This window comes from Coregonus clupeaformis, chromosome 1 (assembly GCF_020615455.1).
Source record: "Coregonus clupeaformis isolate EN_2021a chromosome 1, ASM2061545v1, whole genome shotgun sequence".
In the NCBI taxonomy this organism is placed as follows: domain Eukaryota; kingdom Metazoa; phylum Chordata; class Actinopteri; order Salmoniformes; family Salmonidae; genus Coregonus; species Coregonus clupeaformis.
In genome coordinates, this window is record NC_059192.1 from 96,923,460 (window position 1) to 96,990,702 (window position 67,243).

At 42.5% G+C, this 67,243-nt stretch overlaps 1 protein-coding gene across 3 annotated transcripts; it reads left to right on the forward strand.

Moving 5' to 3' along the window:
* The first annotated feature begins 21,278 nt into the window (after window positions 1-21,278).
* Window positions 21,279-60,659, forward strand: LOC121578051 (regulator of G-protein signaling 17). 3 transcript variants are annotated; one of them, XM_041892130.1, is made up of 6 exons: window positions 21,279-21,431; window positions 39,610-39,883; window positions 44,527-44,657; window positions 53,500-53,571; window positions 59,180-59,411; window positions 59,749-60,659. In XM_041892130.1, exons 2-6 carry the CDS (start codon window positions 39,881-39,883, stop codon window positions 59,935-59,937), a joined length of 627 nt encoding a protein of 208 aa, XP_041748064.1. In that variant the 5' UTR covers window positions 21,279-21,431; window positions 39,610-39,880; the 3' UTR covers window positions 59,938-60,659. The 3 variants fall into 3 exon arrangements, with proteins under 3 accessions (XP_041748064.1, XP_041748074.1, XP_041748083.1); XM_041892140.1 differs by having other exon boundaries at window positions 39,610-39,745; XM_041892149.1 differs by lacking the exon at window positions 53,500-53,571.
* Window positions 60,660-67,243: the final 6,584 nt, after the last annotated feature.

The following is a 67,243-nucleotide window of genomic DNA, read 5'->3' on the forward strand; positions in this document are numbered from 1 at the left end:
GTGGTAGCTGGTCCGCTCCAGGAGTCTGAGGTGCGGGAGGTTCCTCCACCTCCTCTGGACATCGAGGGGGCCCCGGCGTACTCGGTCCGTTCCATACTGGATTCGAGGCGTCGGGTGGGGGGCCTTCAGTATCTCGTGGATTGAGAGGGGTACGGTCCGGAGGAACAATGCTGGGTCGCCATCCGGGGGGGTACTGTCACGACTTCCGCCGAGGCTGCCGCCCCTCCTTGTTTGGGCAGGTTTCGGCGTTCGTCATCACCGGCTTACTAGCTACTGCCGATCCCATTCTCATCACTCCACTTGTCATGTCTTGTCTTGTCAATCACACACACCTGATGCTCATTCCCCTAATTAGTATGTGTATAAGTGTTCCCTCTATTCCCATTGTCTTTGTGAGTGATTGTTTCATTGTGAGAGCGAGTAGCTCGGTTGAGCTACTCTTCTATTTGTTATTGCTAAGGTGGAATATTTCCCTTGTGATTGTTTCGTATTGACACTGGGTGCGTTTTATTTATGTAAACGGAATAAACTCTAGACTTCAGTGTTTTACCTCATGCGCCTGACTCCTTCATTCACACCTCATCACAGGGTGTGAATACTTTCTGAAGGCACTGTGTACACAGGAAACACTGAAGTTTGACAGCACTGGTCATTTAAGACCTTTTTCTTAATAAATAATGCACCCGCAGATACAGGTTGGGTAGGCTACCTACATGATGAGATTCCTATTATGGACAAAAGAGCAAGATTATTTGTATCTGTCAAACAGCAGCCAAGCATCGATCATCATGTCACCAGAATAAGAAATAAGATGTACCCTCAATATTTATTGGAAAGCAGCATTAAACTCATCACCGTGTACTTTCACCACCCTGTGTAGTTCATCATAACTTATTTCATCTGAAGCCTGATAAACTGCATGATTTTTTTATCCAACATGTACTTTACTCGCATAAAAAGGTTGGATGGAAACCTAGTTATTGTTATAGATTAGGTTAGAGTTAGACCAAAACCATGGAAATGCCACGCACGCGTCCCTCTATGGGGGATATATCCAGAATCTCCTCATATCCTCATTAAATCAGCTGTGTACTGGGGGGTGCTTCCTGCACTCTCCTCCCCTGTAACCCCAGCCACACCGCTCACCCACTTGAGTGGACCACCCTGTCCGGCAGTCATGCCCCACATGGCAGCGCTGGGTTGGACTCTTAGCTGGAAATTCCCCCTCAACTTCACCACAACGCAATGTGTACCATCTCAGGGCTGCTGAGCTGTCACCCGTAGGGCACCTCAAAACGCTCAAGGCTAGTTCAGACACGCTGGGTCTTCCTTGAGACCAGCAGGGGAAAGCTCCACCTCTGCCCCTGCCACTCCCAGGACCACCAGACTGCATTCCCTGTAGGGAAACACAAACACAGCACAAAGAGCAAAAGCAAACAAAACCAGCCTCTGCTCCACAACTGCCCACTCAGTGGCCCAGATCTTGCCGACTACGGCAAATGTCAAGCGGTGGAAAAGTGACAGGTTCTTTTAGATCTGAGTTGAGTAGTCAGAGTGAAGTAGACACCAAACAAAGGACCAGTTTCAGCATTTAATAAATAGGGCATGGTTTACAAGTTCACCATTTTAGCAGGGGCCTTTCTCACTGGCCCAGGAACATTCACAAACCATGCAATTTCAAATTAAAATAACAAAAAGGCACAAAAGGTGGTGCAGCCCAGGAGACAGGGGGCCATCTTGTTTCCCTCATCAAACTCACAAGACTCCATTTCCCTCATCAATGGAAACAGGATGCACCTGAGCTCAATTTCGAGTCTCATAGCAAAGGGTCTGAATAAATATGTAAATACGTTTTTGTTTTGTTTATGATTTTATAAATTTGCCAACATTTCTAAAAACCTGTTTTTGCTTTGTCATTATGGGCTATTGTGTGTAGATTAATTAGGATTTGTATTTATTTAATTCATTTTAGAATAAGGCTTTAACGTAACAAAATGTGGAAAAAGTCAAGGGGTCTGAATACTTTCCGAATGCACTGTATGTCCTTATAGGGATGTTGGGATTACTGCAGTTTCCCAGACCAATGCATGAGTCACCATGGTTAGTAGCAAAATAGGTACAAATGGGGAAAATCGGGCCCGGTTCCACGAGGGGGCTAAAGGGGGCTTAGCCGCCTCAGTTCAAACTTGAATCCCCTTACTTTTAGTTTTATGTCCCTTTATAAAAATAGCAAAAAAGTTAAAATGATTATTGACAGGTTGGCGAAAAGAACATCTATATCTCCGCTGTGCTGTGTCAACACAATCGACAGGGCGTGCTGCGATGTGTGTAGGGGGCTATGGAGATCCACTGATGACTCCTCTGGGTTTCCATCAAAAGTGGGAAAAAACTATTCTCATCTGTGGTAGGCTAACTGAATAACGTGATATGCCTCTGCCTGTAATATTTGATTTTGATTCATAAGGACGGGTCCGCGGGGTCAAGTTTAACGTTGAAGCTGCGTCACTCAACTCTGCCTCACACCCCACCAGTACAGAGTTTAGTTAGCTCCTTAGCTAGTACAAAACCAGTACAAAAAAATTATAATATGAAAAATGTCTGCAATGCTGTAAGTCGCTCTGCATAAGAGTGTCTGCTAAATGCAGATGCTGCATTTAGTTTCCTATGTCGATAGTTCTGTGTTGGGTCCAATGTTAATGCAGACAAGGCCTTCACCCAAGCTGCGTATTCTAACTGGAAGCATGCTATTCATAGTACCAAAGGATTCGCTAGGCACCATCAAGCAAAGAGCATTTGAGACTGTTCTTGCAAGAGTAAGGGCTAAACATATCAAATCTGCAGAGGAACCTTTGACTTGAAAAAAGTATCGTTTTCAGTGTCTGAGCCCACTTGCCTTAGAGCTGATTACAATAGTCACAACATCCAAAACATAAAATAAACCTGTGTTACTGTATGCATTTTTGAACAGCTACCAAAAAGTAAAGTTGACATTCATCATAAATATTTATAGTTGATATTTCTGACTATTCTATCTGTGTTTACAGGTCTATATTTCCAAAATGCTTTAAGATATTCTAATGCTGTTTGTGTATGTAGTGCAGACAATTGACTAATTGTATTCAACATTTTTGCTATATCAGAGCTTGAAATATTGGGTTATATGAGCTTATGTGGCCCACCCCCCTCCAGCCGGGCATTATTCTGCACCGTTTGTTAAGGGGGTGTGTCAAAATATCTATAGATTTGACCACTTTTGCAGTAAAATATTTTTATACAATCATCCATTTCATATCTGTGAGACCTTAGAGATATGGAAAAACATGGCTGTGCTTTGTCATACCTCAGGTAGGGGTATCACAAAAACTAAATCCTTTTTGAGGATTGGCCACTTGCCTATATGGGATGCAGTAAAGGTACACACATTTGTCTAACATTGCACTGCAGTACCCAATTTTCAATTTTATACACATTCTGGTAATGCTTTATTTTAATGAAGAATATATGATGATGATGGAAATGATGAAAAACCCAGTTTCATAGTGAACAGTTCCTGGATTAGGGTTAGGGTTAGACAGGTTATGTTATGTAAACTCCAATCACAACAAATCTATTACATAATACTGGTACATACAGTACACTCTTAATACACTCACATTAACACTGGTACATACAGTATACTCTTAATACACTCACATAAACACTGGTACATACAAGTTGGTAATTATATAATGTGATAATGCTGATCCCAGCCTTTCATATCTATAGCCCATGATGTGATGGAATTGAGTAATGTTACGTTTTACAACCATTTAAAGTATTATGGAGATAATTTTGATTAAGTTACAAACTTCTTTCCAATAAATTACTTTTCCATTTCAACTGCTAATTGGTGTGTTAGGCTTTGATAAAGCAAGCAAGTGGCTATGATGACAGACACACCAGAGTGGATCTGGCCTCCAGGGAGCACACATCATTTGTCAGTCATCTGACAGCTAGTCAACTGGTTTCCCGTGGCTGCTCCAAAACCCCCCCTCTATGGCGGCAGCTTAGCCCCATCGGAAGAGGATTTTCAGAGGTTTAATCAGTGTTTTTAATTAGGCTTTTTAATTACAGAGCCACTTTTCACAGAGAGTCACTGAGTGAGGTAACACTTGAATGGAGGCGATAGGGGAAGCTGAGCACTTGTCAATGTTACCCCTTCTCTCTCTCTCTCTCCCAAATGGGATTCCAAATGCAGGATTGTTTTCTAGTTTTTGTGAAAGCACGGGTGCCTTGAGGCGAGAACTGAGTTTTTGTTTTTGTTGGAGGGATTTTCTTTCTAATTTGAAGCTTCTTTTGCATTTCCCTTGATAGCTAAGAAGTTAAGAAAACAATAGCTTTGGAATGCATCCGTATAGTTTTATTGTATTTGCTTGGATGGGACGAGAATAACTGTCCAGACATGATATCCACAAGAAAATGATGAGTATCAATGATTAAGGACAAATCTTTTGTTTACACAAGGACATTTAAAAGTGAGATAGATTGATTTGCCACAGAGGAACAGTATATTATAAAGCAATGCATTTGATTGCTTTGGTTTTGTTGTTAAATAAATACATGGTTATCATCTCTGCTCACATTTGGGAAGGGCCAATAGTGGCAGTTTGGGAAAGGCCAATAGTGGCAGTTTGGTTAGATTCAACAGTTCTTATGTTGATTTCTGTAAGTAGGAAGCTGCCCTGCCTTGCAGCTTCGCAGAGTTTACCTTTCATGTCATTCATACCTTTCATGCCATATCTTTGTCCATAAGCTTTGGATGTCAAAATAGATTCAGTAGCATAGTGTGACAAACATCTTATCAGCATTTTGCTCATACCTCAATACTTTATATTTGTACTGAGTAAATGTTTCTTAGATGTGAAAGATCATACCATACATCTTCAGTGATGAACCAGACATGGGACAACTCATCTATTCAACACCTGCTGCTCGTCACAGTTACTGACTGTCTGTGATGTATGAATCCCTTCGGATCTAAATGAAAATAGAATGGCCGAGGTGCCCTTTGATTATGTAATTTGCTGTTATTCTGTACAACACTCCTTCCTCATTTGACCGATAGTTGGCATTTCCTGAGAAGCCATTAAATGTAATATTTTTCCTCTGTTTTTCAGCGCTATCTGTGTTCCTATGAAATATCAAGAGGATAAGAGAGAGTGGTGATTTCATCTGGGGGATTCTGAGCCTATCATTATGTTCAAAAGCATGAAACTGCAATCAAGTCTATCCTCAGACATTGAACAAGATGTCAGGCTTTCATTTGCCTCGCTACCCTCTATAAATCAGCTAAGCCTGATTCCTTGCTGTGTGAATTGACTACAGCATTCAATAATGGGTGGAAATCAAAGCTATAGCCTATTGTTAAAACTATTCAATTGGACCTGGATCAAACCTTCCCCTCAGCTACAAGGGTATGAATCATATTCAAGACAGGCTGTAGTGTGTGAAACTTAGACTGAAGATTCAATAGTTCAATGTGAAGCTGTTAAACATCTTACTCACTTTGTTGCAGCCACAATACATGACATATTAATGAATGTTCTATTTGATATGAAAATACAGGGGTATGAATACCAGGGGGCTATAATGTTTAATATTTCCTATTGTATTGCATTAGAGGTAAGTAGAGGTTCAGAATTGTTGTATGCTCTCATGCTGGTGAGGGCTGGTAGCCATGGAAACCAAATGGTGAAAACTAGTCATCAATAGCAGCTGTGGCTGCTAAAGAATGCAGAAATAGAGCTTTTTGCACATAGGAAAAGCCTAAAGCCTACTGATACAAAGAATACATTTTATTTTCACATTTATTCAGATCCAGGAGTGGACCTTGAGAGAGGTTTAACCATGGGTCCTGCTTCTGTCTGCTGAATGTCCATTAGATAGGAGAGCCTCACAAATGTTTTTCTAAGACATTGACCTTAGAAGACATTTTGAGACAGCAGTTCATCCTCTGTATCTTGAAATGTCACCCCAGGCCACTCCCTTGTAAGAGTTTTTGATTTTAGGCTAAGAAAGAAAATCCATACGGAGCTGTCTGGAATGACTGCATGGCCGCAGAGTTGTGAAAGACCTTGTCATTTCGATTTATTCAGATCTCATTTTCAATACACATAACAAAACCATTTCAAATGTTCTGTGTTTGACTTTGCTTTTTGTCTACCAGCCTTTTAAGAAATATATTGTTTGACGCTCCATTTATCCCACATCCTCTTCTTTACTGGCAGGTCAGATACAATCTAGTTCTTCTACCCGCATCTCTGTTTGATGAAACAATGCTGTAGCCTCAATTAACAGGGTATACGCTGAGTGTAAAAAACATTAGGAACACCTTCCTAATATTGAGTTGCACCCCCATTTGCCCTCAGAACAGCCTCAATTTGTCGGGACATGGACTCTACAAGGTATCAAAAGCGTTCCACAGGGATGCTGGCCCATGTTGACTCCAATGCTTCCCACAGTTGTGTCAAGTTGGCTTGAGTACCTTTGGGTGGTGGACCATTCTTGATACACACGAGAAACTGTTGAGCGTGAAAAACCCAGCAGCGTTGCAATTCTTGACACACTTAAACCGGTGCACCTGGCACCTACTACCATACTTAAAACTTAAATGTTTTGTCTTGCCCATTCACCCTCTGAAAGGCACACATACACAATCCATGTCTCAATTGTCTCAATGTTGTCTCCTACCCTTAATCTATACTGATTGAAGTGGATTTAACAAGTGACATCAATAAGGGATCATAGCTTTCACCTGGATTCACCTGGTCAGTCTATGTCATGGAGGTGTTCCTAATGTTTTGTGCACTCAGTGTAGATCTACCTGTCTACACTGTTAATGAGGCTTACAGCATTTCTTCATATATTTACATTTTAGTCATTTAGCAGACGCTCTTATCCAGAGCGGCTTACAGTTAGTGAGTGCATACATTTTTTCATAATATATGGAAGACTTTATTAATATATGGTTTAATTGATGCATCAAATACATCACATACAGTGGGGAAAGAAAGTATTTAGTCAGCCACCAATTGTGCAAGTTCTCCCACTTACAGAAAACGTTTGACCTGTGTCATTGCCAACAAAGGGTATATAACAAAGTATTGAGAAACTTTTGTTATTGACCAAATACTTATTTTCCACCATAATTTGCAAATAAATTCATTAAAAATCCTACAATGTGATTTTCTGGATTTTTTTTCCCTCATTTTGTCTGTTATAGTTGACATGTACCTATGATGAAAATTACAGGCCTCTCTCATCTTTTTAAGTGGGAGAACTTGCACAATTGGTGGCTGACTAAATACTTTTTCCCCCCACTGTAACTGGTAAGTACTCACAATGAAAGAGGAATAAAGGATGGATATATTTAAAGTCTATGAAAATTTTATATTAAGGACGCTTAGTACAAAACATAAGTCACCTTTATTGCTTTTAACAATGCAGTTAGCAAACAGCATTTTCATTATCTTTCAACTCTCTGAAGAAATATAAGATAACTGATTTCTAAGTTTTGCTTTGGCTATTCCTTCATGAACATCTCACATTCATTTCAGTCTGATGAAGCTGTCACCTTGATGATGCTGGCACCTAAGGCTCACTCATTACCATATTAAGCTACATAAAACTGAAAGCATAAATGTTGATTCATTATAGCACTAAATGGATTTTTATTGAAAACAAACTTTTATTTCCCTAAAGCTTCACTTTAAATACCCAAATGCACTCCACTGTACAGACCAACATCCCTGCACTTTGCAATATTTTCACAAAATTACAATGCAGCACAGCAAACGACATCAGGGATTATTTTTCACAAGGCTATACCTTGAGGAAATAGGATAATGTGTTCAAATAAAGAAATTCAATGAATAATAGTTTTCCCCAAAAACGTTAATATAGTCTTACTTGCTGTCTTGGTAGATTAAAGTGACAGCACATGATGGATTATGTATTTGACAAAGGCAGCAGATTTCCAGTAGCTTATCATACCTTAACTTTAAAGGGGAAATCCACTCAAAACTATTTTTTTGTATTTTTTAGTCATTAGTCCCAAAATGTTTTGCATGTTAGCAGTCAAATGTTCAATATATTGGACTTTCAAGAACCGAGGTATTACCAGCCACATCATCATAATGATGTGTTTTCAATCATATGATGTATTTTGCATTTTGCATTTTGGGACTGTATTGAATTTATTAATATTTTTTTTACCCCATTTTTCGCGATATCCAATTGGTAGTTACAGTCTTGTCCCATCGATGCAACTCCCCCACGGACTCGGAGAGGCGAAGGTCGAGAGCCATTTGTCCTCCGAAACACGACCCTGCCAAGCCGCACTGCTCGCTTAACCCGGAAGCCAGCCGCACCAATGAGTCGGAGGAAACACCGTCCATCTGGCGACCGAAGTCAGCTTGCATGTGCCCAGCCCGCCACAAGGAGTCGCTAAAGTGCGATGGGACAAGGAAATACCAGCCGGCCAAACCCTCCCCTAACCAGGATGACGCTGAGCCAATTGTGCGCCACATCATGGGTCTCCCGGTCATGGATCAAACCCAGGGCTGTAGTGATGCCTCAAGCACTGCGATGCAGTGCCTTAGACCGCTGCGTATAATTGTAAACAAACATTGTACAGCCTCAAAAATTGTTTAAATTATAATTTTGATATCATAGATGGCCAGTTCTTGCATCCATGAATTTGAGAGTAGTTACATTTCTCCAGCCTCATCCCTCAGATATTTACCAGAACAGTGGCACTGTGACAGCTTTTTAAATGTTTGAACTGCAGACTGTCTGACATTAACAATGGTCCCTCCCTGACCTGAACACTTCTGCATGAGAGTATCCTGACAAGGACATTCGATGACATTCAAAATCACTTGTGACATCATCCCCTCAATGACATCATCCCCTCAGTCCATCATCTTTACCATCTCCTATTGTTCAATGACTCAGACTCACAGAAGGAACATTTCGAAATGAAGCAAGTACTGTAAATTAAATGACTTGCGCCAAAACGTTCCTTCAGCGATTCTTTCTCTTAGAGCAGCATGATGATTCCGCAGCATTTGGGAGAGTAATCTGAACACAATGATTCAAAATGAAAGAGAAAGATAGCTGCATGCAAGCTGAGTAAATGCTGAATATTGCAAACTAAAAAACGATTATTCATTTGTAATTATTGTGGAGCAAACAAGTTTCTATTTTGCCATCATCCACCTGGTTTTACTGCGTGGTGTCCAGCATCCCCTTGGTTTTACTGAGTGGTGTCCATCATCCCCTTGGTTTTCCTGCGTGGTGCCCAGCATCCCCTTGGTTTTACTGAGTGGAGTCCATCATCCCCTTGGTTTTACTGAGTGGTGTCCATCATCCCCTTGGTTTTACTGCGTGGTGTCCAGCATCCCCTTGGTTTTACTGCATGGTGTCCAGCATCCCCTTGGTTTTACTGAGTGGAGTCCATCATCCCCTTGGTTTTACTGAGTGGTGTCCAGCATCCCCTTGGTTTTACTGAGTGGTGTCCAGCATCCCCTTGGTTTTACTGCGTGGTGTCCATAATCCCCTTGGTTTTACTGAGTGGTGTCCATCATCCCCTTGGTTTTACTGCGTGGTGTCCATCATCCCCTTGGTTTTACTGAGTGGTGTCCATCATCCCCTTGGTTTTACTGAGTGGTGTCCATCATCCCCTTGGTTTTACTGAGTGGTGTCCAATATCCCCTTGGTTTTACTGAGTGGTGTCCATCATCCCCTTGGATTTACTGCGTGGTGTCCATCATCCCCTTGGTTTTACTGAGTGGTGTCCAGCATCCCCTTGGTTTTACTGAGTGGTGTCCATCATCCCCTTGGTTTTACTGAGTGGTGTCCAATATCCCCTTGGTTTTACTGAGTGGTGTCCATCATCCCCTTGGATTTACTGCGTGGTGTCCATCATCCCCTTGGTTTTACTGAGTGGTGTCCAGCATCCCCTTGGTTTTACTGAGTGGTGTCCATCATCCCCTTGGTTTTACTGCGTGGTGTCCATCATCCCCTTGGTTTACTGAGTGGTGTCCATCATCCCCTTGGTTTTACTGAGTGGTGTCCATCATCCCCTTGGTTTTACTGAGTGGTGTCCATCATCCCCTTGGTTTTACTGCGTAGTGTCCATAATCCCCTTGGTTTTACTGAGTGGTGTCCATCATCCCCTTGGTTTTACTGAGTGGTGTCCAATATCCCCTTGGTTTTACTGAGTGGTGTCCATCATCCCCTTGGTTTAAAAAATAATGATAAAAATATGCCATTTAGCAGACGCTTTTACCCAAAGCGACTTACAGTCATGCGTGCATAAATGTTTGTGCATGGGTGGTCCCGGGGATCGAACCCACTACCTTAGCGTTACAAGCGCCGTGCTCTACCAGCTGAGCTACAGAGGACCACTGTACTGAGTGGTGTCTAATATCCCCTTGGTTTTACTGCGTGGTGTCCATCATCCCTTTGGTTTTACTGCGTGGTGTCCAGCATCCCCTTGGTTTTACTGAGTGGTGTCCAGCATCCCCTTGGTTTTACTGCGTGGTGTCCATCATCCCTTTGGTTTTACTGCGTGGTGTCCAGCATCCCCTTGGTTTTACTGAGTGGTGTCCAGCATCCCCTTGGTTTTACTGAGTGGTGTCCAGCATCCCCTTGGTTTTACTGAGTGGTGTCCATCCTCCTCTTGGTTTTACTGAGTGGTGTCCATCATTCCCTTGGTTTTACTGAGTGGTGTCTATCATCCCCTTGGTTTTACTGAGTGGTGTCCATCATCCCCTTGGTTTTACTGCGTGGTGTCCAGCATCCCCTTGGTTTTACTGAGTGGTGTCCAGCATCCCCTTGGTTTTACTGAGTGGTGTCCATTATCCCCTTGGTTTTACTGAGTGGTGTCCAGCATCCCCTTGGTTTTACTGAGTGGTGTCCATCCTCCTCTTGGTTTTACTGAGTGGTGTCCATCATTCCCTTGGTTTTACTGAGTGGTGTCCATCATCCCCTTGGTTTTACTGAGTGGTGTCCGGCATCCCCTTGGTTTTACTGAGTGGTGTCCATCATCCCCTTGGTTTTACTGAGTGGTGTCCAGCATCCCCTTGGTTTTACTGAGTGGTGTCCAACATCCCCTTGGTTTTACTGAGTGGTGTCCATCCTCCTCTTGGTTTTACTGAGTGGTGTCCATCATTCCCTTGGTTTTACTGAGTGGTGTCCATCATTCCCTTGGTTTTACTGAGTGGTGTCCATCATCCCCTTGGTTTTACTGAGTGGTGTCCATTATCCCCTTGGGGCTTGAACATGAAGGGAAAAGTCATCCAATTCGTGGCTATCTACTGACCTGATGAGTGGAAGGTCCATGATTGCTTTGATCTCCTTGTAGGTAGGGATTAGCACGAGTACTCCATTCAAGGTTTGTACTCCAATGCTAATAAACAATACAAGTTCTCAAAATTCGTCCTCTGGTGAGGTGTGGGAATGTTGGACCCTTTGTTGTTCTGTATGGTCTTCTGCTTGGTAGGGTGGTTGGATTGGAGACGCCAAAGGTTGGGGACACTACAGGCTAAGGATAGACTGGAGGAGGAGCCTGGGGGTGAGGTGGCAGAGTTGTTTGATAGGGGGAGGCTGCGGCTACAGCCCCAGAATGGTGGCCCACTGCCAGTGGTTCAGGTGCTGCCTGAGATTGATCAGGTGTTGCTAGTGAGGTGTGTTGGTGTGGAGTAGTGTCTTGGACTGGAATATTATACTATTAAATTGCATTGTTATTGTCGAGAAACAGATATCTGTCGGTCCCAAACTTTACAGTAAATATCAAAGCATCCTGAACATTATGTTGCTGTAGTTTCATTGTCATGTTCAATCAATCTAAAACATATAACTTTCTACATTCTGAAGATGTCAAATTTTTTAAATGTTATTTTTATGTATGCTCTCTACTTGTCAGTGTTCCAAAAGGGACATTATTTATATTTTTACCTAAACATGCAAACACCATCAGAACTGTAATGACATTCACTTTCATGGGATGGGTAGCTGAAAGCCACACCCCCAATGAGGCACGAATATGACTGCATTGAGGCATACTGTATGTCACTGTGCTTCTATGGCTATATGCACCATGCCACTGTGCTTCTATGGCTATATGCACCATGCCACTGTGCTTCTATGGCTATATGCACCATGCCACTGTGTTTCTATGGCTATATGCACCATGCCACTGTGTTTCTATAGCTATATGCACCATGCCACTGTGCTTCTATGGCTATATGCACCATGCCACTGTGCTTCTATGGCTATATGCACCATGCCACTGTGCTTCTATGGCTATATGCACCATGCCACTGTGCTTCTATGGCTATATGCACCATGCCACTGTGTTTCTATAGCTATATGCACCATGCCACTGTGCTTCTATGGCTATATGCACCATGCCACTGTGCTTCTATGGCTATATGCACCATGCCACTGTGCTTCTATGGCTATATGCACCATGCCACTGTGTTTCTATAGCTATATGCACCATGCCACTGTGCTTCTATGGCTATATGCACCATGCCACTGTGCTTCTATGGCTATATGCACCATGCCACTGTGCTTCTATGGCTATATGCACCATGCCACTGTGCTTCTATGGCTATATGCACCATGCCACTGTGCTTCTATGGCTATATGCACCATGCCACTGTGTTTCTATGGCTATATGCACCATGCCACTGTGCTTCTATGGCTATATGCACCATGCCACTGTGCTTCTATGGCTATATGCACCATGCCACTGTGTTTCTATAGCTATATGCACCATGCCACTGTGCTTCTATGGCTATATGCACCATGCCACTGTGCTTCTATGGCTATATGCACCATGCCACTGTGCTTATATGGCTATATGCACCATGCCACTGTGCTTCTATGGCTATATGCACCATGCCACTGTGCTTCTATAGCTATATGCACCATGCCACTGCGCTTCTATGGCTATATGCACCATGCCACTGTGCTTCTATGGCTATATGCACCATGCCACTGTGCTTCTATGGCTATATGCACCATGCCACTGTGCTTCTATGGCTATATGCACCATGCCACTGTGCTTCTATGGCTATATGCACCATGCCACTGTGCTTCTATGGCTATATGCACCATGCCACTGTGCTTCTATAGCTATATGCACCATGCCACTGTGCTTCTATAGCTATATGCACCATGCCACTGACTACTTCATTTGTTCATTTAGCAAACAAGACTAGTGCCTTTATCACAGTCAACACACCCATATTTTAGCTTTAATTCGCTTTCAAACAGCAACATTTTCTCTCAGCCTCATGGCAAAATGTGTAAAATAGTATGAGATTAGCTATAAAATTGCAAATGTTTCTCTTTGCCCCATGGCATAATGTGTAGAATTGCAGGAAGTTAGCTGTTTTCCCCCGCCGTTAAGAAATATAATTTGAAGGTAACAATGCACATTATTACTGGGTCATGTTGGGCCATGGATCATTTTGTGTCTGCACCCAAGTCATCATGTAGGTCAAGTGATCATCTTCTAATATTAGAGGGGTTCTGGTGTGGGATGGAGTGCTATTCCGTGGAGTGTCTGTAAGAACACTACCCACTGGGCACACTATGTCATTTCAATGTGGATAATTGGGTAATATTTGGTTGCGACTTTTATTCAATGAGATTACAACCTCTATTCACCCACTCAAAAAGACAGCCAAAAGTTAGTTGAATTTCCAATGTGTTATCACTATGCTTTCAACCATCTAAAAGAACAACCAAATTCCAATGGAAAAACAAAAATCTAAGTTAAAGAATAAGACTAAATCAAATCAAACTTTAAATAACGCGTTGATTTGATTTAGTCCTATTCTTTAACTTAGATTTTTGGTTGAGATGGAGATGTGAATCCAACATATCAATTATTAATTTGTAGACAAACTGGCCGTAGCCAGACTAAGTCAGTAGCACAGATGTACCTATCCAAGACATCCATACTGCTGGGTGTCAATCTGCCGTAGGATACAGTGAGGGGAAAAAAGTATTTGATCCCCTGCTGATTTTGTACGTTTGCCCACTGACAAAGAAATGATCAGTCTATAATTTTAATGGTAGGTTTATTTGAACACTGAGAGACAGAATAACAACAAAAAAATCCAGAAAAACGCATGTAAAAATGTTATAAATTGATTTGCATTTTAATGAGGGAAATAAGTATTTGACCCCCTCTCAATCAGAAAGAATTCTGGCTCCCAGGTGTCTTTTATACAGGTAACGAGATTAGGAGCACACTCTTAAAGGGAGTGCTCCTAATCTCAGCTTGTTACCTGTATAAAAGACACCTGTCCACAGAAGCAATCAATCAATCAGATTCCAAACTCTCCACCATGGCCAAGACCAAAGAGCTCTCCAAGGATGTCAGGGACAAGATTGTAGACCTACACAAGGCTGGAATGGGCTACAAGACCATCGCCAAGCAGCTTGGTGAGAAGGTGACAACAGTTGGTGCGATTATTCGCAAATGGAAGAAACACAAAAGACTGTCAATCTCCCTCGGCCTGGGGCTCCATGCAAGATCTCACCTCGTGGAGTTGCAATGATCATGAGAACGGTGAGGAATCAGCCCAGAACTACACAGGAGGATCTTGTCAATGATATCAAGGCAGCTGGGACCATAGTCACCAAGAAAACAATTGGTAACACACTACGCCGTGAAGGACTGAAATCCTGCAGTGCCCGCAAGGTCCCCCTGCTCAAGAAAGCACATATACAGGCCCGTCTGAAGTTTGCCAATGAACATCTGAATGATTCAGAGGAGAACTGGGTGAAAGTGTTGTGGTCTGATGAGACCAAAATCGAGCTCTTTGCATTCACTCAACTCGCCGTGTTTGGAGGAGGAGGAATGGTGCTTATGACCCTAAGAACACCATCCCCACCATCAAACATGGAGGTGGAAACATTATGCTTTGGGGGTGTTTTTCTGCTAAGGGGACAGGAAAACTTCACCGCATCAAAGGGACGATGGACGGGCCATGTACTGTCACATCTTGGGTGAGAACCTCCTTCCCTCAGCCAGGGCATTGAAAATGGGTCGTGGTTGGGTATTCCAGCATGACGATTACCCAAAACACACGGCCAAGGCAACAAAGGAGTGGCTCAAGAAGAAGCACATTAAGGTCATGGAGTGGCCTAGCCAGTCTCCAGATCTTAATTCCATAGAAAATCTGTGGAGGGATCTGAAGGTTTGAGATGCCAAACATCAGCCTCGAAACCTTAATGACTTGGAGAAGATCTGCAAAGAGGAGTGGGACAAAATCCCTCCTGAGATGTGTGCAAACCTGGTGGCCAACTACAAGAAACGTCTGACCTCTGTGATTGCCAACAAGGGTTTTGCCACCAAGTACTAAGTCATGTTTTCAGAGGGGTCAAATACTTATTTCCCTCATTAAAATGCAAATCAATTTATAACATTTTTGACGTGCGTTTTTCTGGATTTCTTTGTTGTTATTCTGCCTCTCACTGTTCAAATAAACCTACCATTAAAATTATAGACTGATCATTTCTTTGTCATTGGGCAAACAACAGGGGATCAAATGCTTTTTTCCCTCACTATATAGGTAAGAGCCCATTCAGTGATAAAGCTCTCTTTGCTCAGAAAGTAAGTGAGATGTCTTGGATTTAGGTAAGGGGACCACTATAGCTTATTTCCATTCAGCAGGAACGATGCCCTCTTGTAGAGATAAGTTAAGAATGTTAGCCAGTGGTCCGCGCTCAGCTCATATGCAAACTCCTTTATTAGTCTGCCTGGGATTTCATCTGGGCCAGCTGCCTTACAGGTTTTCACTTTCTGTAGCTTTCTGTAGACTTTTCAGGGTTGGACCGTTGGAGCAGGGCATGCTGGTAAAAAGGAGGGCAGCAGTGCTGGGTTGATGGGTGGTAGGGACTGTGTTACTTTTGATAGTGTTTTGTTCATTTAAATTGCTGTACCATTTTTTATTGTTTATTTTATTTCACCTTTATTTAACCAGGTAAGCCAGTTGAGAACAAGTTCCCATTTACAACTGCGACCTGGCCAAGATAAAGCAAAGCAGTGCGATAAAAACAACAATAACACAGAGTTACTCATGGGATAAACAAAACATACAGTCAATAACACAATAGAAAATATATATACAGTGTGTGCAAATGTAGTAAGTTATGGAGGTAAGGCCATAGTGCAAAATAATTACAATTTAGTATTAACACTGGAGTGATAGATGTGCAGAAGATGATGTGCAAATAGAGATACTGGGGTGCAAATGAGCAAAATAAATAACAATATGGGGATGAGGTAGTTGGATGGGCTAATTACAGAATGGCTGTGTACAGGTACAGTGATCGGTAAGCTGCTCTGACAACTGATGCTTAAAGTTAGTGAGGGAGATAAGAGTCTCCAGCTTCAGAGATTTTTGCAGTTCGTTCCAGTCATTAGCAGTAGAGAACTGGAAGGAATGGCGGCCAAAGGAGGTGTTGGCTTTGGGGATGACCAGTGAGATATACCTGCTGGAGCGCATACTACGGGTGGGTGTTGCTATGGTGACCAATGAGCTAAGATAAGGCGGGGATTTGCCTAGAAGTGATTTATAGATGACCTGGAGCCAGTGGGTTTGGCGACGAATATGTAGTGAGGGCCAGCCAACAAGAGCGTGTTGGAAGCTATTTTGTAAATGACATCGCCGAAGTCAAGGATCGGTAGGATAGTCAGTTTTACGAGGGCATGTTTAGCAGCATGAGTGAAGGAGGCTTTGTTGCGAAATAGGAAGCCGATTCTAGATTTAACTTTGGATTGTAGATGCTTAATGTGAGTCTGGAAGGAGAGTTTATGGTCTAACCAGACACCTAGGTATTTGTAGTTGTCCACATATTCTAAGTCAGACCCGCCGAGAGTAGTGATTCTAGTCAGGCGGGTGGGTGCAAGCAGCGTTCGATTGAAGAGCATGAATTTAGTTTTACTAGTGTTTAAGAGCAGTTGGAGGCCACGGAAGGAGTCTTGTATGGCATTGAAGCTCGTTTGGAGGTTTGTTAACACAGTGTCCAATGAAGGGCCAGATGTACACAAAATGGTGTCGTTTGCGTAGAGGTGGATCTGAGAGTCACCAGCAGCAAGAGCGACATCATTGATATACACAGAGAATAGAGTCAGCCCGAGAATTGAACCCTGTGGCACCCCCATAGAGACTGCCAGAGGTCCAGACAACAGGCCCTCCGATTTGACACATTGAACTCTATCTGAGAAGTAGTTGGTGAACCAGGCGAAGCAGTCATTTGAGAAACCAAGGCTATTTAGTCTGCCAATTAGAATGCGGTGATTGACAGAGTCAAAAGCCTTGGCCAGGTCGATGAAGACGGCTGCACAGTACTGTCTTTTATCGATCGCGGTTATTATATTGTTTAGGACCTTGAGCGTGGCTGAGGTGCACCCATGACCAGCTCGGGAAACCAGATTGCATAGCGGAGAAGGTACGGTGGGATTCGAAATGGTCGGTGATCTGTTTGTTAACTTGGCTTTCAAATACTTTCGAAAGGCAGGGCAGGATGTATATAGGTCTGTAACAGTTTGGATCTAGAGTGTCACCCCCTTTGAAGAGGGGGATGACCTTGGCAGCTTTCCAATCTCTTGGGATCTCAGACGATACGAAAGAGAGGTTGAACAGGCTAGCAATAGGGGTTGCAACAATTTCGGCAGCTAATTTTAGAAAGAAAGGGTCCAGATTGTCTAGCCCAGCTGATTTGTAGGGGTCCAGATTTAGCAGCTCTTTCAGGACATCAGCTATCTGAATTTGGGTGAAGTAGAAGTGGGGGGGCATGGGCAAGTTGCAGTGGAGGGTGCAGAGCTGGTGGCCGGGGTAGGGGTAGCCAGGTGGAATGCATGGCCAGCCGTAGCAAAATGCTTATTGAAATGTTCGATTATCGTAGATTTATTGGTGGTGACAGTGTTTCCTGTCCTCAGTGCAGTGGGTAGCTGGGAGGAGGTGCTCTTATTCTCCATGGACTTTACAGTGTCCCAAAACTTTTTGGAGTTAGTGCTACAGGATGCAAATTTCTGTTTGAAAAAGCTAGCCTTTGCTTTCCTAACTGATTGTGTATATTGGCTCCTGACTTCCCTGAAAAGTTGCATATCGCAGGGGCTGTTCAATGCTAATGCAGTACGCCACAGTATGTTTTTGTGCTGGTCAAGGGCAGTCAAGTCTGGGGTGAACCAGGGGCTATATCTGTTCTTAGTTCTGAATTTTTTGAATGGGGCATGCTTATTTAAGATGGAGAGGAAAGCACTTTTGAAGAACTTCCAGGCATCCTCTACTGACGAAATGAGGTCAATATCCATCCAGGATACCCGGGCCAGGTCAATTAGAAAGGCCTGCTCGCTGAAGTGTTTTAGGGAGCGTTTGACAGTGATGAGGGGTGGTCGTTTGACCGCGGACCCATTACGGACGCAGGCAATGAGGCAGTGATCGCTGAGATCCTCGTTGAAGACAGCGGAGGTGTATTTAGAGGGTAAATTAGTCAGGATGATATCTATGAGGGTGCCCATATTTACAGATTTAGGGTTTTACCTGGTAGGTTCCTTGATAATTTGTGTGGGAATGTGGGCATCTAGTTTAGATTGTAGGATGGCCGGGGTGTTAAGCATATCCCAGTTTAGGTCACCAAGCGGTACGAACTCTGAGGATAGATGGGGGGCAATCAATTCACATATGGTGTCCAGGGCACAGCTGGGGGCTGAGGGGGGTCTGTAGCAAGCGGCAACAGTGAGAGACTTATTTCTGGAAAGGTGGATTTTTAGAAGTAGAAGCTCAAACTGTTTGGGCACAGACCTGGATAGTATGATAGAGCTCTGCAGGCTCTCTCTACAGTAGATTGCAACTCCGCCCCCTTTGGCAGTTCTATCTAGACGGAACATTTTGTAGTTGGGGATGGAAATGTCAGAGTTGTTGGTGGCCTTCCTAAGCCAGGATTCAGACACTGCTAGAACATCTGGGTTGGCGGAGTGTCAATTTTAGTCAATTAATATCCAGAGCGACTTACAGTTAGTGAGTGCATACATTTTCATACTTTTCATAACCTAAGCGTTGGGTAACGATGAAAGCGATAGCATCACTGGAGACACCGATTGAGCCGGGCTCCGCGTGTGTGGGGGGTGGGACAAAGGAGCAACTGAGGCAGGTTGAGTGGGACTGGGGGCTCTACAGTAAATTTGTATAATAAGAACTAACCGAAACAGCAATAGGCAAGGCATATTGACATGGGAGAGAGGCATAAAGCAATCACAGGTGTTATTCAAGAGAGCTAAGACAACAACTGGTAATGGCGACGAAAGTTTGGGCTGAGGCTAAACAGATAAACAGGACAGATAAACAGGATGGGGTACCGTGTAAAGGAACAGTCCAGCAGGCATCAGCTGTGTAGCTGAGTGATCATAAGGTCCAGTGAACAGCTATAGGTGAGTCCAGGAGCAAGTTTGATGGCTGCTATGGCACAGGCGAGCAGGAGGCACGGCTGATGATTGCGTGTGCTAGCAGGCCGGGGCTAGCAGATGGATCTTCGTGGTCGTCGCAACGGGAAGCCTGTTGAAACCACATCAGGCGATTACGTCGGCAGACCAGTCGTGATGGATCGGTGGGGCTCCGTGTCGACACTAGGAGGTCCCGTCCGGTTGACAGAGAGGTAGATAGCCGGGAGATGGGCCTGGCTCGAGGCTAGCTCAAGGCTAACTGGTGCTAGCTTCGGGACAGTGGTGATTAGCCAACAACAACATGCTATTTACACGAGCACACTACATAATACACGACCGCACTGCTACGCCATCTTGGATGAGGTATCAGTGCCAGTGGACATCGCAGTTTCACCTTGTGAAAATGCCTATCGTCTGGTCTAAGACCCTCTTTGTGGAAGATTGCCTCAGTTTGAAAGAGGTTGGCTAAGTCTTTCATGTTCTTATGCCTCTGGGCATAATGAAACAACATTCACTGTTACTTAACCACTGTATTGTTTAGCCGATATTAGGCCTTATAAATGTATTCTATTATATTGCCTCTATAATTGCCTCTGTTGCACAAAATAAGTAGGCTGTTCTTTTAATGAGTCACTGCAGTCACATTATACATTAACACCATGCATTTTAGAAGATCATTTCTATTGCCCTCCATTCAACAACAGGCATGATTCACCCGTTGTATTCCCTGGAATGAGCAGGCAACATGGTTTTGATGCCTCCCAGTGGAGGATTAGAGCGAACATTTGTTTCACTTCCCATCTCTCACAAGGTGAAACTGCGATGTCCACTGGCACTGATACGCAGATATTAGACTACTAGTAAAGTGTGATGGAGGGGCTTGAACACACACATGGCTCTTATTTATCTCCAGTGTAGACAAACTCATTCCCATTTTATATCCAAATTATTACAAACACCCCCTGCAAATAGAGATAAAATACAAAGTGATTCTGTTAAAGGTGGGAATACTTAATATTATGTTACAGCCTAACATTTGGTCAACTTGACTCATAGAAAGTATTGTATATATCCCATAGCAAACACATGTTTTTGCTTCAGATCCCTGAACTACATCTAGCCAATGCTTAGTGATGGGTAAGATCAGAATTAGCTACTGTCTTTCAGGCTACATCAAGGTGTGCCAAGGAGAACCCTAAAAAATAGAACAACCAACAAATTACAGAAAATGTGTGACAGAATTAAAGCCTCTGCAGCTTTGGAAGTAGGCAGCAATAGCCACTCTTCATATTTATTATGGCAATTAGGAATACTTAAATGATGGTATATTTATAATGGAATACTGTATATTAAATATATTTAAAACGACCTAAAACAACATATTGTGTAAAAGTAAAGGTGCTGAAGGCCCGTGCCCAACAGAGCGATGATCTTGCATGGCATTAAAACATGTTCCTACATACACATACCAAGCCCACTTTTTCCAGTACTTGATAAAGCGTATAAATTACCGCTTATGTTACAAGAAACATGTGATATGACACATGACGTGTCATTCGTCCTCGTTTACAAAGTTGCAATTTTGTAACCGGGGACAGTGGCTATCTTTATGGCAAAGACACTTGGAAACATACAGTAAATGATTCAATATTACTACCTCCATCTTTGAAAAATCAATGTAGCAACTCAGTTTTCCCCACTCTGCAGCCTGGCCAGCGTGAGCTGACAGTGACAGCAGCACGCATGCGCAGTATATCCACTGGCTCGTTGTCGGTGCTGAAGTTGGGCGGATGGAAGAAAAACACCGCGGATGGAGATTATAAGGCAGGATGCATATTTACTGTGCGATTTAACAAGCATCAACATAAAACACGTATAAGGTAATCACTACAGAAGACTGACAACCAGAATTAAAAGGGTAAGATGATGGATATTCTTCTGTTAAATGTCCCACGACCTAGCACTAGCCATGCTAGTCTCATAGCTAGCTGCCGCCTCTTCTTCACAGCACAGAAAATGAGAACGGTCTAATGTTAGCTAGATAGCTAGCTAGCTATACAGAAATTGGGGGTTATTCTTATTTTTGTTGATGCGACAATAAGGCACTATTGTAGTTTTCTATTGGATTTGCATTATCATGTGGTGTCTTGCCAAGCAGAATCAGGTTGTCTTTGCAGCTAACGTTACATGCAATGTTTTAGCTAGCTAGGTAGTGCAGAATCACAGCTGCAGATGCTTCGAATCACAGAGAACATGCAAAACACCCCAGGAGCTGCAGGCAACGAGAGTTATGATGCGAATGTTTTAGCAAGCATGCATATGCTTTAAAATGTATTTAGTTAACTAGCGCTAAAATGTACGGTTTTACCACTACTCACTAGCTAGCCAACTGTCATCCATTTCAATTGGCCGCGAGTCAGTTTACTTGGTATTGATGAACTAGACTACCGCTCCTGCCTACCGTTTTCCATATGGAATAGAAGGGTAGAATCTCAATTGGTCTCTCGATTACTCGCGTACTTTCCTCCATCCTCTCCTCGCCTCTTTTTGAAAAAGGTCAAAGGTAATCCAGGAGAGGTTGTAAAGAGAGGGAACTTGGAAACAAATACGTTTGTGAGAATTAGAAATGACTCTCCTCCACTAGCACATCATCAGGCAAATTACGTTAACAGAGGTGGAATCCCAAAATACATGTGTAAAGTGGTAAAAAAAAAGTGTGGTATTTTATAGATGAAACAAAGGATAAGTAGCATATACCTTTTAAATGTGTGCATGCTTTTCTCAGAGGAAACAGCTGGCACTGTTTCTACATGCTATCATTACAGCATTTTGGCACAAATCCCATTTAACTCATGGGAGCGATATTAGCATTTTTCATGTATCATGTCCAAATCATCCTAAAGTACACTTCATGACCAAAAGTATGTGGACACCTGCTCGTCGAACATCTCATTCCAAAAATCATGTGCATTAATATGGAGTTGATCCCCCCCTTTGTTGCTATAACAGCTTCCACTCTTCTGGGAAGGCTTTCCACTAGATTTTGGAACATTGCTGCGGGGACTTGCTTCCATTCAGCCACGAGCATTAGTGAGGTCGGGCACTGATGTTGGGCGATTAGGCCTGGCTCGCAGTCGGCTTTCCAATTCATCCCAAATGTGTTAGATGGTCTTCCACACCGATTTCGACAAACCATTTCTGTATGGACCTCGCTTTGTGCACGAGGGCATTGTCATGCTGAAACAGGAAAGGGCCTTCCTCAAACTTTTGGCACAAAGTTGGAAGCACTGAATCATCTAGAATGCCATTGTATGCTGTAGCGTTAAGATTTCCCTTCACTGGAACTAAGGGGCCGAGCCTGAATCATGAAAAACAGCCCCAGACCATTATTCCTCCTCCACCAAACTGTACAGTTGGCACTATGCATTGGGGCAGGTAGCGTTCTCCTGGCATCCCCCAAACCCAGATTTGTCCATCGGACTGCCAGATGGTGAAGTGGGATTTATCACTCCAGAGAATGCATTTCCACTGCTCCAGAGTCCAATGACGGCGAGCTTTACACCACTCAAGCTGACGCTTGGCATTGCGCATGGTGATCTTAGGCTTGTGTGCAGCTGCTCGGCCATGGAGAAACACAAGCTTTCAGAACAGGACCGCTGTGTGCTGAAGTGTATAGCGTGTAAAAATCGGTTGGCCTTTGTTACAACACTCACTACCAAGTTACAAACTGCCTCTGGAAGCAACTTCAGCGCAAGAACTGTACGTCGGGAGCTTCATGAAACCACTTCGCAGCTGAGCCGTTGTTGCTCCTAGATGTTTCCACTTCACAATAACAGCACTTACAGTTGACCGGGGCAACTCTAGCAGGGCAGAAATTGGACGAACTGACTTGTTGGAAAGGTGGCATCCTATCACTGAGCTCTTTAGTAAGGCCATTCTACTGCCAATGTTTGTCTATGGAGATTGCATGGCTGTGTGCTTGATTTTAAACACCTGTCAGCAACGGGTGTGGCTGAAATAGCCAAATCCACTCATTTGAAGGTGTGTCCACATACTCGTGTGTGTGTGTGTGTGTGTATATATATATATATATATATATATATATATATATATATATATATATATATATATATATATATATATATATATATATTAGTACCAGTCAAAAGTTGACACACCTACTCATTCAAGGGTTTTTCTTTATTTTTACTATTTTCTACATTGTAGAATAATAGTGAAGACATCAAAACTATGAAGTAACACATATGGAATCATATAGTAACCAAAAAAGTGTAAAACAAATCAAAATGTTTTAGATTCTTCAAGTAGCCATCATTTGCCTTGATGACAGCTTTGCACACTCTTGGCATTCTCTCAACCAGCTTCATGAGGAATGATTTTCCAACAGTCTTGAAGCAGTTCCCACATATGCTGAGCTCTTGTTGGCTGCTTTTCCTTCACTCTGCGGTCCAATTCATCCCAAACCATCTCAATTGGGTTGAGGGAGGGTGATTGTGGAGGCCAAGTCATCTGATGCAGCACTCCATCACTCTCCTTCTTGGTCAAATAGCCCTTACACAGCCTGGAGGTGTGTTGGGTCATTGTTCTGTTGAAAAACAAATGATACTCCCACTAAGCGCAAACCAATGGGATAGCATATCGCTGCAGAATGCTATGGTAGCGATGCTGGTTAAGTGTGCCTTGAAGTCTAAATAAATCACAGACGGTGTCACCAGCAAAGCACCCCCACACCATAACACCTCCTCCTCCATGCTTTACGGTGGGAAATACACATGCGGAGATCATCCGTTCGCTCACACCGCGTCTCACAAAGACACGGCGGTTTGAACCAAAAATCTCCAGTTTGGACTCCAGACCAAAGGACACATTTCCACCGGTCTAATGTCCATTGCATGTGTTTCTTGGCCCAAGCAGGTCTCTTCTTCTTATTGGTGTCCTTTAGTAGTGGTTTCTTTGCAGCAATTCCACCATGAAGGCCTGACTCACGCAGTCTCCTCTGAACAGTTGATTTATTTGGGCTGCAATTTCAGTTTCATCATAGCGCTTGATGGTTTTTGCGACTGCACTTGAAGAAACTTTAAAAGTTCTTGACATTTTCCAGATTGACTGACCTTCATGTCTTAAAGTAATGATGGACTGTCATTTCTCTTTGCTTATTTCAGCTGTTCTTGCCATAATATGGACTTGGTCTTTTACCAAATAGGGCTATCTTCTGTACCTACCTTGTCACAACACAACTGATTGGCTGAAACGCATTAAGAAAGAAAGAAATTCCACAAATTCACTTTTAAGAAGGCACACCTGTTATTTGAAATGCATTCCAGGTGACTACCTCATGAAGCTGGTTGAGAGAATGCCAAGAGTGTGCAAAGTTGTCATCAAGGCAAAGGGTGGCTATTTGAGGAATCTCAAATATAAAATATTTTTTGATTTGTTTAACACTTTTTTGGTTACTACATGATTCCATATGTGTTATTTCATAGTTTTGATGTCCTCATTATTATTTTACAATGTAGAAAATAGTAAAAATAAAGAAATAAAGAAAAACCCTTGAATGAGTAGGTGTGTCCAAACTTTTGACTGGTACCGTATGTGTGTATATATATATCTCAGCAAAAAAAGAAACGTCCTCTCATTGTCAACTGCATTTCTTTTCAGCAAACTTAACATGTGTAAATATTTGTATGAACATAACAAGATTCAGCAACTGAGACATAAACTGAACAAGTTCCACAGATATGTGACTAACAGAAATTGAATAATGTTTCCCTGAACAAAGGGGGGGTCAAAATCAAAAGTAACAATCAGTATCTGGTGTGGCCACCAGCTGCATTAAGTACTGCAGTGCATCTCCTCCTTATGGACTGCACCAGATTTGCCAGTTCTTGCTGTGAGATGTTACCACACTCTTCCACCAAGGCACCTGCAAGTTCCTGGACATTTCTGGAGGGAATGGCCCTAGCCCTCACCCTCCGATCCAACAGTTCCCAGACGTGCTCAGTGGGATTGAGATCCGGACTCTTCGCTGGCCATGGCAGAACACTGAGAATCCTGTTTTGCATGAAATCACGCACAGAACGAGCAGTATGGCTGGTGGCATTGTCATGCTGGAGGGTCATGTCAGGATGAGCCTGCAGGAAGGGTACCACATGAGGGAGGAGGATGTATTCCCTGTAACGCACAGAGTTGAGAATATATATAAACTCAGCAAAAAAAGAAACGTCCCTTGATTGTGAAGCTCAACAAAGTCACTTATAGATTATTTGAAATTGATGCACAAGAAATGCTAATATGAGTCCCATGACTTAAATGACAAATGCTAAATCGTTAGCATGTGGAAACAGTGCCAGGGAAACTAAACCAAATCATGGATTGCTGTCATACCTTGTCCATAGACTGCTTATAGGGTAAGGAAACCAATGTCATTTTGTAATTTGGGTGAACTATCCTCTTTGTATCTGTGCCATTATGAGGACTGTGACGGCATGGGGCAGCGCCATTGAGGCTACCTCCATTTTTTTTTTTGTGTTTGAAAAAAGCGTAAAGCTAATATTGGTGATTTTACCTCCATCTGCCGTGCTGGAGTCCTGAACCAAATCTTGTATGTCATTAATTTACTGTGGCCACTAGATGTCGCTCAAAGCCATTTACTAACTAGGCAAACCAATTTAAAGAAGAAGACAATGCCATGATCGTTGGCTGATTACTCCTAAACCATGGGAATCCCCACCCAGTTGACTACTTTAAAATGATGGCAATGTCCATGCTAAAACTGATTATATCCATCTAGAGTCCTATATCTATCTCAATGGAATTGACACTCCTACATATAGCGACTCCGTTTCTGAGTCACGGAGGATAGAAGGACTGAAGAGCCAAGGAGAGGACGGACTTATGCCCAATTGAGAAAAGGCCATAGGCTATCACAAAAATTGACAATGCATTCATTCTAGCTATTTTAATTGACAGGTAGTGATGGTAGACTATACCCTGTCAATTTCCTGGGAAAGTCAACCTGATCATGCAAAATAAAATAAAAAGAATTAAACCACTTTCATAATTATCCTTAATGTCTAAATGTTGGAGTGCAGACTTTATTTGACCAGTTAAAGTAGAAGAACTGCATACATTTTGGCCATTACAGAGCAGGGAGCCCAAGTCTCAAAAGGTTTTTCAGTCAATCATATTTCATCGCTTGACTGAAAGGGCTCACAGAGCTTGTTTTTCCTCTCAAAGCTATCCACCAGTGTTTGTTATGAAGTTGAGATGTTAATGAAGTAGGGCGTACCCCATTTAGTCGACTGGTCGACTGTTTGGTTGATAGGCTGTTGGTCGACAGATTTTTTCTTGTCGAGTGGACGCACATGTTTTTTTTCATGGCAAATGAGACACTGGTCTTTTTCGCACCTGTGGACTAATCCATTGCGGAGGCCGCGGGGATGGCATAGTCCATCACTCTAAGACAGGCATCGGCAAAGTAAGGCAGTATTTGCCTTGGCACGCCAAGCAATTTGATAAAATTGAGAAAATAAGTGAAATTGCATTTGTTTCAAAATTGCAATTGTTTTCAATAAATAGCTACTGCTTTGGACCTGACACCGTTTGTGAGAGTATTCCTTAGGCCTACAGTATGTGTGAAGATAATGTGTCTTGGGTATAATTTTAAAATGTTGAGTCAAGTAGAAGGGGATGCACAAGGCGTGTCTCTAATGCACTCTCTCCCACCAATTCATGCACATTAATTGTTTCACAACTTCATTGTGTGAATTGTATGATAGTTAGTGCCTATCAATTCCGCATTACATAAGTCACCAGTAGTACATTTACCATTAATCCCCATCATTTCTAATCTACAATGTTTGTTTGGTTAGGGTAATTTCTGTTAATACATTCATTATATTATTATTATTATTATTATTACAGTAATTTACCATTCTCATTGTCGGAGTGGACACGTTGTTTGCAGAGCGCACAACCTATGCTACACTTGTGAGAAACGAGTTTTGGTTTATTTCATTCCATTTACTCATTGTCTTTTGTTTGGAGCGCTCCTGTCAATGTTGAGCAAGGACGCGCACCTGATTATGCATAGAAGTAGGCCTAGGCGACCTAGACTGCGCGCAAATGTATAAATGTGCTCATTTGGGGATCTACTTTGACATTTTTGTCATTTAGCAGACACTCTTATCCAGAGCGACTTACAGTAGTGAGTGCATACATTTTCATACTTTTTTCCCTTACTGGTCCCCCATGGGAATCGAACCCACAACCCTGGCGTTGAAAGCACCATGCTCTATCAACTGAGTCACACGGGATAGTATTTCTGATTGTCTTAAATCACCACCACTAATGAGCTGTGGAGCTTCTCAAATAACCACGAGCCTCGGCGTAAAAGGGAAAAATGTCATGCTCTGATCCAGTGGAAAAGTAATAAAATACCTAATTACTTCTTATCCCTTGCGCAAATACAGCTGTGTCTGTTGCTGTGTCTGTTGCTGTGTGTCGCAGCTCACTGGTGCGGGAAACTCAGAGGGCCCAGAATAGTTGATACAATGTTTCAAGTTTGCTAGCACAAGCTTCTGGCCAGACCCAGCTGATAGTTGATACAATGTTTCAAGTTCTTTGCAGACAGGTGGAGTAGAGAAATTATTGTACCAAGATTCATGCTTTTATGAAAAAGTTGACATATATTTTCACATAATCGCCTGGACTAGTAGGCCTAACTGTCAACCTGTCACTCATATGGTAATGTTGGCTCTAATTCAAATCATGATTTTGGCTTTTAGATGTTGCTAGTTATTTGTTTCAATAAGGAAGTGCAGAGCACCCCAAAATCTCTCGGCTCTTAATCTACTCAAAATACACACTGAATCGGGAGTGGTCAGAGGTAAACATTGTGCTTCTTTGCCATATTTCCGGAGTCAAATCAGATCAAATGTTATTTGCCACATGCGCCGAATACAACAGGTGTAGACCTTACAGTGAAATGCTTACTGACGAGCCCTTAACCAACAGTGACATGCTTACTGGCGAGCCCTTAACCAACAGTGACATGCTTACTGACGAGCCCTTAACCAACAGTGACATGCTTACTGACGAGCCCTTAACCAACAGTGACATGCTTACTGACGAGCCCTTAACCAACAGTGACATGCTTACTGACGAGCCCTTAACCAACAGTGACATGCTTACTGACGAGCCCTTAACCAACAGTGACATGCTTACTGACGAGCCCTTAACCAACAGTGACATGCTTACTGACGAGCCCTTAACCAACAGTGACATGCTTACTGACGAGGCCCTTAACCAACAGTGACATGCTTACTGACGAGCCCTTAACCAACAGTGACATGCTTACTGACGAGCCCTTAACCAACAGTGACATGCTTACTGACGAGCCCTTAACCAACAGTGACATGCTTACTGACGAGCCCTTAACCAACAGTGACATGCTTACTGACAAGCCCTTAACCAACAGTGACATGCTTACTGACAAGCCCTTAACCAACAGTGCAGAGTTAAGAAAGAAAAATAAATAAAAAATAAGAATGTGTTAAGTAAAAAATAGATAAGTAAAATATAATAACAGTAGGGAGGCTATATACTGGGGGTACCAGTACACAGTCAATGTGCGGGGGTACCGGTTAGTCGAGGTAATATGTACATGTGGGTAGAGTTAAAGTGGGGCGGCAGGTAGCTTAGTGGTTAAGGGCGTTGTGCCAGTAACCGAAAGGTCTCCATGATTAGCTGTTCAGGAGTCTTATGGCTTGGGTGTAGAAGCTGTTAAGAAGCCTTTTGGACCTAGACCTGGAACTCCGGTACCGCTTGCCGTGCGGTAGCAGAGAGAACAGTCTATGACTAGGGTGGCTGGAGTCTTTGACAATTTTTAGGGCCTTCAACTGACACCGCCTGGTATAGCGGTCCTGGATGGCAGGAAGCTTGGTCCCAGTGATGTACTGGGCCGTAAGCACTACCATCTGTATTGCCTTGCAGTCGGAGGCCGAGCAGTTGCCATACCATGCGGTGATGCAACCAGTCAGGATGCTCTCGATGGTGCAGCTGTATACCTTTTTGAGGATCTAAAGACCCATGCCAAATCTTTTCAGTCTCCTGAGGGGGAATAGGCTCTATAATGCCCTCTTCATGACTGTCTTGGTGTGTTTGGACCATGATAGTTTGTTGGTGATGTGGACACCAAGGAACTTGAAGCTCTCAACCTGTTCCACTACAGCCTCGTCGATGAGAATGGGGGCGTGCTCAGTCCTCTTTTTTCCTGTAGTCCACAATCATCTCCTTTGTCTTGATCACGTTGAGATGTTGTTATCCTGGCACCACACTTGTCTGACCTCCTCCCTATAGGCTGTCTCATCGTTGTCGGTGATCAGGCCTACCACTTGTGTCGTCTGCAAACTTAATGATGGTTTTGGAGTCGTGCCTGGCCATGCAGTCATGGGTGAACAGGGAGTACAGGAGGGGACTGAGCACGAACCCTGAGGGGCAACCCGTGTTGAGGATCAGCGTGGGAGATGTGTTGTTACCTACCCTTACCACCTGGGGACGGCCTGTCAGGAAGTCCAGGATGCAGTTGCAGAGGGAGGTGTTTAGTCCCAGGGTCCTTAGCTTAGTGATGAGCTTTGAGGGCACTATGGTGTTGAACGCTGAGCTGTAGTCAATGAATAGCATTCTCACATACAGTGAGGGAAAAAAGTATTTGATCCCCTGCTGATTTTGTACGTTTGCCCACTGACAAAGACATGATCAGTCTATCATTTTAATGGTAGGTTTATTTGAACAGTGAGAGACAGAATAACATAAAAAAAATCCAGAAAAATGCATGTCAAAAATGTTATAAATTGATTTGTTTTTTAATGATGGAAATAAGTATTTGACCCCTCTGCAAAACATGACTTAGTACTTGGTGGCAAAACCTTTGTTGGCAATCACAGAGGTCAGACGTTTCTTGTAGTTGGCCACTAGGTTTGCACACATCTCAGGAGGGATTTTGTCGCACTCCACTTTGCAGATCTTCTCCAAGTCATTAAGGTTTCGAGGCTGACGTTTGGCAACTCGAACCTTCAGCTCCCTCCACAGATTTTCTATGGGATTAAGGTCTGGAGACTGGCTAGGCCACTCCAGGACCTTAATGTGCTTCTTCTTGAGCCACTCCTTTGTTGACTTGGCCGTGTGTTTTGGGTCATTGTCATGCTGGAATACCCATCCACGACCCATTTTCAATGCCCTGGCTGAGGGAAGGAGGTTCTCACCCAAGATTTGACGGTACATGGCCCCGTCCATCGTCCCTTTGATGCGGTGAAGTTGTCCTGTCCCCTTAGCAGAAAAACACCCCCAAAGTTTCCACCTCCATGTTTGACGGTGGGGATGGTGTTCTTGGGGTCATAGGCAGCATTCCTTCTCCTGCAAACACAGCAAGTTGAGTTGATGCCAAAGAGCTCGATTTTGGTCTCATCTGACCACAACACTTTCACCCAGTTCTCCTCTGAATCATTCAGATGTTCATTGGCAAACTTCAGGCGGGCCTGTATATGTGCTTTCTTGAGCAGGGGGACCTTGCGGGCGCTGCAGGATTTCAGTCCTTCACGGCGTAGTGTGTTACCAATTGTTTTCTTGGTGACTATGGTCCCAGCTGCCTTGAGATCATTGACAAGATCCTCCCGTGTAGTTCTGGGCTGATTCCTCACCGTTCTCATGATCATTGCAACTCCACGAGGTGAGATCTTGCATGGAGCCCCAGGCCGAGGGAGATTGACAGTTATTTTGTGTTTCTTCCATTTGAGAATAATCACACCAACTGTTGTCACCTTCTCACCAAGCTGCTTGGCGATGGTCTTGTAGCCCATTCCAGCCTTGTGTAGGTCTACAATCTTGTCCCTGACATCCTTGGAGAGCTCTTTGGTCTTGGCCATGGTGGAGAGTTTGGAATCTGATTGATTGATTGCTTCTGTGGACAGGTGTCTTTTATACAGGTAACAAGCTGAGATTAGGACCACTCCCTTTAAGAGTGTGCTCCTAATCTCATCTCGTTACCTTTATAAAAGACACCTGGGAGCCAGAAATCTTTCTGATTGAGAGGGGGTCAAATACTTATTTCCCTCATTAAAATGCAAATCAATTTATAACATTTTTGACATGCGTTTTTCTGGATTTTTTTGTTGTTATTCTGTCTCTCACTGTTCAAATAAACCTACCATTAAAATCATAGCCTGATCATTTCTTTGTCAGTGGGCAAACATACAAAATCAGCAGGGGATCAAGTACTTTTTTCCTTCACTGTAGGTGTTCCTCTTGTCCAGGTGGGAAAGGTCAGTGTGGAGTGCAATAGAGATTGCGTCATCTGTGGATCTGTTGAGGCGGTATGCAAATTGGAGTGGGTCTAGGGTTTCTGGGATAATGGTGTTGATGTGAGCCATGACCAGCCTTTCAAAGCACCTCATGGCTACAGACATGAGTGCTATGGGTCAGTAGTCATTTAGGCAGGTTATCTTAGTGTTCTTGGGCACAGGGACTGGTGGTTTGCTTGAAATATGTTGGTATTACAGACTCAGTCAGGGAAATGTTGAAAATGTCAGTGAAGACACTTGCCAGTTGGTCAGCGCATGCTCGGAGTACACTTCCTGGTAATCCGTCTGGCCCTGCGGCCTTGTGAATGTTGACCTGCTTAAAAGGCTTACTCACATCGGCTACGGAGAGCGTGATCACAGTCATCCAGAACAGCTGATGTTCTCATGCATGCTTCAGTGTTGCTTGCCTCGAACCAAGCATTGAAGTGATTTAGCTCATCTGGTAGGCTTGTGTCACTGGGCAGCTCGCGGCTGTGCTTCCCTTTGTAGTCCGTAATAGTTTGCAAGCCCTGCCACATCCGACGAATGTCGAAGCCGGTGTAGTACGATTAAATCTTAGTCCTGTATTGACTCTTTGCCTGTTTGATGGTTCGTCAGGGGGCATAGCAGGATTTCTTATAAGCGTCCGGGTTAGAGTCCCGCTCCTTGAAAGCGGCAGCTCTACCCTTTAGCTCCTCCGGAGTCTGTCTGAACAAAGCGTTAGGTTTGCATTGCGTGACCTTTAACTCTGAGGTTATACAGAAAACCACTTCATGGTAATACATTAGATCAGTGAAACTCCTACTTCTCCCCGAAATGTATTCCCGCCATTGAGCCCTTGTGAATAGTCTGTTTAAAAATAAAAAAAAGGTGACACCCTGTTAGGCGACGAGCTAGAGGCCGTCCATGGGTTTCTCGAATTAGCATTTTGTAAAAATCACTCAAAATATGACAGGTGACATTTATCTGAAATTGGTTGATGGGACTGTAATACGTATGATTCCGCCGCATTTAAAATCTAGGACTCAAACTAGCTAAAAAAGACTTCAACAACCATAACATGCAACAACTGTGGTCCTTGTGGTCCTCTGTAGCTCAGCTGGTAGAGCACGGCGCTTGTAACGCCAGGGTAGTGGGTTCGATCCCCGGGATCACCCATACACAAAAACAATAAAAAAATGTATGCACGCATGACTGTAAGTCGCTTTGGATAAAAGCGTCTGCTAAATGGCATATTATTATTATTATATTATTAACTGACAGCATCCTAAACTACCAAATACTAGGACAAAGCTAGCTAGCAATTTTAGGACAGAATCACGTTCAAACAAACATTGCTGAAGCCAACATGAATCACAACATTACCCATTCACAATATTTATGCTAAGTGCCTCCCGCTTGGCTGAAGAGAACTGTAGCAAACTGAATGAACTACAGAAGTGGGGTGGTAAGAGAAAGAACCGCCCACTTTTCCAACATTGTTTTTCTCCCTTTTGATGTAGCGGTTTGTAGGGCTGGGAATTGCCAGGGACCTTACGATATAATATTATCAAGATACTTAGGTGCCGATTTCGATACTGTGATTTTATTGCGATTAGATGTTCCAAACATATTGCTCTCCATTTGTCTGCTGCAGAAGGACAAGAGAGAGCCATGAGGAAACGAGTTTTGATCAGTCATGGAAATAAGTGTTGAAAACAAATTGGCTCACTATTTAAAAAGAAGATGGAGAACAAGCTATGAAGGAAAAACTTTTGGTGCAGGTACAGCCGGCTAGCGCAAAAATAATATTGCGATATTATTAAAACGATACGATATATCGTCAAAAATAATATCCCGATATGTGACTGTATAGATTTTTTCCCCCATCACTAATAGTTACATTGTTTTCTTCCTTTCAATGTAGAGGTTTGTGACCTCAAGCTGTGCAGTACAACACTGCCCTGTTAGCCATCTTAATTATTCATACAATTAGCCTATTCTTCAACTGATCTTTTAAGACAGCACCTTTTCCTTTCAGTTAAACGTTTGCTATGTTTTGTTTGTCCTGAATGCAGTCACCTCACATCTCCCCCTTCGATTGAAAATCATTTATTTTGGGTAGTTTTGTCTCATTCTTGTCTAAATGCAGAGTTATTACGGGCTAATAACGGAGAGCCTAGCCTACTTGGTGGACCATTTTTGTAGGTAACCTATGTGGCTGTGCTTTAAATTAAGCGTAACCCAATAACATTTACTTGTGGGTCGTTCTATATGAATTCAGTTACTTTTTTGACCACACCCCTTTTTATTTGAACAAAACCTTCCATACATGTTTCCCCACAGTAGAAGTGGTCATAAAGTGACTTTTTGGAGCTGAATGACAAAACATTCAGGAGATAGTGGCTCAAATTTGAGCCACTATTTCATTTGTACCCTTCCCACCATGAGACCTCCATGCCTTCATCACTGAAAAAGATAAAAGGTTGAGTTTGATATCATTTGAAAGCTTACAAACAGGGTTGTCAAACTATTTTATAATTTCTTGAAAAAAATGTTTTTTAATAAATGTAATTTATTTTTACCTTTACAGTCAATTATCTAAAAACAAGTAAACTCAGATCTTTTCCATTTTCACGTATGTAGGAGGCCTATGAAATGTACGTGTGCCGATATAGATCAAAATCACTTGGGTGAACTGTTGGAAATAAAACATATAAATAGAATGATTTATATTAAGAAGCAAAGTGGAAAGCAGCATCGTTCTTGTTTGGAACAATCTGTTGACTGCATTTGACCTAACAGAACAACATGCAAACTTATAGTGAATCTAACAGCGGGGAGGAGGAACTGAGCTACTTGAGTGACAGGGGGCGGGACTTGTTGTGTGTTTGGGAAGCAGCCGCAAGAGGAGAGAGGGAGAGAGACGAGGAACAGAGTAAACTATAAAAACGGACGTTACACGCAGCTCAGTGGCGGTTCAAAATATTGCGATATGGATATTGCTTGAGATATGGATATTGCTCAATATTGCCCTTAGAAGGTAGTGATGTGTCAGCCAGTTGAATACCAGCTAATCAATTCCTGTTACTTTACATCACCCCTAAAAACAATACAGACAGTCAGTCATACTTCATGTTGCACTTTGGTCGTATGGCCACTTAAGGTGCATTTAGATGAGCCTTGGTTTCAAGGTGAAGCATATATCAATTACTGGCGTATGGGGATATGTACAGGAATAGCCATTTGAACGTTTAGCCTATAGGCTAGGCCTAGTAGGCTATATTTGCATTTGGTAGCCAATCAGGGCCATTCTATGGGATGTGCTCTCCGTTTTCCAGATTTTCATCAATGTTCATAGAAGCCTAACTAAAGACTGACTTACAGTAACTTTGAATTTATGGGTTAGCATATTGTTTTTTATTTTACCAGGTAAGTTGACTGAAAACATATTCTCATTTACAGCAACGACCTGGGGTTACAGGGGAGAGGAGGGGGAATGAATGAGCCAATTGGAAGCTGGGGGATGATTAGGTGGTCATGATGGTATGAGGGCCAGATTGGGAATTTAGCCAGGACACCAGGGTTAACAACCCTACTCTTACGATAAGTGCCATGGGATCTTTAGTGACCACAGAGTGTCAGGACACCTGTTTAATGTCCCATCCAAAAGACAGCACCCTACAGGGCAATGTCCCCAATCACTGCCCTGGGGCATTGGGATACTTCTATTATTATTTTTAGGCCAGAGTAAAGAGTACCTCCTACTGGCCCTCCAACACCACTACTATTGACATTAGTAAATCATACCAGATTTGAAAAATGGCAATATCTGTCCATATTTCTAGATTGAGTTCTTAAGGGTGTGAGGGGTCGCCCCTCTTTAAGCAATGAGTAGGCTTGGGCGGTACACCGTATACCGGGGTATTTGGAAATAGCCAAGGGATGGTTTTTCAATACCGTCAATACATTTTAATATTTGTACCAACTTTTTAAGTAAATACCTGCAGTCAACTTGTGCAATGCGTTAGGAGATGAAGTAGATTGCGTTCTTCATTTCACCTGTCACATTATTTTACATTATGAAATGTACTTACAGAACAGCTGAGCCAGTCAGGTGTTTGTTTCTAAATAGCACAACAGGAGAAGGTGGGAGGAGCTGAGTCCAGCTGTGTGTTGACAGGGGTTGTTTTATTTTGAAAGTCAAGTGTTTTTTTGCTTCAATAGAGGGATCAGGGATGTGCAACTATAGTTTTCCTTCACAGAAAATACATTGGTGCAACACATTCATCAGAAAATAGCTTCATTTTCATCAGATAACAGAAGTGCAACGCTATTTGGCTGGCAGCCACACAAGTAAATGACCTTACAATGGAAAAGCATTGCCTTTTTAGCAAAGAACGATACATGGCCATCATATTTCTAATGTTTATCATAGGAAGAATGTAACCAGCTATATTTCCTAATGTTTTGCTTAAAGAAAAGTAGCAGAATGCCTGTTCATGAATTCTCATCCGAGTGGAGAAGTGCAACTGAAGCAGAAAATTAGTCTGATGCCGACTAGAAATTACAATAAGAAACATTTTAGATCTGAGTTTACAAAACGCAGCAAGATATTTCTTTTTTCCTGCGTGGAAAAACTAAGAATTTTGCCTTAATACAACAACTAGTTTAACTTGCTATCTAAGTAAGTGGCTGAATTAATAAGGTGACAGGCATCATATTGTGTTAGTTTTCTGCTGTGTTTAAGAAGTCAAAGCCCTTTGGATGAGTTATTTGTACAGCTGCTACTGCTATCTTGATTTCCTTGAGTTTTTCTCCTCTCAGTTCTCTGCGGCCTGCTCCTCCCCTCTCTTCTCCAAGCAGGCAGGCCCGTTTCCCTAGCAACTCCAGACTACACACTGACACAGCCTGTAGACATGTTGCTGGAGAGCCAGTACTGCATGCGTCAAATCTTTCTTCATTTGCACAATGTCTCTCGTTCAAATTCGCTTGTAAATGTCAAAACTCACCAAAAATGACATTCGGTAGCTCCTACCTATATATGTATAACTTTATGAGCTGGATTGCCTGTCTTTGCAATTAGTTTATTTTCGTTTGCGCTCACTAGCATATTTAGCTAGCAGCCTCCATGGAAATTCGCTATTACTTGTGGTAATTTTGTTAGCATTCTGGTAATACATGCACAATGGGCTTTTTTGCGCCCACTTGTGTACTAAACCAGTAATACCGTAAATCCTGGGGTGAGAGGACGGTATGAGGATATGAATATCTGGATACCGCCCAACCCTAGCAATTAGCACACTTTCACCATCACCAATGACTAAGACAAATGGTTGAACTGGCTAACTAAGCAGACCCACACAATGGATGGTTGGAAGTTTGATTGAACACTCAATTAGGCTAGCCACCATAACTTTAAAAGGTCACACTTTTGGAGGATTCACATTGTTTAACACTGAGTGACCAAACAACTGTAAATCATTAGATTACAATGGATGGAGGAGACGCAAGGAGACGTTCAGCGATTTGACCACTGGCAACTGGTTTGAATGTTCGTACTTCGCGATAACCAATTGGTTGAGGGAAGTTCTCGCTAGCCATGGATAGACCACCACAGACATGCAGTATAGAAAGCAATTATGTCAAGCCTCTGGGGATGTGAGTCCTCTGTTGGGACTGAGGAGAGGTCCTGGGGATGTGAGTCCTCTGTTGGGACTGAGGAGAGGTCCTGGGGATGTGAGTCCTCTGTTGGGACTGAGGAGAGGTCCTGGGGATGTGAGTCCTCTGTTGGGACTGAGGAGAGGTCCTGGGGATGTGAGTCCTCTGTTGGGACTGAGGAGAGGTCCTGGGGATGTGAGTCCTCTGTTGGGACTGAGGAGAGGTCCTGGGGATGTGAGTCCTATGTTGGGACTGAGGAGAGGTCCTGGGGATGTGAGTCCTATGTTGGGACTGAGGAGAGGTCCTGGGGATGTGAGTCCTCTGTTGGGACTGAGGAGAGGTCCTGGGGATGTGAGTCCTCTGTTGGGACTGAGGAGAGGTCCTGGGGATGTGAGTCCTCTGTTGGGACTGAGGAGAGGTCCTAGGGATGTGAGTCCTCTGTTGGGACTGAGGAGAGGTCCTGGGGATGTGAGTCCTCTGTTGGGACTGAGGAGAGGTCCTGGGGATGTGAGTCCTCTGTTGGGACTGAGGAGAGGTCCTGGGGATCTGAGTCCTCTGTTGGGACTGAGGAGAGGTCCTGGGGATGTGAGTCCTCTGTTGGGACTGAGGAGAGGTCCTGGGGATGTGAGTCCTCTGTTGGGACTGAGGAGAGGTCCTGGGGATGTGAGTCCTCTGTTGGGACTGAGGAGAGGTCCTGGGGATGTGAGTCCTCTGTTGGGACTGAGGAGAGGTCCTGGGGATGAGTCCTCTGTTGGGACTGAGGAGAGGTCCTGGGGATGTGAGTCCTCTGTTGGGACTGAGGAGAGGTCCTGGGGATGTGAGTCCTCTGTTGGGACTGAGGAGAGGTCCTGGGGATGTGCAACAGCATGTTATTGTTAGTGGAACCTTTTCTTAGGCTACTGTTTACGTTGGGGCAGTCCCACTCTTCACATACGGTCTATTTGTTGTTTATTGGATAGAACAGAAGTAGAGAGGCAAGATAGAGGAGAGGGTGCTGAAATAGCAGTGGGCCAGATTGGAGGAGAGGGTGCTGAAATGGCAGTGGGCCAGATTGGAGGAGAGGGTGCAGAAATAGCAGTGGGCCAGATTGGAGGAGAGGGTGCTGAAATAGCAGTGGGCCAGATTGGTGGAGAGGGTGCTGAAATAGCAGTTGGCCAGATTGGAGGAGAGGGTGCTGAAATAGCAGTGGGCCAGATTGGAGGAGAGGGTGCTGAAATAGCAGTGGGCCAGATTGGAGGAGAGGGTGCTGAAATGGCAGTGGGCCAGATTGGAGGAGAGGGTGCTGAAATAGCAGTGGGCCAGATTGGAGGAGAGGGTGCTGAAATGGCAGTGGCCCAGATTGGAGGAGAGGGTGCTGAAATAGCAGTGGGCCAGATTGGAGGAGAGGGTGCTGAAATGGCAGTGGGCCAGATTGGATCCCTAGGCCACTAGACACTTTCCTGACAGAGCTAACTTTGACTTGTGAGTACATGGAATAAAGTGTTTATTGTGAACCTCCTGATCCTCTGTACAGTACCCTGCCTAGCTGAGGTCTGTCAGTGGCCCTCCCCAGGCCATGTTAGGAACCAGATGAGAAAGGATCTCTGTAGTTGTCATGGAGATGACCATCTAGACCTCTGCAGTCATGTGCTTGCTGTAGTTCTGCAGTATAGACCCAGGCTATAGCTAGCCTAAAACTGTGAAACACAAACTTACATGTCCATAACAGTCACTTTTGAAAACTGTTAGACTATAGCCTACATTATGCACAGTGGTTTCATTTTTGGAGGTGTCGAATAAGAGACATACCTGGATTTGTGGTGGACTTCATCAACAAAGAGTGAAAAGTAGGCCTAATGCAGGGGTGGCAAACTCAAATCCTGGAGGGCCATGTTTTCAATTATTTTTCCAATTAAGACGTAGACCACCAGATGAAGGGAGTTCCTAACTAATCAATGATGTTAATTAATCAATCACCTGCAAACACATGGTCCTCCAGGAATTGAGTTTGACACTCCTGGACTAATGCTTCAGTAACCCAAGGTCAAATGTTAATATAAACCCACTATCTGTCTGTACAATATTACAATGCACTGTATTTCTGTTCTTTTTTTCCAGATGGTATATTTTTGCTCCCCTTGCGCTCAACATGTGCAAATGGTCCACCCACTGAGTCCCTGAGCTCTGCTGAGACCCAGGCGGAGACCGCTGTCCTCCTTATCCTTCCTCACCTCCTGGCCCTCCATCAAGGATGGTGAGAACAACAATACTACCCTGTAGACACACCCTAGTGCTTTACTTTTGAACCCACCCAAGTTCAACCAACCACTTACCTCAGCGCCATGATTCTCCTGCCGTGTCTGTCTGTGGAAACAACTGACTGATTCTCATGGTAGGTTCCTTAGGGCAGAGTCCCATGACCTTATAGTAGTGAATGTGACTGCTAAGTTTCATGAAATGTGATCCTACATGTATCCATCCATGATTTAAGGAAATTCAATATGTTCCTATTTGAATTCTCAAAATTCTATTCAGCTGTACACATCTGACAGACTCCTGTAAGTCGCTCTGGATAAGAGCGTTTGCTAAATGACAAACATTTAAATATAATGCAGTACCACATCTCTCTGAGTGAGTATGGGTGGAAACTGGAGAGTCTGCATCACTGGTGGCTGCTTTAGAACGGCCCTATTACGCCTACATTACCCTATTACGCCTACATTACCTACTAACCCTATTAAGCCTACATAGCCTGCAAACGCCATGCTCTACCAACTGAGCTACATCCCTGCCGGCCATTCCCTCCCCTACCCTGGATGACGCTGGGCCAATTGTGCGCCGCCCCATGGAGCCTGGATTCGAACCATGATCTCTAGTGGCACAGCTAGCACTGCGATGCAGTGCCTTAGACCACTGCGCCACTCGGGAGGTTAACCTACTAACCCTATTAAGCCTACATTACCCTACTAACCCTATTAACCCTACATTACCCTACTAACCATATTAAGCCTACATTACCCTACTAACCCTATTACGCCTACATTACCTACTAACCCTATTAAGCCTACATTACCTACTAACCCTATTACGCCTACATTACCTACTAACCTTATTAAGCCAACATTACCCTACTAGCCTCATTTAAGCCTTCATTACAACAAATGTAGGATGCAGGCCTGGCTAGGATCACCAGCTGTTAATATTGAGTAAATTAGCTTTAGATTTTTGGGGGGAGGTGCTTGAGCTGGGCGATATGGACAAAAAGTAATATTGTGATAAATGTAACTTTGGCTCGATAACATTGCAATGGACAGTTACTTTATGTTAGCGGCAGGGCTCTAGACAATTTTTCTCCAGTGCCAAGTAAGATAACTGAGATGTTAGCCTCAAAAAGTCAGCTATTTCATGGAACATATCCAGGGAAATCATGGTTGATGTGTTGATGTGCAACCTGTCAAAATAGGATCCAGAATTATAATATTTATTTTTGGCTCTTCAGAGAATTTGCCGACATCTTTGTCGTTATTGGCCTAAAGGCTATATTATTTACCACCTGAGGAAGGGGGAACTCAACACTTAGCTAGACTGCTAACTGTAAATATGATATTGTTGCTATATAGCCATGTAGGCTAATTGATTAATCTATCAGTAAATGCAGGCTAATGACCTACAAAAACTTTGTTGGACTACATATCTCCCTCCTCTGTGTGCACAGTGGGGAGAGGGAGTGAGAGTAGCTCTCTCACACAGCAGCCAACAGCGAAACAGGCACAGGCAGATACTTTCATAGCAGGAATCAACATAATGCATAAGTTATTAGTTTTGACCAAATAATGGTTTTCGAAAAATCTACAAGAATGTTGTGTAGCAAAATCATAAAAAATTTACCGACGTACGCAAAACGCTTCTGTAAGAGGAAGGCAATATTAGTGTCAGTAATTTTTTGTTCATTGTCCCAGCTCTTACAGCAAGATCAAAGGACAGTACATTTCCCAAATGGCTAATAAAATAGAAATTCTCCTCACTGTAGTTCGACAATAGAAATAAAGTAAGAAATTCATCCTGGACAAAATGTGATGAGTTGCATAATGTAAAGGAGGTGCTTTGGCTAAGCCTATATTTGTGTTTCCACATGGAGGGATCTTTTATTTGCATTTATTTTCAGTGGCGAGGATGTGTCCCCAGCTAGAACAAAGGTGTTCGTCACTGTATTTTGCATCAATGTGCATGTTTTCCACCGGTGGCTGCTCAAGTGGTCAACTCAAGATTTGCATATTTGGCCTATTGGTCCATGTATCATCATGTATGTTAAAGTGTAGGCTACTCAGAGACAGGAAACCTCCTCACTGTTCATTGATAGTGTCCATAAATAAGGAGCGAAAGTTGAATGATGACTTTGCAGGTAAGATTATCCTTTATTTAATAGCTTTTAGATTGGAGAGCAAAGTTTAAAAGTAGTGAAGTAGAATCACAGGAGAGATGAAATGAGGGCAGAGAGGAAATGTGTCTTAAAGGTTAGCCTAAATATATAATATACAGTACTCCATACCCAAATTATGCACAATGGTCATTATTAACCTGTTATAATTATTATATTATAATTATAATCTGTTCTTTAGGATTGATTGAAACAAGCATTATTGTACCATTCAGTACCAGGATGTTAATAATCGTGGTGACTGTACCAGGATGTATCCATTGTTGGCACATCTTTTTAAAGATTGCTCATCTTATTTACTAGGGATGTTCCCAATAGGCTCATCATTTTATTGATTGATTTACCGAATGTGCTTGTTAGGATGGAGGCCTTCTGTTCATGTACTGGAGTGTTCATTCACTCAGGATAGATTTGCCATATTAGTGTCAATAGGTTAATGGTGTGTTAAGAATTAGCAGCTCTCCTTCCTTCCTGTAAAACATATGACTTTGTATCCTACTTTTGTTGGCTCTCACAATAGAGATATTGCACACAGCTATTGCACTGCAACCTTTAGGCTAGCTTGTTTTATTCCCCTTGACTCACATATAGTCCTAGTGGGCTATAGACCCTTTATTCACATATAGACCTAGTGGGCTATAGACCCTTTACTCACATATAGTCCTAGTGGGCTATAGACCCTTTACTCACATATAGACCTAGTAAGCAATATACCCTTTATTCACATATAGGTATATATATACAGTGGGGGGGAAAAAGTTATTAGTCAGCCACCAATTGTGCAAGTTCTCCCACTTAAAAAGATGAGAGAGGCCTGTAATTTTCATCATAGGTACACGTCAACTATGACAGACAAAATGAGATTTTTTTTTTCAGAAAATCACATTGTAGGATTTTTTATGAATTTATTTGCAAATTATGGTGGAAAATAAGTATTTTGTCAATAAAAAAAGTTTCTCAATACTTTGTTATATACCCTTTGTTGGCAATGACACAGGTCAAACGTTTTCTGTAAGTCTTCACAAGGTTTTCACACACTGTTGCTGGTATTTTGGCCCATTCCTCCATGCAGATCACCTCTAGAGCAGTGATGTTTTGGGGCTGTCGCTGGGCAACACGGACTTTCAACTCCCTCCAAAGATTTTCTATGGGGTTGAGATCTGGAGACTGGCCAGGCCACTCCAGTTCTATTTTGGTTTCATCTGACCATATGACATTCTCCCAATCCTCTTCTAGATCATCCAAATGCACTCTAGCAAACTTCAGACGGGCCTGGACATGTACTGGCTTAAGCAGGGGGACACGTCTGGCACTGCAGGATTTGAGTCCCTGGCGGCGTAGTGTGTTACTGATGGTAGGATTTGTTACTTTGGTCCCAGCTCTCTGCAGGTCATTCACTAGGTCCCCCCGTGTGGTTCTGGGCTTTTTGCTCACCGTTCTTGTGATCATTTTGACCCCACGGGGTGAGATCTTGCGTGGAGCCCCAGATCGAGGGAGATTATCAGTGGTCTTGTATGTCTTCCATTTCCTAATAATTGCTCCCACAGTTGATTTCTTCAAACCAAGCTGCTTACCTATTGCAGATTCAGTCTTCCCAGCCTGGTGCAGGTCTACAATTATGTTTCTGGTGTCCTTTGACAGCTCTTTGGTCTTGGCCATAGTGGAGTTTGGAGTGTGACTGTTTGAGGTTGTGGACAGGTGTCTTTTATACTGACAACAAGTTCAAACAGGTGCCATTAATACAGGTAACGAGTGGAGGACAGAGGAGCCTCTTAAAGAAGTTACAGGTCTGTGAGAGCCAGAAATCTTGCTTGTTTGTAGGTGACCAAATACTTATTTTCCACCATAATTTGCAAATAAATTCATAAAAAATCCTACAATGTGATTTTCTGGATTTTTTCTTCTCAATTTGTCTGTCATAGTTGATGTGTACCTATGATGAAAATTACAGGCCTCTCTCATCTTTTTAAGTGGGAGAACTTGCACAATTGGTGGCTGACTAAATACTTTTTTCCCCCCACTGTATTAGGCACACCTATCACAACAGGGCTATAATGTAGCACAGCCTCTGAACATTTGAGCAGCTTCTGCTCATGTGAGACCTCAGTGTGTAGGGTGTCTCTGTGGGTGTGCCAATCTCTTGCTCACACAGCAGAGCAGATTTGGCTCAGTGCCAAACAAGTCCAGCTCCAGGAGGGGATCCTCTCTGTGTTATTTTGTCACTACCTCTTTCTATCTCTCTCTCGCCCTCTCTCGCTGTCTCTCCCATGCTCGCCCTCTCTAGCTTTCTCTCTCTCGCTCTCTCTGGGCTTGTACAGCTGAAAATGTTATATGTTTGCCTCTGAGTTTGAATATTAATATTGTTGACATGGTTTGATTGTGATTGCAACACACACAATACCTTGTTTTAAAAATGGTTTTGTTGAAATTATTAAAAGTTTACAACATGAATGAGTGGGCGAAGTTAGAAAATAACCAGTTATTATTAGAAATGGAAAAATACCTTTTATATAGTCTCTAACCAATGTTGTGATATTCATACATCTATGAGGAAGATGGGATAGTCCTTAACCAATGTGTTTGGGTTTCGTCCACAGCCCCGAAGTTTAAGCGGAGTTGATATGAGAAAACGGCAGCAGCCACACATTGAAGGTCCTCCCCAGGTGCCTGGCCACCCAAGACCCAAGAACTGCTGCATGTGCTGGTGTGGTTGTTGTAAATGCCTCTGGTATGTCAAACCTCCCTTTCTGTTTTCTGTCCCCATGTCTCCTCCATTTTCAGTAGGCTATGGTTCTCCAAATAACCTTTAGAATGATGAGAAATTGTATTTAGATTTTCCTGAAGTCCCTGCTATAGACTGAATCAGAATCATAACTTTCAAGACCACATCCCTTTCAACCTCACTCGAAAAATGTTTTGATATAAGTGGGGGAAAAGTAGTGTAAACTAGAGGGAAATATCACCCCTTTACGCCAAAATGACATTATTGCCTTTATCCACCCAGTATTTAGGCCGATCACATTGTGTAGAGATCAAAGTAATGAAAGAGTGTAGGTCACCAGGTAAAACATTACTCAGTGGTTTCAGTACTATGGGCGCATAAACATTGTTTATCAGACCAATTATCTGCTGCATGGGGAAAGAGTTTAAGAAAAGACACTCCCATATACTACTGTTTGCTTACTAGGGCTGGGAATTGCCAGGGCCCTCACGATACGATATTAGCACCATACTTAGGTGGCGATACGATACTGTATTTATTGTGATTCTTACGATTCTAAATGTATTGCGATTCTTACGATACTATATATATTGCGATTCGATACTGTGATTTTGTGATTTGATGTTCCAAACATATTGCTCACTATATGTCTGCTGCAGAGAGACAAGAGAGCTATAATGAGGCCCACAAATAATATTGCAATATGTAACTGTCGTACTGTTTTTTTACCATCACTAATGCTTACTGCTCTTCCTCTTTCTGTGTAGCTAATGTGAAAGGAACATTGTAAATATGACTGGACATCATTGGTTGTAGTTTGCATATTATCCCATTATTGTATTCATAAGCCATCCTTTGCATTTGCTTAAAAGGGGATAAGTTTAAGATGACAAAATAAGCAAACAGTAATTTGGATATCAAAAGTAATATATTTACAAACTGATCAAAGGTTGTAAACAAAGCTCTAACACTGTACAAGTGATATAATATATGATATAATCTTTTAGGGCTCAGAATAAGTCTGTTCTCATGTTAGCCTGGAGTGGTACATCCATGATCTATTGTGATGAGTGAAGACTCTGGAGTGTTGAGAAACTCTTGATGTCCTTGATGTAGAGTGAATATGTCATGTGTTTGGAGACAACTGATGTTTTGCAACACAACTTCTGAGAGTTCTGCCAGTCAGTTGCATTGCACATTGTCCCTAGTGCGCATGACTGACCTGAGAAAGCAGAAGGCAAAAGGCAAAACAACTTGAGCAACACTTTCTGTTTGAGACTGTCATTCTACACATCAGGATAAGCCATGAATGACCCTTGGACTCGCATTCACAAATTATTAGAGTAGGAGTGCTGATCTAGGATCAAGTCCCCCCTCTCCATATAATTATGATCTAAAAGGCTAAACTGATCCTAGGTTTGCACACCTACTCTAAGACACTTCAATGGAAAGCGGTGCTCAATAAACACTCAATGCGGAGTTAGGCTACTATAAGGATGTGTTATCCTAGAAGGATGTGTTATCCTGTAAATACAGTACTTCTATTGGGTAATAATGTTCTATTCTATAACTACATGGTATCTGTCCCTAAAACTACCATAATGTAAGTAAATTGTTTTAGCACCAGGTAATATAACGTAGGGCTGGGCGGTATACCGTATTTTACCCTATACCAGTATTGATGCACGGACCAGTTTGGGTTTTTACTTGACCTTCTACAGAGGTATTTGAATGTTTGGTTTGTTAAATGTGATACGACATTTGTAACATCCATTTTTATAGTTTACTTTGCTACTTGAGTCATCTCTCTCCGCTCTCTCTGTCTCCATGATGCTTTACACACAGACCTAGCCCCGCCCCCTGTCACTCAAGGAGCGCATTTGTTGTTCCTCGACCACGAGACACTTGCATTCAGTCAGCCTGGTCAATGCAGCACATCAAATCAAATGTTATTTGTCACATACACATATTTAGCAGATGTTATTGCAGGTGTAGCGAAATGCTTGTGTTTCTAGCTCCAACAGTGCAGTATATCTAACAATTCACAACAATGCACACAACCTAAAAGTAAAATAATGAAATTAAGGAATATATAAATATTAGAAATATTAGGATGAGCAATGTCGAAGTGGCATAGACTAAAATACAGTAGAATATAATACAGTATATACATATCAGATGAGTAAAGCAAAAATATGTAAACATTATTAGAGTGACTAGTGTTCCATTATTAAAGAGGTCAGTGATTTCAAGTCTATGTATATGGGGCAGCAGCCTCTAAGGTGCAGGGTTACGTAACTGGGTGGAAGCCGCCTAGTGATGGCTGTTTAACAGTCTGATGGCCTTGAGATAGAAGCTGTTTTTCAGTCTCTCGGTCCCAGCTTTGATGCACCTGTACTGACCTCGCCTTTTGGATGATAGCGGGGTGAACAGGCAGTGGCTCAGGTGGTTGTTGTCCGTGATAATTTTTTTGGCATTCCTGTGACATCGGGTGCTGTAGGTGTCCTGGAGGGCAGGTAGTTTGCCCCAGATGATGCGTTGGGCAGACCGCACCACCCTCTGGAGAGCCCTGCGGTTGTGGGCGGTGCAGTTGCCGTACCAGGCGGTGATACAGCCCGACAGGATGCTCTCAATTGTGCGTCTGTAAAAATTTGTGTGGGTATAGGTACCAAGCCAAATTTCTTCAGCCTCCTGAGGTTGAAGAGGCGCAGTTGCGCCTTCTTCACCACACTGTCTGTGTGGGTGGACCATTTCAGATCGTCAGTGATGTGTACGTGGTCCTCTGTAGCTCAGCTGGTAGAGCACGGCGCTTGTAACGCCAAGGTAGTGGGTTCGATCCCCGGGACCACCCATACACAAAAATGTATGCACGCATGACTGTAAGTCGCTTTGGATAAAAGCGTCTGCTAAATGGCATATTATTTATTATTATTATTACGCAGATGAACTTGAAGCTTTCCACCTGCTCCACAGCGGTCCCGTCGATGTGGATAGGGGCGTGCTCCCTCTGCTGTTTCCTGAAGTCCACGATCAGCTCCTTTGTTTTGTCGACATTGAGGGAGAGGTTATCTCGGATGCTGTTTTCACTTTGCTTCTTAAATTAAATCCACTAGCGTTCTATAATTACACTATTAGTTTGTCTTTTCTTAGCAAGTTGGGCCTAAATCGTGTTAGCCGCTAATGCTAATCGCTAGTTAGCTGGCTAGCTAGCTAGCTAATAAATGTACTGAGTCAGAGCAAACATAACTAGCTATACAGTCTGATAATACCAGAGATGGTGTAGACCTAAATCAGCATATTTGTGCAACAGTATCCTCTAAATCAAAGAGGAATACACAAAGCATGAATATGTAAGCCCTGTTTCTAACATGCGGCCCCCACAACCCTCATGGAGGCCTCCTCTAGTCTATGAACAGCCAGCCTATTCCCATCTTCACATCACATGAAAAACAGCTGTGAAGAACATGTATATTTAGAGTCAGCTCAGCATGTGTATAGCCTGTGGCTGGTGAGCTCAATTACATCAGCACAAAGGATACTTTGATGAAGATACTAAGAGGAAGCTAATATTCACCACTGTGCAACTTGCAGTTAAATGGGAGATAACATATGTAGGAAGAGACATGCCATATATGGGTACAGATGAAAATTAGGAGGGGTTTTCTGAATGCTTGTTGCTCAACCTGGAACCTAGCTGCATGAAGGGCTCAATTCAATTGATTGGTGCAATTTTTTTGTTGGGGAGGGATTCCTGTTGTAATTTCCCATCACAGGTAGATGCTTTCAGAATAACATAGGTCCACATAGTGCACAGGCGGTAGTTTGTAAACAAATATGATACAGTCTAGGTTTATTAGGTTTGACTGGACCAGGGCTTGTTTCTTTTATAACCCAGCTTTGAGATAAAGAAGAGGAACTCCTCATCTCTTGGAGAGACGCTGCTGTGTCAAGAGGCTGTGCCAAGAGGCTGTGCTTGAGGCGGAAGCACATGAGGATTGGCACTAGGAATCTGCTGTCAGAGATGAGGAAGTCAATCCAATCTGACTGTGGCTGTGCCCTGTGTCTGTGTCAACCCCTGTACTTCCCTGCTGCTATGCGATTTGTCACCTCCCTTAAGCCAGTGTCTGTTGGAATTCCCATGTATTAGATGGGGATCCAAGATGGTATTCTGCAGGCCCGGCCTCCTGTGATTGGAAGAGCCAGGCTAATAACAGAGGTGCCATTTTTTTATTGGTTTAAGCCCTGGCTTTCCCAGCTTGAAATAAAGCTACAGTACAGCTTTGTTTGGGAATGAGAGGGGAAAGCTAAAGCTCAGTTGATATGAAACATGTACTAAGGCTGGGTGGTATTTTACTATTTACCGGTATTGATCCACGCACCGGGGGGATTTTTACTGTAGCTTCTCTAAGGGTATTTTAATGTTTGATTTGTTACATTAAATAATTCAGTTATGGCGATCATCCGTTTTTATTGCCAGTAAGAAACTGCTAACAGCTGAAAACTGCTAGCTAACATTCTAGCACAACAAGTCAAAAACTTCAGGAGCGCAAGCTGAGAAAAATACTGTGAGTAAGGATGTGCATAAGTATTCAAAAATATATAGGCATATTTCAACACTGAAAAGGCTTTTTATAAATTAAAATACCCATGTGAAATTGTTACATACAGTGCATTCTGAAAGTATTCAGGCCCCTTGACTTTTTCCACATTTTGTTACATTACAGCCTTGTTCTAAAATTTATTAAATAAATGTTTTTCCTCATCAATCTACACACAATACCCCATAATGACAAAGCGAAAACAGGTTTTTAGAAATTTATAAAAATAAAAAAAACCGATACCTTTTTTACATAAGTATTCAGATCCTTTGCTATGAGACTTGAAATTGAGCTCCGCTGCATCCTGTTTCCATTGATCATCCTTGAGATGTTTCTACAACTTGATTGGAGTCCACCTATTGTAAATTCAATTGATTGGACATGATTTGGAAAGGCGCACACACCTGTCTATATAAGGTCCCGCAGTTGACAGTGCATGTCAGAGCAAAAACCAAGCCATGAGGTCGAAGGAATTGTCCGTAGAGCTCTGAGACAGGATTGTGTCGAGGCACAGATCTGGGGAAGGGTACAAACAATGTCTGCAGTATTGAAGGTCCCCAAGAATACAGTGGCCTCCATCATTCTTAAATGGAAGAAGTTTGGAACCACGAAGACTCTTCCTAGAGCTAGCTGCCCGGCCAAACTGAGCAATCCTGGGAGAAGGGCCTTGGTCAGGGAGCTGACCAAGAACCCGATGGTCATTCTGATATGGCTCCAGAGTTCCTCTGTGGAGAAGGGAGAATCTTCCAGAAGGACAACCGTCATGCAGCACTCCACCAATCAGGCCTTTATGGTGGAGTGGCCAGACGGAAGCCACTCCTCAGTAAAAGGCACATGACAGCCCGCTTGGAGTTTACCAAAAGGCACCTAAAGACTCTCAGACCATGAGAAACAAGACTGTCTGGTCTGATGAAACCAAGATTGAACTTGGAGGAAACCTGGCACGATCACTACGGTGAAGCATGGTGGAGGCAGCATCATGCTGTGGGGATATTTTTCAGCAGCAGGGACTGGGAGACTAGTCAGGATCAAGGGAAAGATGAACGGAGCAAAGTACAGAGAGGTCCTTGATGAAAACCTGCTTCAGAGCGCTTAGGACCTCAGACTGGGGCGAAGGTTCACCTGAAAATAGCTGTGCAGCGACGCTCCCCATCCAACCTGGCAGAGCTTGAGAGGATCTGCAGAGAAGAATGGGAGAAACTCTCCAAAGACAGGTGTGCCAAGCTTGTAGCGTCATACCCAAGAATACTCGAGGCTGCAATCGCTGCCAAAGGTGCTTCAACAAAGCACTGGGTAAAGGGTCTGAATATTTACAGTGAGGGAAAAAAGTATTTGATCCCCTGCTGATTTTGTACGTTTGCCCACTGACAAAGAAATGATCAGTCTATAATTGTAATGGTAGGTTTATTTGAACACTGAGAGACAGAATAACAACAAAAAAATCCAGAAAAACACATGTAAAAATGTTATATAAATTGATTTGCATTTTAATGAGGGAAATAAGTATTTGATCCCCTGTAAATCAGAAAGATTTCTGGCTTCCAGGTGTCTTTTATACAGGTAACGAGCTGAGATTAGGAGCACACTCTTAAAGGGAGTGCTCCTAATCTCAGCTTGTTACCTGTATAAAAGACACCTGTCCACAGAATCAATCAATCAGATTCCAAACTCTCCACCATGGCCAAGACCAAAGAGCTCTCTAAGAATGTCAGGGACAAGATTGTAGACCTACACAAGGCTGGAGGCTACAAGACCATCGCCAAGCAGCTTGGTGAGAAGGTGACAACAGTTGGTGCAATTATTCGCAAATGGAAGAAACACAAAATAACTGTCAATCTCCCTCGGCCTGGGGCTCCATGCAAGATCTCACCTTGTGGAGTTGCAATGATCATGAGAACGGTGAGGAATCAGCTCTGAACTACACGGGAGGATCTTGTCAATGATCTCAAGGCAGCTGGGACCATAGTCACCAAGAAAACAATTGGTAACACACTACGCCGTGAAGGACCTGACATCCTGCAGCGCCCGCAAGGTCCCGCTGCTCAAGAAAGCACATATACAGGCCCGTCTGAAGTTTGCCAATGAACATCTGAATAATTCAGAGGAGACCTGGGTGAAAGTGTTGTGGTCAGATGAGACCAAAATCGAGCTCTTTGGCATCAACTCAACTCGCCGTGTTTGGAGGAGGAGGAATGCTGCCTATGACCCCAAGAACACCATCCCCACCGTCAAACATGGAGCTCGAAACATTATGCTTTTGGGGTGTTTTTCTGCTAAGGGGACAGGACAACTTCACCGCATCAAAGGGACGATGGACGGGGCCATGTACCGTCAAATCTTGGGTGAGAACCTCCTTCCCTCAGCCAGGGCAATAAAAATGAGTCGTGGATGGGTATTCCAGCATGACAATGACCCAAAACACACGGCCAAGGTAACAAAGGAGTGGCTCATGAAGAAGCACATTAAGGTCCTGGAGTGGCCTAGTCAGTCTCCAGACCTTAATCACATAGAAAATATGTGGAGGGAGCTGAAGTTTTGAGTTGGGTGGGACAAAATCCCTCCTGAGATGTGTGCAAACCTGGTGGCCAACTACAAGAAACGTCTGACCTCTGTGATTGCCAACAAGGGTTTTGCCACCAAGTACTAAGTCATGTTTTGCAGAGGGGTCAAATACGTATTTCCCTCATTAAAATGCAAATCAATTTATAACATTTTTGACATGCGTTTTTCTGGATTTTTTTGTTGTTATTCTGTCTCTCACTGTTCAAATAAACCTACCATTAAAATTATAGACTGATCATGTTTTTGTCAGTGGGCAAACGTACAAAATCAGCAGGGGATCAAATACTTTTTTCCCTCACTGTATGTAAATGTAATATTTGAGTTGAGTATTTTTTATGCATTTGCAAATATTTCTAAAAACCTGTTTTTGCTTTGTCATTAAGGGGTATGATGTAGATTGATTATGGGAAAAAACTATTGACTCCATTTTAGAATAAGGCTGTAACGTAACAAAATTTAATAAAACAATAAACCTTTCAATGTAGTTTTTATGACGTGCACGGTGCACCCATAAAGACTGGTAGCCTTAGTGTGTAGCTTCTTGTTTATGTTAGCCAATCAAAGCGACAAAGAGGCTCAATGTGTAGCAAGTGGAGTGAGAGTTCACTAATGCAATGCAAGATGGAATAAATTACAGAATTAAAAGTTAGCGAAATGAGAGAGTAGGCTACAACGAGCAACCAACCGGTAGGTAGTTGTTTTATTGGAATGGGGTTGGGGAGAAAGCGCGGCATGTGGCCTCAATTAGCCTAGCTAGCTATAGCTACTCCAGTCAAGACAGGCACTGTTATATGGGATGATAAATAACGTCGCTGCTACAAGTCTTGGCTGTAGCCGAGTAGCCTTGGCATCTCTCTCTCCCTCCATCTGTTTGCTCCCATCTCACCCCCTCCGTAGCGGCAGCATTAGAGCGCCAGAGACTCTCCCTCGCGCAGCAGTGCTCAGGTAAAAAAATATATATAATTGCCCAAGTAAAAATAAAAATATATACTAATAACATATTTCGAATATCCGGATATCCTACAAAAATGAAGGTAATTTTGGGGGGAAATGGATGTCTGTCTATTCACTCTTTGTGTATCACACCATTTTTGGGGTGTTTAGTGTTAAAGTAATGATCATATGACACATGCTGTAGTAGGCTACATCCAAGCTCGAGTCAGTCAAATCTGCAGTGGCATATAAAGGAGCTGTTTCTCCAATACATCCCTACCTGAAATTTGCAATGCCAACATTCTGTTTACATGGCATGTGAAATGACTTGATAACCTTTTTCCAATACATTTGTATTGTATTTAGGAACAAAAAATGCACCTCCAAACTAGCTTTTCAGGTGTTTGTGAAAGGAATGACAGGCGGAGTGCATTGTTAATGTGTTGCAATTCTATTTGTGTTACAATATAATTTGTTATTGTGTAATTATTGTGTATCCAACACGTGTTTAACATGTACATTTCCGTTATAGGATTTTGTAAAGGTTTTGTGAACTGTAAATAGCAGGGAGCCTCACTCCCCACACAGGTTGTTTTCACACCTATCTTTCACTGGTTTTTAGAAGAAAACATACCTGTTCTCAGGCAGTAGTTTCAACAAAGATACAACATTTATACTGCCATATGAATAAGTATGTTTGAATATGGAATATGTTTGAAAGCAATAGTAATCACTTTCTGCTTCTCCTGTTCCAGGAATGAGGACCGCATGGAGGGTTCCGAACGGACATGCACTAAAATGGATAGTATTGAAGCCACGGAGGAGCAGTACGTTGCCAGCTATGCCTTTTTCCGTAGGATGTCTCTGAGAAAATACCAAATTGTTTTTGATATCATTTCACATTTTGGTCATTTAGCAGACACACTTATCCAGAGCAACTTACAGTCAGTGCATTGAACTGAAGGTAGCTGGGTGAGACAACCATGTGACAGTCAGGAAAATACAAGTTAAAGACTGGGGCGGCAGGTAACTTAGTGGTTAAGAGCGTTGTGCCAGTAACCGAAAGGTCGCTGGTTGTAATCCCAGAGCCGACTAGGTGAAAAATCGATGTGCCCTTGAGCAAGGCACTTAACCCTAGTTGCTCTGGATAAGAGCGTCTGCTAAATGACTAAAATGTAAAGTGTTAGTGCCAGACAGGAAAATACAAGTTAAAGTGTTAGTGCCAGACAGGGAAGGAAAATACAAGTTAAAGTGTTAGTGCCAGACAGGGAAGGAAAATACAAGTTAAAGTGTTAGTGCCAGACAGGGAAGGAAAATACAAGTTAAAGTGTTAGTGCCAGACAGGGAAGGAAAATACAAGTTAAAGTGTTAGTGCCAGACAGGGAAGGGAAAATACAAGTTAAAGTGTTAGTGCCAGACAGGGAAGGAAAATACAAGTTAAAGTGTTAGTGCCAGACAGGGAAGGAAAATACAAGTTAAAGTGTTAGTGCCAGACAGGGAAGGAAAATACAAGTTAAAGTGTTAGTGCCAGACAGGGAAGGAAAATACAAGTTAAAGTGTTAGTGCCAGACAGGGAAGGAAAATACAAGTTAAAGTGTTAGTGCCAGACAGGGAAGGAAAATACAAGTTAAAGTGTTAGTGCCAGACAGGGAAGGAAAATACAAGTTAAAGTGTTAGTGCCAGACAGGGAAGGAAAATACAAGTTAAAGTGTTAGTGCCAGACAGGGAAGGAAAATACAAGTTAAAGTGTTAGTGCCAGACAGGGAAGGAAAACAGTTAGTTTTGTTTTCCTGTTGTCACATAAGCTAATGGCCATTGGTCACGTCCGTTCTTCATTGTACATAGACATTATACAATCTGACATGTTACCTCAAGAAAGGATGCCAGAATCCATGCCAGTAATGTAGTCTAATTATGTTACCCAATTTACTGCTTTGACCCATTCATTTTCTCTCCTTACATTGCTGCTGTGTCAATATCTATTCCTGTGTTCAAATCAAATCAAATTGTATTTGCCACATGCGCCGAATACAATAGGTGTAGACATTACAGTGAAATGCTTACTTACAAGCCCTTAACCAACAATGCATTTTTTAAAGTAAAAAAAAAAGTGTTAAGTAAAAAAGATAAAAGCAAATAACTAAAGAGCAGCAGTAAAATATAATAACAGTAGGGAGGCTATATACAGGGAGGTACCGGTGCAGAGTCAATGTGCGGGGGCACCGGCTAGTCGAGGTAATTGAGGTAATATGTACATGTGGGTAGGGTTAAAGTGACTATGCATAAATAATCAACAGAGTAGCAGCAGCGTAAAAGAGGGGGGGTGGGGCAGTGCAAATAGTCCGGGTAGCAATGATTAGCTGTTCAGGAGTCTTATGGCTTGAGGATAGAAGCTGTTGAGAAGCCTTTTGGACCTAGACTTCGCGCTCCGGTACCGCTTGCCGTGCGGTAGCAGATAGAACAGTCTACGACTAGGGTGGCTGGAGGCTTTGACAATTTTGAGGGCCTTCCTCTGACACCGCCTGGTATAGAGCTCCTGGATGGCAGGAAGCTTGGCCCCAGTGATGTACTGGGCCGTACGCACTACCCTCTGTAGTGCCTTGCGGTCGGAGGCCGAGCAGTTGCCATACCAGGCGGTGATGCAACCAGTCAGGATGCTCACGATGGTGCAGCTGCAGAACCTTTTGAGGATCTGAGGACCCATGCCAAATCTTTTCAGTCTCCTGAGGGGGAATAGGCTTTGTCGTGCCCTCTTCACAACTGTCTTGGTGTGTTTGGACCATGATAGTTCGTTGGTGATGTGCACACCAAGGAACTTGAAGCTCTCAACATGTTCCACTACAGCCCCGTCGATGAGAATGGGGGCGTGCTCAGTCCTCTTTTTTTTCCTGTAGTCCACAATCATCTCCTTTGTCTTGATCACGTTGAAGGAGAGGTTGTTATCCTGGCACCACATGGCCAGGTCTCTGACCTCCTCCCTATAGGCTGTCTCATCATTGTCGGTGATCAGGCCTACCACTGTTGTGTCGTCAGCAAACTTAATGATGGTGTTGGAGTCGTGCCTGGCCATGCAGTCATGGGTGAACAGGAGGGGACTGAGCACGCACCTTTGAGGGGCCCCCGTGGTGAGGATCAGTGTGGCAGATGTGTTGTTACCTACCCTTACCACCTGGGGGCGGCCCGTCAGGAAGTCCAGGATCCAGTTTCAGAGGGAGGTGTTTAGTCCCAGGGTCCTTTGCTTAGTGATGAGCTTTGAGGGCACTATGGTGTTGAGCTGAGCTGTAGTCAATGAACAGCATTCTCACATAGGTGTTCCTCTTGTCCAGGTGGGAAAGGGCAGTGTGGAGTGTAATAGAGATTGCATCATCTGTGGATCTGTTGGGGTAGTATGCAAATTGGAGTGGGTCTAGTGTTTCTGGGATAATGGTGTTGATGTGAGCCATGACCAGCCTTTCAAAGCACTTCATGGCTACAGACGTCAGTGCTACGGATCGGTAGTCATTTAGGCAGGTTATCTTAGTGTCCTTGGGCACAGGGACTATGGTGGTCTGCTTGAAACATGTTTGAATTACAGACTCAGTCAGGGACATGTTGAAAATGTCAGTGAAGACACTTACCAGTTGGTCAGCACATGCTCAGAGTACACGTCCTGGTAATCCGTCTGGCCCTGCTGCCTTTTTGAATGTTGACCTGCTTAAAAGTCTGTGATCACATAGTCATCCGGAACAGCTGGTGCTCTCATGCATGCTTCAGTGTTGCTTGCCTCGAAGCGAGCATAGAAGTGATTTAGCTCGTCTGGTAGGCTTGTGTCACTCGGCAGCTCGTGGCTGTGCTTCCTTTTGTAGTCTGTAATAATTTTCAAGCCCTGCCACATCCGACGAGTGTCAGAGCCGGTGTAGTACGATTAAATCTTAGTCCGGTATTGACTCTTTGCCTCTTTGATGGTTCATCAGAGGGCATAGCGGGATTTCTTATAAGCGTCCGGGTTAGAGTCCCGCTCCTTGAAAGCGGCAGCTTTCAGTTGCTCACTCGTTTGCTGTATTAGCCAATTAGAGCATGAGTTTTATTTTCTCTCCACCTCTCCCACAATTTCAGTTATTTGACTGAAACAGCTGTTAACTGAGTACACATGAGGACATCATTTCCAACCACCCCATAGGAGAATGTCCATTATAGAGTATAGGGTTCAGCTCTGCAGTATATTGTGTGCTTATTATTTGCGTGATATGTAATATTGTTGGATTTCAGCATTCAACCGGATTTACATAATATAGCCTGTCTGGCTGCTCAAACAATTGTAAGCCAAATACTGTTCTCACACGGTTGTGGCCATGACACCGGGTTCCACCTGAGGCTCTACCTTGGAACACTCATTCTTCATGTTGTTCTTGTTCTAGCCAGATGGATTTATGTCCCGATCACCTGGTCCTACTGTAATAATGGAAACACTTCAGAATCAACACTTTTGTTGATTAAGACATGAAAATAACAGAAAGGCCTGCACATGATTCCTAATTACCACCTTTAATGACACCATTTCAATGGGTCCCTGTAGCCATGACTCTCAGGTCAAATAAGTCCTGACAAAGATGCTCCCGTTCAAACTGTTGTCATGGTAATTAGTAGGGCTGGGGCTGCCAGGGACTTCACGATACGATATTATCACCATACTCAGGTGCCGATAGGATATGTACTGCGATTGTCACGATTCTATATGTATTGCGATTCGATACTGCGAGTTTTGATCAGTCATGGAAATGAAAGTGCTGAAAACATGTTGGCTCACTATTTTAAAAGAAGATGGAGAACAAGCTATTGGATGAAAAATACCAGTGTTTCGTATGTATTGTAATTTTGTTTTTACAAATGCATACTTGGAGTCAAATATCGTCCCAAAATAATATTGCGAGATGTAACTGTATCAAATAAATGTTTTACCCCATCACTAGTAATTACCAAGGTGTTCCACTAGTATATAGTCAGCCAAATGGAATGGTTGGTTGGTTGCAGTGGCTAACCAAAGTATGGATTGCAGTCTCTTCATGTCTGCTTAGACTGATATATGTTTGCCAAGTGCTAGCCATTTGAAAATGTTCACGCTATAACAATGAATTTCTCCAAATCACTCCACCTGGCTATCAATCTTCAGGTGGTTGAGAATGACTACTTGCAGACGTGTCATCATCTTACAGTATGTAACCCTGGATTGTAAACTGTCATGGTGAAAACATATTGATGCAACGGTAGCTAAGATGGGGAGAGGACTGGCCATAATAAAGCGCTGCTCTGCCTTCGTCATACCGCTATCAATAAAACAAGTCCTACAGGCCCTAGTTCTCTCACACCTGGACTACTGCCCAGTTGTATAATCAAGTGCCACAAAGAGGGACATAGGCAAATTACAATTGGCCCAGAAGAGAGCAGCACGCCTGGTCCTTAAATCTAAACAGCACTGACATCAATGACATGCATGTCAATCTCTCCTGTCTCAAAGTAGAGGAGAGATTGACTTCATCACTACGTGTCTTTATGAAAGGTATTGACATGTTGAAAGTACCAAAATTGGGAAGAAGTGAAATAATAAAAGAAGTATGGGGAATAACAGTTCTGACACTGGTGCTGACAAGCACACTAATTACCCTGTTCCATTTTAAACCATATTGGTGCCCGTCAAGTTGCCAGGTTGTTCCCACCTAGCTAATATGGTAACATAACATGACTGATCAAGGTTGTTTGTTATCAAACAAATGATTAGGCTAGTTGGCGCCCCGTGACATAGTTTATAGCCTATCAAATGATTAGGCTAGTTGGCGCCCCGTGACATAGTTTATAGCCTATCAAATGATTAGGCTAGTTGGCGCCCCGTGACATAGTTTATAGCCTATCAAATGATTAGGCTAGTTGGCGCCCCGTGACATAGTTTATAGCCTATCAAATGATTAGGCTAGTTGGCGCCCCGTGACATAGTTTATAGCCTATCAAATGATTAGGCTAGTTGGCGCCCCGTGACATAGTTTATAGCCTATCAAATGATTAGGCTAGTTAGCGTCACGCAACATAGTTTATAGCCTATAAAATGTGTCCCGCAATCCGCGATAGAAAAAACAACAACATACCTCCGGTAATATGGGCCATGAATAGAAATAAGCTGTTTTCTCCATAGTAATGGTGGAACCATGAGGGTCATGAAGCTTATGGAACCTCATACAGTGTGGAGGCTTTTGTTCTTTTCATGTTTGTCATTAACCCAGTACCTACGTTTTTCAAGGATGTGTGTATGACCTATGACCACTACTATTTCTGTTGCCAATTGAAACAGCCGGTGGAAACCGTGTTATGCGTCTCTGGAGAAAATAAATTCATCTGTTGTGTGTTTTGTTTTGTATTGTGAGAGTCCAGACTGCTAACACTGGGTTCCTGGTATCCTGTGTTTAGGCAACCCACTCTAGACGAGGTGGTGGCCTGGGCCCGTAGCTTCGAGCTGGTGATGCGCTCCTCAGAAGGCAGGGAGATTTTCAGAGAATTTCTGCGCTCTGAGTACAGCGAAGAGAACCTGTTGTTCTGGCTGGCCTGTGAGGAGCTGAAGAAGGAGACGGACCCGACAGCGATCGATGAGAAAGCCAGGATCATCTACGAGGACTATGTCTCCATTCTATCGCCGAAAGAGGTAGGAGGCATCAGGTTGGAAGCAGGAGTTTGACTGGTACCTAGTATTACTCAGTATCACATTGTTGCTTGATTTAGCTTTAGAGTTACTTCAGAGTAGCACTTTCGGGACTTCCATTGGTTCCGTTGTGGAAAATGAAAGCAAGTACACCAAGTATTTTGACTATATTTGACATGCATGTATTTGACCCAGGTCTGATTCCAAGACTTATTGAAACCCCCATCTCAAAGTGGGTGAGGAGGAGGTGGGAGGTGAGCTTATCTCCATTGATAACATGACCGAGTGGCTCTTTGTGTGATAGCATTGTCACTGTTCTCTTCCCCTCCTCTGCCCCCAGGTGAGCCTGGATTCACGGGTGAGGGAAGGCATCAACCTGAGCCTGGCGGAGCCCAGCAACATGATGTACGAGGAGGCCCAGCTGCAGATCTACACCCTGATGCACAGAGACTCCTACCCCCGTTTCCTCAACTCCTCTGTTTACAGAGACCTTCTGGACAGCAAGAGAAGCTCCTGCCTTGACACCTAAAGTAACCCTCCCCCAACAAACAAACAAAACAGAAAGACAATCAGGGGCCAGAACTGGGTTAGATATTTTCCTTTTTTGAAAACCAGAAAATAAGAAATAGTTTAAGCAATTTCAAGTGTCTGCTCGCGGGCGGTCCTGAGGGTTAGTTCCTGGTTTAACTGCAGATCAGAGCTCCTCAGGCTACTGTTACAAAGAGAAACAAAAGGAAGGGTAGACCCATTGTTCCTGTACTGGACTTTTGAGAGTTCTCCTTTTGCTCTGTCTCTTTCGCTCTCTCTCTTGGTCTGTATTTTTCTCTCTCAAATTCTGTCCCATGCCTCAGACTTTTTTACAGTCCAAAAACAATGCCCTTTTTAAGATGGCTGTAGAGCTGACCGTAGTGAGCAGGAAAATCACTGACTTTGCATGTAACAAGGTAATGGAATTCGCTCTACAGTAGCTTGGTATGTTAGCAGTGGACAACAAAGGCTCTTGAATATGAGATGTATTTTCTTCTGTTCTAGGGATTACCTTGTCAAGCTCTTTATGTGTTATGTGAAGGGAATATTGATATTTGCCAATTAGCTTGCAGTCTTTGATTTTGAGAAGGTTGAACGTTTTACAGCAGTGTTAATTTCAAAGCACTTGCCTTCTTTCCAACTCTAAAAGAGAAGGCAACTAAATGTCTAATGAACATGACTTTCCACGGGAAATCACAATGCCTTGACGTGAAAAAGGCGGCACAAGAGCTGCTTGTTATGGCAACAACCACAGTTTAGTAAACACAGTACTACCTGTCCTACCCTCACCATCTCACCCTGAGAGAAGCACAGGTTATGTCAGAGGTTGGAATCATTGCTGGAGAAAAAAGAAATAGAACATTCAATTCGCTTCAGTCAATAAATCATGAAGACTTTAAAGCTCTCGAGAATGAAAGAGAACCGTTTACTTTGTAGTTTTTCTACGTCGTATAATATAAATGGTAGTAATCAAGCCTTGGTTCAGAAGGTCAAGTATGAGATGGTGGTATGTCTGATGCATAGCCATGAGGTCTAAGAGGGGTCTGCATTGCAGAGACATGGAATGATGAAGTAAGCCTAAACGACTTCTGGTTTTAAAGCTGTAGCTAGTCCTAGACTGAAGGAACAGCCCTACCGAGAGCAGAAGAGGCCTGGTGGAATCATGGGTTTTCTATAGAGGTGGTTTGGAGGTTTGCAGTCCTGTTCACCAGATGTGCGTCTGTCTTTAAAGGGGCAATCAGCAGTTACTACATCAATGTTTTGACTTATAAATTACTGATATATACCCATTGATAGCCTATCAAAATATAACTTCTAAATGCCTCATGAGCTTAGTCCAACTGTCGTACCCCATCAGAACCCAAAATAGAAGGTTGTTTTACTCAAATGTTTGCAAACAAAGTAAACAAACACTGTATAGCCTCAAAACATGGTTCAATCTATAATGTTGATATCATGGATGGTCAGTCCTTGCATCCATAGCTCTGTTTATGAATTTGAGAGTGGTTACATTCCTCCAGCCCCATCCCTCAGCTTTTTACAAAACGGGTGGGGAGATTGCTTTGCTATTATATCTACTGCTGATTGTCCCTTTCAGCCTGGCTAGCGAGGCACCAGTAAGATGCTTGGAACTTCAGTGAGCCCCATGCCTTTAACAGTCTCTGCTTTCCAGGGATGGCAAAGTGAGGTGAATAGAGATTTTGGAGACGAGTCGTTCTTTTTCCTACAATTGCCGGCATGCCGTCCAGATACACACGTATCAAAACATTTAAAATATGGTATAGTTAAAGGTAGACTCAGCGACATGACATTGCCACCGTAGATATTGCGATGAGCGTGATGCAAGACGTTCTCCCACACAGTCACACACAGTATCTGTGCATGTGCACGGGTTCACTTCACGCTCTTACAGTGTGGTAGCCAGGGGACCAAAACAGTGGGGAAGTTTATCCTCGCGCTTCAACGCTCTTAGTTGTTGCGGACATTGACCCACTATGTTGTTTACTTTCTCCGTCTACATCATATCACTGAGTCTACCTTTAACGTTCCATGAACATATAGGTCTAAAATATATATATTTAATTCACATTTTGTGCCAAAAAAAGTTTTACATGGACAAATTATTGCAGGCCTTTGTCACCTGTTGATGTGCAGAGGTCAGTGAGTAAAGTATATTGTGAGTTGTGTGTATTATCACCACTGGTGGGTAATGATATTCAGGTGTCATGGAAACCACTCTTCTATAAGAACATCATTCTGCGATCAGGTTTTCATACCTGAAGTTCATGTGCCAAGGCCAGTTTTAATAAAGCCCATATACTGTAGGTTATTGAAGTGCAATTGGATCACATGTAGAGTATTTCCATTTTCTATTCATAAAAATGAACATATAGCATAGCCTAATGATATCAGCCATTTTGAACATCCAACTATATTCTAACATTCCCTATATTTAGTTCACATTCAGCTACCTTTATAGATATATTTTAACAGTGTTTGCATACAGTGCAGAGAACATTGATGTTACATTTTTAATGAGTGATACAGTAAAAGTGATCCAGCATGCACCACAGTGGTTAGTTAGAGGATACCTTTTATGTAACTCTATTAATGACAACTCACATTGACATTTTACAAATAAATGACCTGCTCAGTTTAGATGTTATTTCAGCTGTAACTTCAGAATGTTTGACCAACCAGACACTGAATTTATGGTGCAATCAAACCAAGTTTACATTCGTACGGTGAGCAATCGTCCTGCAAGAGAAGCCAATAGTGGATTTTTTTTTGGGGGGGGGGGGGTAGGAAAATGGTTCTGAATGATTGACAATGAGCATTTTATGATGGGTGAAGAGTAGTATTGTGTTCTCTGGGTTTACTGTCCTGTCTTGACTCTGAGTAACTGATTATTTTCACTCCATGGAAAGAAATGATTGTTCATTTTACTGGCATTTCAAAAAGGATTTAGCTATTGATGACGAGGTGGTATCTTATCTGTTCAAATGTTGACTTTCAATTCAGAATGAATGGCTTTCAAAGGTGGCAGAGGTTTGTTGACAGACAAATATTTTAATCTAAAGTGTCATATTTAATGTGATTAGAGAAGCATAGGCCTTATCTGCTTTGTTTCTCATTTAAGAGTTTCATTAGGGTTTTCACTACCTCTCATATTGGTTCATTTATTTCACATTTGTCAATGTACACTTTGTTTTTAGATCTACTTGAAGCCTAACACTGTAAACAAAATGTGCACAGAAAATATATATATTGAGCGTTAAAGGACCATTAGCCTAGTTGACTTTTTTGTTTGTTTGTTTGTTTAATTGTGTTCAACTGGAAAAATATTTTTTAGATATATAAAGAATTCAGGAAATACACTGTTTAAAGGGCTAATCTCATTTTGCCTATGCAAATATGTTACTGTTGAAATGTGGGAAAGGGTAGGTTAAGTTACCTTTTAGCTAAGTTTGATGGAACATGGTTTACATTGCCCTTTGCTGGTATTCTTCAATCTTATTCAGCAAAAATGTACCGTTATTTTTGTTTCTATATAAATATATAACAAGTAATATACAGTGAAAATAGTATATGCCTTCATGATGAAAAAAACAACACTTGATAAATACAAATAAATATGTGTGTTGTCAGACCTGTGGCTGTGTTATGAGATGACAGCTCACTCTGTAAAATACACCTGTTGACTGATCGACTAGTCCGAGACTCCTTCATCCATAGAGGCTTTATTATCCATTCACAGTGTTTTCTTTCAGGCTCATGAGCATCTCTTTATCCAAGGAGCCATTCAATGTCATTATTGCTGTACGTAACCAATAGTCATTTGCAGTCCAACCGTTTCTACAATCAAGGGGCAGTCTCTTCCTGTTGTTTCCAAGGGTTCTTCGTAGCCACATTCACAAAGGTTGAAGGGCTATTTTAGGAACTTTAACAAATATGTTAAAATCACAAGAACAGAAACATCTACCTCTTGGTTGCTTTCCCAATGAACCCGATGTAGAAGAGCCAGGTTATCATGGTAAAACATTAGATATAAGGGTGCAGCTTTTCATGACTGCACACAACATTAATAACACCTTAATAACACATGAATAACGATATTTTGAGCTTAACTAATATTACTACTGACTGGCTGAATTAACATTCTCAATAATTATGTTCACTAATAACAAGACACCTGAAATGTGATGTCAATTTTCCCTTTTAAGATTGAATGTGCTACTACATCACTATATCCAAGCAGGGCATAATGGTGACTAGAGGCATGACTGAGCGACAACCAAAAAACAGGTTCTCCGATGTCCACTGGGTTAGCTTTATATTGAGATACTGAGAGAGCTTGGGTACTTGCTTTCAGAGGGCCATGCCTATAAACACCTGTCTTATTCGTTTGCTCATTCCTCAAACATTTTGTCTTTTCTTTTATAAGCGCTAAAACTGTTTTAATTATTCTCTTTCCTCAAACTCCAACATAACCATTTTATGTTCACGAGGGGACATTAGTGGTGACTCACGGTCACCCTGCCACACAAACATTGATTGAAATAAATGCTATAACAATAAATGCTATAACAATAAATGCTATAACAATAAATGCTATAACAATAAATCCTATAACAATAAATGCTATAACAATAAATCCTATAACAATAAATGCTATAACAATAAATCATATAACAATAAATGCTATAACAATAAATGCTATAACAATAAATGCTATAACAATAAATGCTATAACAATAAATCCTATAACAATAAATGCTATAACAATAAATCATATAACAATAAATGCTATAACAATAAATCATATAACAATAAATGCTATAACAATAAATGCTATAACAATAAATCCTATAACAATAAATGCTATAACAATAAATCCTATAACAATAAATCATATAACAATAAATCATATAACAATAAATGCTATAACAATAAATGCTATAACAATAAATCCTATAACAATAAATGCTATAACAATAAATCCTATAACAATAAATGCTATAACAATACATCATATAACAATAAATGCTATAACAATAAATCATATAATAATAAATGCTATAACAATAAATGCTATAACAATAAATCCTATAACAATAAATCATATAACAATAAATGCTATAACAATAAATCATATAACAATAAATGCTATAACAATAAATGCTATAACAATAAATCCTATAACAATAAATGCTATAACAATAAATCCTATAACAATAAATGCTATAACAATAAATCATATAACAATAAATGCTATAACAATAAATGCTATAACAATAAATCCTATAACAATAAATGATATAACAATAAATCCTATAACAATAAATGCTATAACAATAAATCATATAACAATAAATGCTATAACAATAAATCCTATAACTGAACATGCCTTGCTGGGTTTGTGCAGTAGTATACAGTAAATCTCTTTTTTTCTGTTGTCAAAATAAATTGTAGAATGATTTGGGGTATTGGCAATACCAGAGTCTTCTGTCACAGGTATATTGTATGCATCCATATTTGACAATCTGGCAGTATAGTTGTCCAAACAAAGATACTAACTCAATACTGGCTTTTCATAAAATTACATGCAATTGACTTACTTCACCTTTGAGTTTACAGAGAGACTGTGTTTTACAGAGTATGAAGCTAAGTGTCATCTACCATGTCTTCAGAAATGCTGCCTCCAATGCATTGTCCACAACAATTAAACCATTTAGAATTCTTCTGTAAAATTGTCTCAAGACCAACACTCACAATAAGGCAAATGTTGATTACTTTCCCACATTACAGTGTAATCATGTTGACAAAATGATATTGAAATAATGTGGGAACAGCATTAGATTCCACCTGTTTGTCTATTGACCACACCGATGTTGTATTCTATTCAGTGTCATCCATACCTTACTCCCATCTCATCTTTCAATTGATTTCCAATGTCCATTCATCTATAAAGATACAGTACATTGATGAGGCTTTTCAGGAATGACCAAAGAAACAAAGGCTATTTTCAACCCCAAAACATTATTGGTCAATATTACCACCACAGGTGTCCGTCAGTGATTCAGACCATGATCTCAACTGAGAAACTGGGTCTCAACATCTCTCATCTGAGAAACTAATGTTTTTGTTTTTTACCCACCAGAGCACTAACTGCTAGACTAGTTAATCAGGTATTGTACTATTCTGATTATTTACTGTCTGCTTAACTGAACACCATTAGTTTAACATGATCCTGTAGGCTTAAATCTTGTTCCCGGTCACAAAGGTCTATTATATAGTCCTTTTGGCTCCCATTCAAACTATTATTTTGCCCACGGGGAATGTGTATCCAGTCCTGGCGCTCTGTCTAAACGGGGATTGTGTAACCAGTCCTGGCGCTCTGTCTAAATGGAGAATGTGTATCCAGTCCTGACGCTCTGTCTAAACAGGGAATGTGTAACCAGTCCTGACACTCTGTCTAAACTGGGAATGTGTAACCAGTCCTGGCGCTCTGTCTAAACAGGGAATGTGTAACCAGTCCTGGCGCTCTGTCTAAACAGGGAATGTGTAACCAGTCCTGGCGCTCTGTCTAAACAGGGAATGTGTAACCAGTCCTGACGCTCTGTCTAAATGGAGAATGTGTATCCAGTCCTGACGCTCTGTCTAAACAGGGAATGTGTATCCAGTCCTGACGCTCTGTCTAAACAGGGAATGTGTAACCAGTCCTGACGCTCTGTCTAAACTGGGAATGTGTAACCAGTCCTGGCGCTCTGTCTAAACAGGGAATGTGTAACCAGTCCTGGCGCTCTGTCTAAACAGGGAATGTGTAACCAGTCCTGGCGCTCTGTCTAAACAGGGAATGTGTAACCAGTCCTGACGCTCTGTCTAAATGGAGAATGTGTATCCAGTCCTGACGCTCTGTCTAAACAGGGAATGTGTAACCAGTCCTGACGCTCTGTCTAAACGGGGGAATGTGTAACCAGTCCTGGCGCTCTGTCTAAATGGAGAATGTGTATCCAGTCCTGACGCTCTGTCTAAACAGGGAATGTGTAACCAGTCCTGACACTCTGTCTAAACGGGGAATGTGTAACCAGTCCTGGCGCTCTGTCTAAACAGGGAATGTGTAACCAGTCCTGGCACTCTGTCTAAACAGGGAATGTGTAACCAGTCCTGACGCTCTGTCTAAACAGGGAATGTGTAACCAGTCCTGACGCTCTGTCTAAATGGAGAATGTGTATCCAGTCCTGACACTCTGTCTAAACAGGGAATGTGTAACCAGTCCTGGCGCTCTGTCTAAACAGGGAATGTGT

Bases quoted from the DNA above. Each gene is read 5' to 3' on its own strand.
- LOC121578051 (XM_041892130.1), top strand. The intron at 53,572-59,179 runs GTACGTTGCCAG...TCCTGTGTTTAG, and splicing joins ATTGAAGCCACGGAGGAGCA to GCAACCCACTCTAGACGAGG. The intron at 59,412-59,748 runs GTAGGAGGCATC...CTCTGCCCCCAG, and splicing joins CCATTCTATCGCCGAAAGAG to GTGAGCCTGGATTCACGGGT.